General features: G+C 33.2%; 1 long non-coding RNA gene across 3 annotated transcripts; it reads right to left on the bottom strand.

Moving 5' to 3' along the window:
• Nucleotides 1–28,577: 28,577 nt before the first annotated feature.
• LOC112654053 (uncharacterized) lies at nucleotides 28,578–69,877 on the bottom strand. Of its 3 annotated transcripts, XR_003132685.3 has the most exons (6): nucleotides 69,776–69,877; nucleotides 39,764–39,881; nucleotides 39,004–39,159; nucleotides 31,001–31,073; nucleotides 28,812–29,157; nucleotides 28,578–28,658 (listed from the first exon to the last, which is right to left on the bottom strand). It is a non-coding gene; the product is annotated as an uncharacterized LOC112654053 (long non-coding RNA). The 3 variants fall into 3 exon arrangements; XR_003132684.3 differs by lacking the exon at nucleotides 28,812–29,157; XR_003132683.3 differs by lacking the exons at nucleotides 28,812–29,157; nucleotides 39,004–39,159; nucleotides 39,764–39,881 and having other exon boundaries at nucleotides 69,776–69,871.
• Nucleotides 69,878–72,089: the final 2,212 nt, after the last annotated feature.

Below are 72,089 nucleotides of genomic sequence, written 5' to 3'. Positions count from 1 at the left end.
CGGATCACCCCAACTGCTTACAAATGAATCCTATTTGTTGTGTGCTAGGACCACAACCCCTTCCTGCATGTGAGATTCCAGTAGAGTTGAGGATCTCATGGTGGTTATCAGTCATAGGAATCTTTTGAAACTATGTTTGGTTGATAATGGCAATCCACATCAAAACTGACCTCCTAAACAAGAGGAAAAAGACTTCAAATTCTACATCACATCTCTCTAATCTAGAATTTTTTTCACACTGTATCAACTCATATCAAACTGTAGGGTCTATAAAGGGAGATCATGACCAGACGAAAAGAGCAAAAGAGCATGTCACTGTGACCTTTGTCCTGACATCAGAGATGTTTTCCAAAAAGGGCTCTTTTTACCTTTTATTTCCCAGACCTTGACATGTTATGATATTCTTTGAAATGGCACGACTTTCTTAGTGCATGGATTTTTCTGTCAAGCAAAATCTTGAGGAAAGATCTGGCCTATCATCAGGGAAGAAAGGTTGTTTAACACATTTGTTACTGAATGAGTTGGAGGTTTTCACTGGGGGTCATCTTCAATAGATAAGAAAATTCGACTTAGAGTATAGTAATATGTATCACTGACTCTGGCAGCAAATCACGAACCAAAACACAACCCAATTCTAATTATAGCAACCCAGAAGTCACAGACACAAATCACTGCCCTCCATTTGCCCTTCTCTTTCTCTCTCTCCCTCCCTCCCTCAATATATTCTCTATATTGTTTTCATTGGTTTCACAGCAAATTCTGAACTGTGGGATGTATATTTATTGAGTACATACTATGAGTGAGGTACTATACTTAGCATTAGAGGTACAACATTGAATAGAAATAGAAAAAAATCCTATGCTTAATGGAGTCTTCTAATAGGTGGAATACAGATAATTTAAAACAAAATCAATAAAGCATATAGTCTATTAGAAGGAGATAATTGCTATGAAGGAAATTTAATTAGGGAAGGATAAATGTTAGTGTTATGACAAATAGAGTCATTTGTAAATATAGTGTTCTGGTTAGACTTAAGAAGGTTGAATTTGAAGAAATACTTAAAGGAGGTGAAGGAACAAGTCATGCAGAAACTGAAAGGAGAGCAATCTAAGCCAGGAGTTTGACAAACTAAGGCCTACTAATGCATGCCACCACCATGCCTCACCCCCCAGCCTATTTTGTGAATCAATTTTTATTAGAACACTGTTGCATCTATTGTTATATATTACCTACTGCTTCTAGTGACAGAATTGCTGCAAAGCCTATATGGCCCACCAAACCAGAAACAGAATTACCATGTGCTCATGTGTTCCTAGTGCATTAAGAAAGCAAATTTGGGCTGGTACAGAGGAAATGAAGCAAGAGATACAAACAATAAAGTAAAAAAAAAAAAAAAAAGTAATAGCACTGATTAGTATTAGAACCAATATTGATATCCAGAAAAAATACATATTTTCTAATCTATTCCACTATGTGCTTTAAAAAGTACTTGCCTTTATGTGCCAACAGTATCTAGGTGAATACATGTGTCCCAACATTCATTGAAAAAAATAGTTATTATGTAACTACCGGGTAAGAAATAAGTATTAGTCAATTTTCTTAGGTATGTCATCTACAAATTACTCAACCACAATTTAGTTAGTTTTTAATCTCCTCTTTACATATTAGGCAGCTAAGAGTCAGGCAATTTAATAATTCCATGCAAGGTCACACACAGGGTAAGAGGCTCAGTAAGGACTGAAGCTGGAGTATCAGTTAGTTCATGGCTAAGTGCTGACAAGTACTATGAATGCATAGAGTTAAAATATACGTACACACACATCTCAGACATTACAATCTATGAAGCAATTATCATGGCCAAATCATTAACCCTAAACATAATATTCAAATGAAACAGCATTTTAATTTCATGGCAATTTAATTCACAAAGGACATACATATCTATAATCATATTCAAGTCTCAAAAATATATTTTTTGTTATCGATTGTCATTTTCGATTTGAAATGTATTTTGAATGTTTTAAATAGTCACATTACATATTTCACTCTGAAATCCCTCCCCTCACTCTTCACTCAGTACCACTTCTTAAGAATGTGCCTGTTGCTATTTTACAAGTCTTGAGAAGCACTCAAGAAATCCTTTCCTTGCTAACAATATATCTTTTTTGTGTGTGTATTGAAAATACCAATTCTCATTCATGTTGAAGATATTTTACAATGATCGCTATAAATTCTAAATTATAAAAAGGGTAACATTTCTTTTGGTAAACTCTTTTCACCTTACCTGTGTTGGCAATAATGACTGAGACTAGGCTACCAACATATAAATAAAATCATTGTCCACCAAGACTTTGTCAGACCTGTATCACCATCTAAAATGGTCTCTGTCCAATTCTGCTTCCTTCCTATTTTATTTTTGTAAAGTTTACTCCAATATACTTTTTGCTTATCTGAAAAAAACAATAATATGGTTGTCAACATGATGACCTCTAAAACTGAGTGTTTAGATTCCTGGTACACACTGTGAGTATGTGTGTGTGTTTATAACACTTATGCTACTGGCTATATGTATGAAATCATCTTATGGAATATAAATAATGAAGCAATACAATAACAATGTTGACTAATTTCGGGTTTTCATTATCAAAAGAGAGAATTAAATTCACTTTACTTTCTTAGATAGCAAGAAAGAAATAAAATAAAATCTAAAAATATAGTTCAACAAAAAATTTATGTAAATCCCATACAAGTGCACACACACACACACACACAATATACTCAAACCATGTTATTGAAAATGTTTTTGATATTAAATATTTAAAATTTGAAAAAAATTGATAATAAAACTGAATGGTAATAAATAATTTGAGAAGTGTTTCTTATTTATTTATTTATTTTTTATTTATTTATTTATTTATTTATTTATTTATTTATTTATTTGAGAGTGAGCAAGAGAAAGCAGAGCACAAGCATGGAGATTAGTAGAGGGAGAGGGAGGAGTAGACTACCTGCTAAGCAGGATCCTGGGACCATGATCTGAGCCAAAGGCAGACACTTAACCAACTGACCCACCCAGGCACTGGATAAGAGTTTTCTAAATTTAATGTAAACTGAATTGATTTTTTTTTTCTATAGAGTTTCCTATGTTTTTATTCATGTTGTCTTAAATAGGCTGGGAAGAGATGATACTTTTTAATCAATTTTCTGATTTTTTAAGCTCTGAACTGAAAGCTTAGATCTAAATTTTCCCCAGAAACCAGAGTCATACTGACAATTCTCAAGCTGATCTCAGGTTTCTGGAGAGGAGGGCTTAAACTTTCTCACCTAATTATTTTTTCTTCTTATTATGTCTCTATCCATTGCACACAAATACACACTCACAAATAACAATCCCGGAATTGATAATGACTGTTTTTATCTCTTCAACTTTTTCCTTCATTCCTTGAGTGTATGTTGGGTCCTTCCTCTTACTACATAAGAGCAGAACCTAATCTGTAAAATGCTACAGAAATTTGTAATAGTAGAGAATTACCTGGTTCCAGATTTGCCACTAAATTGAATTGTATAATATGCACATAGACCTATTACTAGATATTGGTTTCCAATTGTGTTTTCTTTAATACAAGATAATGATAAATATATATCATGTGAATAAAAATATTCTCGGTCATATAAATTTGGAACATATTGGGTTTAAAACTCTTAAGCAGATTTTTATAATTGGAGGACTGCATAAAAGCTACCTCATAAAGTATACTGATAAGCTTTATATATCCATGCCGGCCTAATTTATCTGTAGAAAATCTCTGGAGGCTGGTACTCAATACTGGAATGCATCAGGAAAAAGACAGTTATATTAATATAAAAATAAAGCCTACAGGCTGCTTGACTTAACTTTCTTAATCACATACTACAATAATTTACAAGTCTTATCCACCAAACCATTTACTTTATTTTAAACATCCTTTACAATATTCCTGAATATTTTCCCATTAAATTAATATTTAAACTATGGTAATTACAAAAATCATAAAATAAATAATAATTTGAAATCCTTTTTAATGAAAAGTAAGCAAAATTCCTTGAAATTGGTTACATAATACCTTGTATTATATGACATTTTATAGTTTAAAAAACACTACTGCACATATCTTTTTACATCTCAAGAGAACTTTCTATAATGACATTCATTTTGTGCTTGAAGAAACTAAGACTCAGAGAGTAAAATTATTTTACTTTGACATTTTACAGACATTCCTTAGCATTTATCAGTTAAGAACTTACTCCTTTTCTTCTCCTCCTGCTTTTTTAAAGATACAGAGACTGCATCAGGATTCCTTCTACTATAAATGAGAAAAAAAATCAAACCAAATTATTTTAACAAAAAGGAGATGAATTGGCCTTTAGTAACTGAAATCAGAAGTAGATATGGCTCTAGATGTGATATGCCAAAAAATAATGCATAACGATGTACTAATCAGGTTCTCAAGAGAAACAGAACCAACAGGATGTTTGAAGACCCAGGGTGGTATCGTTACTCAAGTCCAAAGGAAGCCTTCTGGCATATTCCTTCTTGCTGAGTTTTTGTTTTGTTACAGATTTCAAATGATTGGATGAGGCCCACTCACATTATGAATGCTCAAATCTGATCTGTGTATTTATTTACTTTTGTTTCAAGTTTTATTTAAATCTAGTTAGTTAACATATAGCATAATATTGGTTTCAGGAATAAAATTTAGTGATTCACCATTTACATTTACACACAGTGCTAATCACAAGTGCCTTCCTGAATACTGATCATCAATTTGGCCTATGCCTCACCTCTCTCCCCTTCATCAACCTTCAGTTTGTTCTCTATAATTAAGAATCCCTTATGTTTTGTCTCTTTCTTTTTTCACCTTCCCCTATGTTCACCTGTTTTGTTTCTTAAATTCCACATATGATTGAAAACATATGGTATTTATATTTCACCGACTTATTTTACTTAGCATGATACACACTAGCTCCATCTACATTGCTGCAAATGGCAAGATTTCATTGTTTTTTAAAAATTTTTATTTATTCATTAATATTCATTTTCACAGAAACATTCAGAATAGCGTTTAACCAAAAATATCTGAGCATCATGCCCAGGCAATTTCATGCACAAAATTAACCATTGCAAGAAATGATCTTGATTTTTTTCACCTTTTTGCCTCTTTCTTTCTCTTTCATTTTCTTTCTCTCTCTTTCTCTCTCTACCTCTCTCTACTTCTCTATCCTTATCTCTCTTTTTATCTCTTTTTCTCCCAGTAGGTACAGGACTTCCTGTTTCTCCTTACAAGTTGAAGAATTATAAGAAAATGAGTATTTTTTTTTCTGGTTCTTTTACCAGAAGAACCTCAAAATCTTTGGATTGACTTAGTCTAACCCTTGTAACAAATAACTGTGGTTATAAGGATGCAAAGCCTTATGACCCTGCATCTGGAAAAGGTGTCTAAATATAAGCATTGGAATCTGCTGCTAGAACAAGGGAGGTATACAACGAAAAGTCTACACTCTATTACTCCTATTTCATTAATCATGTAAATTTTAATTTAAAATAAATGCTATTGCATGCAAAAAATACTTATTCTTTTTTTAAATTATAAACATCATATCATGAAATGAATAATGATCTTACTGAAAAATTCTCATTCAGATGGAGTAGACTAAAAAGGAAGTTACAATAATAGATTGGAGTTAAGTTTCTCCAACCAATCCTTTTTGTCACTCTGATGAAAACCTTCCTTCAAAATAGGAGCAGATCAATAAAGTATTTACAATTGAAGAGACAATGTTTTTTGTGTCAAAGCCCTGATATACAGTGAAAATAAACAGATACTAAGAAAATTGATTCTAATTTGTGCCAGTAATAGTTCATTTTTGGTTGGAAAATTATCCAAACTTCTTAGGTTGAATATGGTATTTATTTCCCAATGGGTCCCAACCGTCATAAACATGTAAAGATATGTGTAGCTGTAAACTTGCTAGTCTACTTTTTTTTTTTTCATCTTTAACGTTAGTTAGTTCTTAATTCTGCTTGGCATCCTTTCCCTGAACTTTTTAGTCCTGAGCCTTAGAAGATTTTTAAATGGAATCCCGAGTTCTTCTATCTGTCCCTGTGTTCCTCTTTTTAAGTGCTTTTAATCTAACTGCAGAGTATATTCTGAAGGCTTAGATACTATTTTCTTGTTATAGCTATTTTATAAAACAATGGATGCCTTCAAGATGCTAGGCTTACACTTTCAATATGAGGATATATGCCTACTGCATTAGCAGAATTCTATATGGTAGTAAATTTGCTGTATGTACATAAAACTCACATATTCCTCTTAACAGATCTTAACATTTCCACCAAACTTATAATAACATTCTTCAAATTTCAGAGTTAATATGGTAAGACCAGCATCTCTAAATCTAGGAAGATGAGGAAATTGCTGGAGTGCTGTATCATAATTCCTGGGTAATGTTTTGAAAGGCCGTTAATATGAATGGTGTGCATTTATCTTTGAATTTGCTTGAGTTGTTCATATATCTTTAGACAACTTCTTTGCAGTGGTATGCATGGAATACCATGTAATTTGACTGTGTTGTGTGATAAACCTTTAGGATGAATTATAGATTTAAAACGACAATTCATTCTATAATGGGTGAACCAAATAATGTAAGAATGAATCCATAGTGACCATTTAAAATGGAATTCAAGAAAAAGAACACTTTATTTGCTTCATAAAAACCTGTGAGGCATTGCTATTGAATAACGTAAGCAGAATGCAGCCATATAAATCTTCTTAATTTACATCTAGGGCTCCATTATGCATATTTGATAGCACTCTGCAGAACTTTAATTTACAGACTTTTGGAACTTTACCAATTCCAAAGGAAATACTAAACATGCCTGTTGGAACATTTAACTGAAGTAAGTCACTGGAGATTTCCTTAATGAGTGCAGAATTATCAGTTATTTGCATTCCTTGTAGATTTAAAGCAAAGGGCCTATTAACAAGATAATGGCAAATGCTTTTTGAATGCAAGTATTTCTCAAACCATTCACTGACATGTACAACTCAGAATATAAATTTTCAAGTATACATAGGAAATTGAGTTACCATTTTTCACCTCTTCTATATAGGTGACATGATACAACTGATCACATACTGAATTGTGTGTCAATAAAGCCATTTAGAAGAATCATCTGATATTATCTCGAGACTAGATCTTGAGTGTGAATTGATTTTATCACTTATCATGTAAATAATTGATTATAATATACAAAATAAAATGGTAGTATTTCCTATGAAAGTGTTTTCAGTAAATCAAACCATTCCAACCTTCCACAACCAATTATTAACTGTTTCTCATCTTTTTAAGAATCTCCTGTTTCAAGAACTTTGGCACTGAGTGTGTATATTATACTTTTATAAAATGTAAGTGTTGGCTATTCATTCTTTTCTTAACACTAACTAAATTATGATTCATATGGGGGAGAAGTAGGCTGATGATGTAAAATTATAAAACTGACATTTGTTGAAAGAGAAACATTTATCTATGATTATCTTGCCTTGGCTTCATCTTTCCTTCTAACAGCCTAAATAATCTGCCTGTCCATGTGTTTAGTGGAATGAACAGTTTAATCTTAGACCACACATAATTGGGTAACTGATTTCCATTACAAGGCATACAATACATTTGCTACAGTAAAATAGCACTGTTAAATAAACCTTTGAAATTAGGATGCATTAGATGCTACCATGCCCTACCAGGAACTAGCCAGAGTCCTGGGCCTTGCCATATATAAAGTTTTAATTCCATCATACAAATGTATTTTTCTTTTATTTAACAATATAGATAACATATGAGTCTCCTGATTCTGAGACAGTGTCATGTCCTCTCTATAGAGCACAATCTTCATGAAAAGGACCATGACCAGTATCTCATTTGGTTGTATATCCCCAAAGAGGTTATGAAAACACTTTAACAGACCTTTTCTGTCAATAAGGAAAAACTTGCCTCAGAAGGCTTTTTTTTTTTCAATTGTTTTAAAGATATTTATTTGAGAGAGAGAGAGAGAGAGAGAACAAGCAGGATGGAGAAAGAGAGAGGGAGAATCTCCAGCTGACTCTTGCCCAGAGTATGGATGGACTCCAACACAGAACTTGATCTCACAACCCTAAGATCATGACCTGAGTGGAAACCAAGAGTGGACACTAACCAGCTGAGCCACTCAGAGCTATTCCTTTCAATTTTTGAAAATGCCAAAATGAGACACCTTTAGGCAAAGAGGAGAAATAGTTCATCCATGACTTTTGAAATGTGAGTTCATTTGAGGAGTGAGGATGTTCAGCTTTTCCTCTAACTCAACTTATAAGAAAGGGTAAATGTATGCTGCAAAAACTGAAGAACAAATGTGAGGAGTGAGGTAATAAGAGTAGTTGTTCATATTCCCTCATGCCCCCATGATACTATGGAAGAATTAATCAGTTGGGCCAGGTGGTGACTCAAACACAGGAGAGTTTATTTTCTATGTCTTGGTGTATTTATTGAATGGCTTGCACATGTTAAAACTGGGAGACTTAGGTTTGAATTCCATCTCAATTGTTTATACTTCAGCAATTTCAGTTTCCTAATGTGTAAAAAAAATGAAAACAAAGCCTGTTTCCTCACCTGATATATAATTATTATAAATGTTAAATGCTTTATGTAAAGTGTATTTGATGTGGAAGTTGTGAAAGCTGTTATCATAATGTTATTGTATTATTTTTACTATAACTGATAATATTGTCTTTTGTCTTGGAGTCCATTTTTATTTTTTTTATTTTTTAAAGATTTTATTTATTTATTCATGAGAGACACAGATTGAGAGAGAGTGAGGCAGAGACACAGACAGAGGAAGAAGCAGGCTCCATGCAGGGAGCTTGATATGTGACTCAATCCCGGGTCTCCAGGATCACACCCTGGGCAGAAGGCGGGCACTAAACCGCTAAGCCACTCAGGGATTCCCTTGGACTCCATTTTTAAATTCCAAAATCCTGCTTCACTCTTCCAGATGGATAACGCATTAGTAATTCAGTATCAACATCTCCGAAAGGGATCTAATCCTAAGAGGTACTTTCTAGGATAAAATGTGCCTTCACTCACTAAGCTTTTGTGAATGAAGGAAAAAGACTGAGAGCTTGACTCAACACTCTAAATTAATATATAATGGAACAGAAGAGAGGTCAAGGAAGACCACTTTGTAATGTGAATGACCGTATTAGTATGTATTGTTGAACTTACAGGTAATAATATAGAATAATATTTAAGTATGCAATTATACAATTATATGCATGTATGAGTCATTGTGGAAGGTGTTGCTCAGCAAATAAAAAATAGGAGAGTCATCTATACACATACTGACCTACCATTTATTCAAAGACTCCCACTGGGAGATGGTTTCTCTTGGCTACTTTAGATATCTTATTTTCCTGATAGGCAAATCCCAATTATGGACAGTGAGATGTTAGGTTACCAAAGTCTAATATTGCTCATGTGTGATATAACAAAATCAATTTTTACCATTTCCATTCTCACCAAGAATAATTCCAATTATAATTTCGCTTCCCATAAAGCCTGTTTAGAATGAACGTGACAGTAAAGCTGGTCTGATTCTATTAATTATTTTTCTCCTTGTAAAAATTGAATTGATACTGTGATTTTATTCATTCTTCCCTTATAAGCTTTGTTATTATGAATTAGATTTCTTAAATTTGATTACTTAGAAGAGACAGATAATATCACGCTTTGTGCCTTAAAGATTGAGGGTTAAAACTAGACTTGGCAAAAATCACACAGATTAAAGCCATCTGGCGAGGATCTCTTTGGGCAGCCTGCCAGTTTCCCCCTGGTAAGGTGCCTCTCATAATTATGTTGCAGGATATTACATTTTGAATTGTAGTCTCCAAAGCAAAACAACATATTCCTTGTCCTGTTTTGCAAATATCAGTTGAATTCATTACAGTCTTTCTAATAAAATGTTTCTAATAAACCCTTCGAATGAAACATATTAATTGGGTTCAAATCTTGCTCTAGCTGGAGGATTTAGGGCAGAATTTTTGACTAGTCTTTGCCTCAGTTTTTTCACTTGTATAATGGATAATAATGGTACATTCCTCTTGAGGTTTTATGAGGATTAATTTGCTGAATGTTTGTAAGACAAGTCCTGCCACGTAGTAAACTCTTACAAGCTTTTGTTAATGTAATTAACCATCCTTGGACCATTTTCTACACATTAAATAGTCTTGGAAATACTGTCAATTCTGTCATTATAATGCCATTGATCCATTATTGCTTCTTGAAATTTATCCCTACTGCTGTGATTCCCTTCTTTCAACTCACATGTAAACTGTTTTAATACTTTTCGCAATTCTCAGCCTGCATAAAATATTATCCCATTCTGATTCCATGATGCCTCTACAGTTATCTTCTTAATACCTGTGTCCGATCATTACACATCTTCTCTTCGTATTTAACAGTCACTGAGTATTGCTTATAAAGTGAATTCAAACTCTGCAGTAAGACATCCTAGGCCATCGACAATCTGTTCCTAATCTCACTCTTCAGCCTCATTTCACATTATGTCCTTCAAAATCACTACAATCTAATTATACTCTTCTGCTGGTCCCCAAATGTGTCAACCAAGTTTTCAGGTGGGAATAATTGTGCTGTTGTTTAGAGCCTGAATACTGAAACCAGACTTCCTTAGGTTCAGTTCCCAGTGCTATCACTCTTTTGGTGGTGACCTTTGGTAAATAATTTAATCTCTTCATATTTCAACTTCCTGACTTTCAAACTCCTAGGAAAATAAGACCATTCTCACAGAATTAAATGAGGTAACACATGACTTTTTTTTTTTTAATTTATTCATGAAAGACACACAGAGAGAGGCAAAGGGAAAAGCAGACTCCATGTAGGGAGCCTGATGTGGGATTCAATCCCAGAACTCCAGGATCATGCCCTGGGCTGAAGGCAGATATTCAACCACTGAGCCACCCAGGCATCCTGACTTTCAACTCTGTGTTTGACACTCATTATGTGATTGATGAAGGTACCTGGCATTTTTAGTTGCCTTTGTTTTTCCTTAAGCCCAAAACATTCCTACCATTTTCTAAAACAACTTTTCCATTATGTAAGAACCAAATTAAATGCCAATAATACACAGAATATGTCCTGTTCCTCCCAAGTTGGCACAACGTATTTTTGTTACAGAATCCACACATCATATTAATTTTACCTATATTTAGAATTCAAAATGATTTGTTTATACATCTTTTTTTCTTATGCTAGACGCTGAGTACATTAAAGGAAGAGACAATGTTTTATTAATCTTTCTAGCCTCTCTAACCCATACCATCAAAACTCCTCCCTTAAAATGCAAGGTCTTCTAAAGAAAATTATTTCTTGCTTGAACCAGATTGAGGTAGGAAGATAAGGCAGGCCTTCATGTCATGTATTCTAATGTATTTTCCACTTCAAGTTATATCTAATTTTTCCTACATGGTTAATGAGCTATGTAACTTTAGGAAAATTACTTATTCCATCTAAGACTCAATTTCTTCATCTGTATTATACTCATAATGAGTGTACCCATTTTCAAAGGCTGTCATGAAGATTAAATAAATTGATGCAGTAAGTAATTGTCCCTGTAGTAAGTGCTTAGTCATGCTTATGGCTACTATCACTATTATTTTCAAGTGAATTATTATTTGAGATGAAAAAGAAGTGAAGGTAGAAAATATATTAATTCCTTATTTCTATGTGTAGCATAGGAAGAAAAATATGTGATTTATGACCCTATCACTATAATCACAAAATGGACATGGGGGAAATTGTTCGCAAAATTGTCTGAGATTTGGCAACACAGCATATGAGTACCAAAAATGTCAAATGCAAATGTATTTTTTTTCAAGACAACCTAGGTAAAAGCAACATCCCTTATTATTTATTCTTAGTTAAATCCTAGACATTTTCCAAATAAAATAAAACTAATTAAAAAATCCTTGGGGCACCCGAGTGGCTCAGTTGGTTAAGTGTCTGCTTTTGGCTTAGGTCATGATCCTGGGAATTGAGGCTCCCTGTTCAGTGAGGAGTACACTTTTTGCTCTCTCTCACCCTCTGGCTCTCCTGCTGCTTGTGTTCTCTCTCGAATAAATAAATAAAATCTTTAAATAAAAATCTTTTAATAAAATAGCATATGCTTGCTGTTATAGCACATAAGGTAAGATGCTATGTCATTCCCATTGCTATTTCTATTAAATTATCTTGTGATTTGTATTATTGGCCATTGAAATTAAGTTTTAGAATTATCTCTTGATATTTTAACATTAGGACATTCTTATAATGACAAGGTAGGGAATAGATATCAGACTCAAGAACCAAACTTCATTAATTTCTCCCAAGGTCATTTCTTTGAGGAGTCCATTTTTCCCCCTAGTATAAGCTTTAGAGCAATTCATATTTATGCATTTTAGGAGGAAAAAAATAACTATTTTGTTGATTTTTTATTTTGTTTTCTCTTTCCTTGCCACTTGTTAGAATGATTAGCAGAGATTTTTACAGTGAGATCTAGAGTTTACATGGTGTGCTAGGTAAAAATACAGGAATTTGATTTTATCCCAGGCCTGTAATCCACATTTCTGGGAGTGAAATCTAAATTTTGTCAGGCTCCCTAGATGATTTTTATGCACATTAGAATGTAAGAGCCAATGAATTAGATTGATGCTATTTAGAAATAATATATATTTATCACTATTTCCCGATGTTTAAACAGATTTTCATATGAGAACATAAATACATTTGAAAGTTATTTCCCTTATCATTTACTATGGGCATCACAGTCCTTAGAATTTTTGTATTATGTTATTTCTGAGGCCAGTTTATGTTAACAACCAATTCTGTACTGTTTGATTCCATAAAGTATTGTTCAATTTTATACTGAATTCACAGTGCTGCCTCAGCGGTTTGAACTACTCTACAAAGCAATTACAGATTTCCCTGCTTGCGGAATGTCCTTTAAAAGCTAAAGCATTTCACTATAATCAGAGGTTTCTGTTACAAGTATCTTTGTAAATGCACTCAATTTCCCTTGTAAGTCTGGCCTTTTACTTTATCTGATGTTGTCAATATATGTAACAGGCAGTGCATTTCACTCATCCGTAACGAGAGCAATAAAGAGTTCATTCATTGACCTTTCTTTTGCTTCATTTTTAAACCTTTTTTTTTTTTTTTTTTTTTTTTGAGGGCTTGGGTCTGATTTTTTTGTCCTAAGACATGACTCAATTCTCCATTTTAATCTCCAAATAAGCAATAATGTCAGAGACTCATCTAATACCTCAACAAATACTACTTACTTGTCTTGTCATATTCAATAGGTTGAGAATTTAATTATTGTTCAGTGAATCAGCTCATTGGAAACAGTAGATCTTTATCAAATTGCAGCACAAACAAAGCACCACACCTAGTCCCAACAGCTCTGGTGTGTTTTGTAGCTCCAGGAATTTGATTTTAAAATAGTGCATTTTACCTATTTAGTTGTTTGGTTTGCTAAATTATATATCCTGGAATTCAGCTTATAACAGTCTATATAAATGTTCCTTGTTCCTTTTTATAGACTTATCATTGAGTGAGTGCACTAAAGTTCATTCAAAAAGTCCTGTATCATCATTTTATCATCTCTGGAGTGAAACATTTATCTTAAATAAATGAAATATTTTTTCAATTTAAATTGAATTAGTCAACATACAGTTAATCTTTAGTTTCAGATGTAGAGTTCAGTAATTCGTCAGTTGCATATAATACCCAGTATTTATCATATCACATGCTCTCCTTAAATGAAATATTAAACAAATAATGAATTTTAAAATTTTATCTGATTATTGGTTAAATCTTAGTCATGAATGCAGAATAAAGTAAAGAATAAAACTCAGGTTTAAATATTTTTCTTTTCCACATACAATTATTCAAATAAGTGTAGATATATTATCCCAATAGTATATACAACCACACCTAATGTATGTAAATGTGTATGTATATATATTTATGTATATACATATATATTCTTTTTCACTTTGATTTTTTGTCTACCTAAATGAATATTACCAAGTTAACATCAAAATTAGCCAGTTTTACCTGATTAGTCTTTATGTTAGTACGCTGAAATCCTCAAATATAAAAAAATTGAATATTATCATCTAAATTTGGAAAAGTATGGTAGATGTTAAAATTGATATTATTGTTTATAATACCCATAATAAAAAGAAGAGAATTGATATTAACATTTGGTCTTGTTCCTCCACATTTGGAATTCAAATATTAAGACCACTGATCCTTTCTTATACAATAAAAATAAGAAAGAACAACACTCCATGAGAGAAAAGAAAGATAAAGACAACAAAAAGATTCAGTAAAAGAATGAATAAGATAGTTTTTCCTTTACCCATATACTATTAGTTTGTTAGCACATAAAGGGTCAGCAATGTTCCTGATAATATATTCTTGGTCAACACTTACTAAGATCCAGAAGTGGCAAAGACACTTGTTAGGGCTTTGTGAAACTTAGCAAGCTGAAAATCAGTGCAATGAGGACACACACTATGGGGATACATTGAGCTCCACAGCATCTATGTGGAGGACATATTAAATGAGGAGACAAGAAGTGGACATTAATGGGGAATCCAGTCAGAGATGAAAGCTTTGGCCAGAAAAAAAATGGTATATCTATTGAGCTAGTGGATATTCAACTCCACCATTTTGAAAACTTTTTGGGGAGCTCATATATCTGGGTGGTTACAGAAGAGGTTAGAGGGGTCAGGGCTGAGTGTCTAATTTTAATTGGTGGATGTTATTGTTTGGTTGGTTGTTTTTTTTTTTTTTTTCAAAATTTCATTTAAATTCTAGTCAGTTAGTACATAGTTGGTAGATGCTTTTCATAGTCTCTGGTTTTTCAGATATAATTGTGCTAATCACGGTTTAGTCGTGGAAACATTTGTGATACTGCCTTCAATCTAAATTTAGGCAAAATTGAAAAAAATACACATTGTTTTGTTTTCATTCGTTTTAATCCGTGGTTCATTTTCAAGATCTTTTGCTAAACAATGAAGAATGCTTCAAAGAAGCAAGAATGTATACAAAGTTTTCCAAAGGATTCTATTGTTCCATAACTGTTTTCACTCTCTCCCAAGGAAAGTTAGCTATAATTAGAAACTAGCTGTAACTAGTTAGATGTAATTAGAAAGTATCAGAGTTTGTGATTGCTTATTAAACGAAAATTAGACTTTAAAACTCCTACAATTAAAAAAAAAAAAACAGAACTCTCAAGCCAAGACAGTTTTCACCATATTCTAAAGTAATGATAGTATTTACCATCTAAATATTTGTCAGAATCCTCTCAGAATTCATTTTTTTCCCCAGTAATCAAGTGTGTATAAAACAAATGGTTTGCTATTTAAAATATCTGGTATACTATTCTTGTTAGAAGTTTCTATGTGGTTTTAAAATATAATTTAGTATATAAATACTGAAAGTTTGAATTTTCCAACGAGTAATTATTTCCATCTTCCCTAAAGCATGCTCTTGCTATCTCTTTAACAGTTATCCAGAGACTTTGAAAGCTATTTTCTCAATCAATTTTATAAATTTTATAAGCATTACATCAAAGTAAAAGTACAAACATAACTTTGCCTTTGACAAATGATGTGTTACATTTTGCTTTTCTTTCAAGGTCATTAGGGTGGTTTATAAAATTCAAAACTTTTAACAAATATAAACACATGTAAAGCATGCTTGTTCATATGCATATACAAGTTGGCAACAAATTAAGGATAGGAAAAAATAAGATGAAATCTGAGAAGACATTGGGACCTCAAAATGAGGAACTGTATGCTCAAAGGACCAATGCAGTTGATGCCCAGCTCTGTGCGTGATGTCCAGAAAGGAAGATGAGAGAAAGCAAATCCAAGCCTTGTGTCTGCATATCAGTTCCTACAAGACAGGCAGGTCAGAGACTGTTCATTATCTACTTGCATTTGATGGAAGCATGTAACTATGACCCAATGTATTATGGATTTGTTTTAAATTATCCATGAAATGTATATGTACATGATAAAGACCATCCATTATCTGCTCTCATTTCCCAAATTCATGTATTCGACACTTTTGGGATAACAATAGAGTCTAGGGCCCTGGAACATAAACTACTATTTTTATCATAATTTGATACATACACAAATCATTTGTAAACAATCAGAAATAGAAAAAAATGTCTCTTTATGAGTGTCAGCTAGACTGTGCTATAGGACCAAGCATCCAACTCAGTACGTGCCTTAATTGATTCCCACCGCCATGCTCATGTGTAGGTTTGTAAAAGTATGTATACAGTCACCACACCATTGCAGTTCTAGGTGCCCTTCCAGAGCAACTGTCCTTCATGTATGGCTCAGCAACACAGCCTGCTTTACTCTTACAGATTATCCCTATCAGTATGAACACTTCTTTGCCATCAGAGTAGGGGACGAGATGAGAGATTTTCTCTTTCTTTCTCTCTCTCTTTCTTTCTTTCTCTCTCTCTCTTTCTTTCTTTCTTTCTTTCTTTCTTTCTTTCTTTCTTTCTTTCTTTCTTTCTTTCTTCTTTCTTTCTTCTTTTTTTCCCTACCTATATTATTTATTTGGAATTATAATTGTAAAGATATGGGAAAGAACATTGGAAGTGACAATATTTTTTCCTATTAAATATAACTAAATATAATTTTCTTTATGGTCTTGAAACTAAAAGTAGTTCTGCTCATCTCTGCTGACAGGACTCCTCTAATAAATTCCGTCAATGTAAGCATTTGTTATAATTTTACAGAGCTTAAAAAGGTATCTATTGAAGAGTAGTCTCAACAATAAATAAGTGGCTAGAATTACACCATTAATTATGCATCATAGAAAGCTTTCCATAATAAGCTAAAATTATTAGTTTACTGTCTCTCACCTACCAGTGAAATGCCTAAAATATGAAACCATTAAAGGCCTTTTTAAACTACAGAGCAGGGATCCCTGGGTGGCGCAGCGGTTTGGCGCCTGCCTTTGGCCCAGGGCGCGATCCTGGAGACCCGGGATCGAATCCCACATCGGGCTCCTGGTGCATGGAGCCTGCTTCTCCCTCTGCCTGTGTCTCTGCCTCTCTCTCTTTCTCTCTGTGTGACTATCATAAATAAATAAAAATTAAAAAAAAAATTAAAAAAAAAAAAAAAAAAAAAAAAAAAAAAAACTACAGAGCATAATGTTCACACTGCTTATGATGTGTCCTTTGGACAAGAATTTCTCCTCTTATAGGTGATATTTTGTGTTTAAATTACTTCTCTCAACAAACATTTATTGACCAATGACTATGAGCTTAACCAAAATAAAATATTTTAATAACTGAATAGAACAGTATTCTATGACATCAGACTCTGGAGATTTATGATGGATCAGTTAATAATATTGAAATTTTAGAAATCATTATATTTTAAGAATGTGTCATTTTCTCTTTTAGTGATTTCCCAGTAGCTTATACTGTGCCTCTGCCTCAAAACTCATTAATAACTTGCAGACTGTCAAAAACCATTTGGAAACAGAGAGATATATCATCAGATTATTGGGAATATATTATTCTTTAAGGGAAAGCACCAGAAAAAAAAATAGAATGGAACCACTTTTGAGATACCTGTGTAAGATGTGGGACCCTTGACCATGGTTGACTCAACAATGAGCCACTTGATTTTTTTTCTACTGAGACCATGTACTCTTCCTTTTACAATAGCAGTTTTTTATAGAACACTTCAGGAAATAATGAGTTTATGTCATTTGTTTTACCTCTAAAGATTTACAGGAGGAAATCTTTCTCCTGTATTTATTTGAACTGCTTTTTTATTTTTTTAATTTTTATTACGGTAAATATATATCATAAATTTGCCATTTTACCTGTTTTAACATGCACAATTCAGTTGCATTAATTACATTTGCAATGTCATACAGCTATCACTATGTATTTTACATCTATCATCCTAAATATAGTTTTTGTAAACATTATGCAATAATTCCCCATTCTCCTTTCACCCCAGCCCTGATAATTGTTGATCAACTGTCTGTCTCTATGAATTTGCTTATTATAGTTTTTGTGTGTGTGTGTGTGTAGTAGAACCATAAAATATTTTTTCTCTCAGTGTATGGCTTAGGTCACTTAGCATAAGGTTTTCAAGGGTTGACCATTTCTCAGGAAGTATCAAAATTGCATTCCTTTTTTTTTTTTTTTTTGCATTTTCTTTTTAAGCTATTATATTGTGTATATATACTGCACATTTTGTTTGCTCATTCATCTGTTGGTGGACTCTTGGATTGTTTCCACCTTTTGAGTATAATGCATAATTGGAATATAACTATCTCTGAGTCCCCTCGTCTTTCTTTTGGGTACATACTTAGGAGTGGAATTGTTGGGTCATACGGTAATTCTGTGTTTAACTTTTTGAGGAACCATCAAAATGTTCTCCACGGAGGCTGCACCATTTTACATTCCCACCAGTAATACATGAGAGGTTCATATTTCCCATGTCCTTGCCAACATTGTTTGAAATTTAAAAACATATTATATATTATAGCCATCTTGATGAATATGAAGTGGTATCTCATGGTGGTTCTGATGTGCATTTCCCTAGTGATTAGTGACATCATGTATCTTTTCCTGTCCTCATTAGCCATTTATTTATATACTCTGAAGAAACATCTATTTGAATCCTTTACCCATTTTTAAAATTGGATTGTCTTTTGTTGTTGAGTCATAGGAGTTCTCTATATGCTCAGTATATTTAACACTTGTCAAACATATGTTTTGCAAACATTTCCTTACATTCTACAGATATACTTAACATTCTCAATTTACTTTGATTCACAGAAGTTTTTAATCTTTAAAAGTCCAATTTTTTGGTTTGTTTTTATCCATGCTTTAGGTGTTATGTTTAAGAAACTCCTGTTCCAAGGTCATGAAACTTACCCTTATATTTTCTTCCAAAAGTTTATTATTTTAGCTACTTAACCTAGGCCATTGCTGTATTTTAAGTTAATTTTTGTACATGGTATGAGTTAGAGGTTTAACTTTACTCTTTTACATGAGATTATCCATTGTTGCAGAGAATTTTCTTTCTCTATCTAATAAATGTGGCACCTCTATTGAAAATCAACTGGCCATAGATGTCTGGATTTATTTGTGGATTTTAATTCACTCTCACTGAGCTATATATCTGCCCTTTTGTCAATACCATACAGTTTTTATTACTGTAGTTTTGTAGTTGGTTTTAAAAACAGGAAGTATGAGTCCTCCAACTTTGTTTTCTTCTTTTTCAAAATTGGTTTGACTAACTAAGGCTCAATGCAATTCCTTTTAAATTTGAAAATTTGCTTTTCTGTTTCCTGAAATATTTTTTAACCATTTGCATTCTTAAAAAAACAATTATTGGTAAACCTTCCCAGAAAAACAAAATTAAGTCAGAGTTTTCTATATTTTAAAGAAAGATTAACACTCAGAGACTAGCATTTAGACTACCTTTCCCACCCTATATGGCAATTAAAATAAATTTCTCAAGTTAAGCTAATAGTTTTCAGATGGTCTTATTTACTCTTTCTTATTTACTCTTATTTACTGCAGATTCTGAGATATTTAGCTACATATAGAATACAGTTGGTGGAGATCCCTGGGTGGCACAGCGGTTTGGCGCCTGCCTTTGGCCCGGGGCGCAGTCCTGGAGACCCGGGATCGAATCCCACGTCAGGCTCCTGGTGCATGGAGCCTGCTTCTCCCTCTGTCTGTGTCTCTGCCTCTCTCTCTCTCTCTCTCTCTCTCTCTCTGTGACTATCATAAATATAAAAGAAAAAAAAAGAATACAGTTGGTGATATATCACTGTCATATCATTGTCTTTGCAACTGTCTAGGAGGTGATTAACAAAGAATAAGCTGCACAATTTTTCATGCCTTTCCATTTTACTCTTTTCCTGCTATTATGATTTCTATTTAATGTCACACAAGTAAAATTATAAAGATGATTTAGAGACTGCTATCTATCCAGATGTTCATGATAAATGATCAGCAAAAAGCTTTTACATTTATTGATATTAAGTATGTCTGGTATATTGTTTAAAAAATTACCTAATGAATGAGTAAAAACTAAAAAGAATAGAAAAAAAAAGGAATTCACATGTTTATATATGATCAGGAGCATCACAGAAACGGAGTTATATTAAAAAGGTGTGTATCGGGGCACCTGGGTGGTTCAACTGGTTAAGTGACTGGCTCTCGATTTTGGCTCAGATCATGATCTAGGGTTGTGGGATCGAGCTCTGCCTTGGGCTTCTTCTTCAGTGGGGAGTCTGCTGGAGAATGTCTCCCTCTCTTTCTCTGCTCCTCCTTCTCTGCTCATGCACTCTCTCTCTCTCAAATAAATAAATCTTTAAAACAAAAAGATGTTATCTACTTTAATAAATTAATTATATGTTAATCTATTTTAAATAAATCACTATTTTTTTTAAATGTATCATGTAAATTATAACTTGCATAGCACATATAATTATAATGTATTGGGATGCCTGGGTGGCTCAGCAGTTGAGCATCTGCATTTGGTGCAGGGCGTTATCCCGGGATCTGGGATCGAGTTCCACATCTGGTTCCCTGCATGAAGCCTACTTCTCCGTCTGCCTGTGTCTCTGCTTCTCTCTGTCAGTGTCTCTCATGAATAAAATAAATAAGATCTTTAAAAATGGCAATGTAGGGATCCCTGGGTGGAGCAGCGGTTTGGCGCCTGCCTTTGGCCCAGGGCGTGATCCTGGAGATCCGGAATGGAATCCCATGTCAGGCTCCCGGTGCATGGAGCCTGCTTCTCCCTCTGCCTGTGTCTCTGCCTCTCTCTCTCTCTCCTTCTCTCTCTCTCTCTCTCTCTCTCTCTGTGTGACTATCATAAATAAATAAAAAAATAAAAAAAAACAAAACAAAAAACAAAGTGCTTGAGCTTTCCATTCTCTTCATTGTCAATGGGGGTTATCATGGCTCTTCACTATGCACTGCTTTAATACATTATGAAATTCAGAAGATGAGAAATCAGGACAATCTGAATTAAGATCTTACCTACATATTTTAATTACTAAGTTGTCCTTCAAAAGTTGAAGCTAATATCACAGAATGACAGATTTGTGGCAAAAGCACTATATTTCCATACTCTTTTTTTGGTCTGTTACTCCAATAATATAAAGGTTAAAATAAAATAATCAAGTATTTCTTTCTCTTAGCTAAATTTATACTTTTACTGATAGGGGCATCCAGAATTTTACCAACCTATAGTCAGAAGAAAAAAAATTTTTTTTTTTTTTTAGAAGAAAAATTTTTAAAAGAAGAAGAAGATAACAATGATGACAGGTGTTCATAGGCAGAAATAATACTTTTAGTCTTGGTTTTAATGAATCAAGTACATACTATATTCATATTTAGTAACTTTTAACTGGGAATATCTGTTCTTCACTATAATGCAGTCAATAAGTGATCCTTTGACTGCAGCACTGAAATGTCTGAATTTTGAAAGTCTTGCACAAAAGATAAAGACATCTCCTATAATACTTAGATTGCTCCAACTGGCTTTCTTAGGGGATTTTTTTTTTTTCTCTACATCTGTAGTGACTAAATTTTTCTAGGAAGCAAGAAATGTAATTATACTGAGATTAGAGAGTATTACCTACAAGTGTTATAATTGCCCATGAATTTAACAATTTTCTACTAAAAATTACCTACAGTGTTTAATGCAATTTTTATTCATCTTACTGAACTGGAAAGAGTTAAATTTTGCAGTTTAGATCAATGATTAAAAATGAATTTTTCAAATCTCGTGTTATCTCCCTATAGTTTTACTTCTTTACTAAAGAAAATTAACTGTTAGATGCCATGTTTAATTGTTTCAATTTGTATTCATTAATACAAATTTGTTTGAAATCTCTAGCTGAAGCTTTGCTAAAATGTCATCTGTCCTAATGAATATGTATAAAATAAAGTGCAGAATAAATTGAAGAGACTTTTTTTTTTTCTCAAAGTACTCTAGGCTTATTTGGAATTGAATGCTCTTTTGCAGTTGACTACATTGTCAAAGACACAATGTGCATGGTGTCAAACTGTCTATTTTAGTGGTTAAATCCAGAGGGTGAATGATTGTTGTGGAGAACAAACACAAGGAAAGTTTCATGTAACAGAGAGGAATTTAGAGTTTGGTTGTCAGTTGTCTTTACACTCCTCACAATGGAATATTTTACTGTATATATTAGAAATGTAAGAGCAACTTGCTTTTACAGGGACCCAATTTTTTCAACATTTGTTTGAAAAAGCGTGGAAAGAAATTATCTTCCTTCTCACTGCCTCCCCTTAATTGCAGGCCATTATCACTTGCTAACTGGGCCATGGCAATCACTTGCTAACACTCCCTTTCTTGAGGTTATCTCCATCCTGTCTATACTTCACACTACCTCCAGAGAGGTAAAATACACCTTTGCTAATGTGACATTCCTCGTTAAAATGCATCAATTAGAAATTGGCTCCTAGGGTCCTCTTTACCATGCCAAATAGTCAGAGAGAAGGAATCTCCCTTAAGCAAGTAAAGATTGGAAGTAGTTAAGATCGAATAGAAAGGAGGCATATGTGATGAGATACGTGTACAATAAACCCTTGCCTTTCTTTTCCCACTGAAGTCTGAGATTAATGTTTATGTCTAGTAGGCCACAAAACAGATTATTCTCTCTCTCTTTTTTTTTTTTTTTGAGACATTTAGGAATACAGAAATCTCGTTTTTCTGATAGTTGTAGTTTCTCCCAAAAACTCATGCAGCAAAAAAGCCACTATGAGATGAACCAGTTTACAAGTTTTCCCCACCTTATATACATTCTAATTAGCATTTTTTGTATGTATTCAACACTTAGGAGTAACTTAATATATGAAGAACATATTCAACATAAAAAAACGGAGACCAAAACAACAACAACAACAACAACAAAAAAACTTGTAGGGAGGAATCCCTGGGTGGCTCAATGGTTTGGCGCCTGCCTTCAGCCCAGGGCATGATCCTGGAGTCCCGGGATCTGATTGAGTCCCACATGGGGCTCCCTGCATGGAGTCTGCTTCTCCCTCTGCCTGTGTCTCCTCTCTCTCTCCGTGACTCTAATGAATAAATAAATAAAATCTTTTTAAAAAATCTTGTAGGAAAATGATTATTCAGGAAAAATAAAAGTTTTTTTTTTTTTACTTTTATTTCAATTCCAGTTAGTTAACATACAATGTAACATTAGTTTCAATATAATATAGTGTGCAATATATAATATAACAGTAATTCAAAATTTCCATACAATACCTGGTGCTCATCACAAGCACCCTCCTTAATCCCCATCATTGATCTAACACATCCCCTGACCGCGCTCCTTGTAACCAGCAGTTTGTTCTCCACAGTTAAGAATCTCTTTCTTGGTTTGCCTCTCTCTATCTCTCCTTTTTTCTCTGTGTTTGTTTTATTTCTTAAATACCACATATGAGCCAAATCATATGGCATCGGTCTTTCTCTGACTGGCTTATTTCACTTAATCTCTAGCTCCATCCATGTTGTTGCAAATGGCAAGATTTCATTCTTTTTATGACTTATAGTCAATTATATATTATAATATTTAAATACTATAGTCCATTATACACCACCTCTTCTTTACGCATTCATCAATCAATGGGCACTTAGGCTGTTTCCATAATTTTGCTATTGTAGATAATGTTACTATAAACATTGGGATTCATGTATCTCTTTGAATTAGTATTTTTATATTCTTTGGGTAAATACCTAGTAGTGCAATTTCTGGATCATAGGGCAGTTCTATTTTTAACTTTTTGAGGAAACTCCATCCTGTTTTCCATAAAGGCTGTACCAGTTTGCTTTCCTACCAACAATGCAAAAATGTTCCCCTTTCTCTAAATCCTTGCCAACACCTATTGTTTCTTGGTTGTTGATTTAGGCCATTCTGACAAGTTCGAGGTGATATTTCATTGTAGTTTTGATTGCATTTCCCTGATGATCAATTATGTGGAATATCTTTCCATGTGTCTATTGGTCATCTGTATATCTTCTTTGGAAAAAAAAGTTGACTTATGTCTTCTGCCCATTTTTTAATTGGATTATTTATTTTTTGGGAGTTGAGTTTGGAAAGTTCTTTATAGATTATGGATACTAATCTTTTCTCGGATACATCATTTGCAAATATCTTCTCCTATCCTGTATGCCATCTTTTAGTTTTGTTGATTGTTTTCTTCACTGTGCAGAAGTTTTTGTTATGATGAAGTACCTATAGTTTATAGTTTTTTGCTTTTGTTTCCTGTGCATTTTAAAATATATGTAAAAAGGGATTGCTACAGCTAATGTCAAAGAAATTATTGTCTGTGTTCTTTTCTAAGATTTTTATGATTTCGGCGCTCTTTAATCCATTTTGAATTTGTGTCTGTGGATGGTACGAGAAAATGGTCCCGTTTCATTCTTCTCCACATTTCTGTCCACTTTCCCCAACATCATTTGTTGAAGAGACATTCTAGAAAAAAAGAGAAGTTTTAAAGCTGAGGAATCATGCATATGTTCAGAGTCTTTGAAGTTAAATAAAGCTGTTATTATATTTATGACAACAGCAGAATTCAATGAACAAAAGACATCTTGGGAACAATATGTTTGTTAGTAGAAATTACTGTCTACTCTTCCTCCTGAGTAACAAGACTCAACTCACCTTGCCACTGCAATGAAAAACTAGCCTTTCCAAGGTTCTCATATAAATTAGTGTATTGTGTCAATAAATTTTGGCCAAGAAGATGTAGGCAGAAGAGATGCTTTGGGACTTGGAGGGAAGCTATTTCAATGACAAAATCAAAATTTTAAAATATGATGTGTAAAATAAATACAGTGTGTAAGCACTGAACAGTGTCCCAACAACAGCAAAATACAGAACTCTATAATAACTTTTGGAGTTAAAGAAAGTATATGTATTTATTTTGCATGAAGATGAAGAGATGAATAGTAAAAGCAAGCCACATTACCTTAGTCATTTAATCCACGTGCTTGTATTTTATATCATGCACATTAAATTAAAAAAAACATATAGATGTGAAAGAATATGAAAGATGCCAGAGAATTAACTTGAAGCAGTAAAGGACCCTTAACAGGCCCCATCATTGCCAAAAGAGTCCAAGGAAAATTCTCCCTAAGCATCACATATTTGAATTGAATATTGAATAGTAAATAGTGTTAGCCATGCGAAGAGGGTAGAAATGTCTAAAAATAGAAGGAATGTGAGAAGATCTGAGGATAAGAATGAAAATAAATATGCTGTGAAATCACTTAGGTGGAACATAAAGAGTTAAGTGGGTTTTTTTTTGTTTTTTGTTTTTTGTTTTTTAATAAGAGAAAAGAACAGAAGGAAGGAGGAGAGGAAGGAAGGAAGGGAATATTTGCTAAGCGGTAATAAGAAACCCAAAGAGTAATCAACTGTTAGAAATAGAAATTGTATGTGTGTGTGTATATATATACATATAGTAGATGTGTATGTTGTACTAGTTGTAGCAGTTCTATTGTTTTTCATTCCCTAATTGGGACTATTTCATAGAATTGACCTTTTTCTCCTTAGCTTTATTGAAATATAAATGATGTATAACATGTAAATTTAAAGTGTACAAAGTGATGATTTGATCTGTAAAATGATTACCACCCACAGAAATTTCTCATCCACACTACTCTATCCTTAAAAAGTAAGTTTGAGATTTTAAGTGGTAATTTCTTATACATAACAGATTGTTTTCTCTGCCATCAATTATGTGTTTACTTATATCAGAAAGGAGGATTGTTAAATGTAGGCAAATTTGTTAAAACAGTACTTGCTTTACATACTATTCATATTAATGTAAAATTATGGAGAAAAACAGATTTGATCACTTTTGAGATTTTTGCAGATCTTAAGTTGTCAGCAAATGGATCTTATGCCTCTGGTACTTAAAATATGTATTGTATGTTTTGTAATGTGTAGAACTCAGATTGTGTTTCTTGTTAGATATTTTCTGACAATTATTTTAATCACTAAAATAATCCTGAGATTTCCCTTTGTCTTTGATGGAAGAAAAAATAAAAACAAAAACCTGGAAGAATAATAAAAGTTATTTTGTCTTAACTGGAGAAAAAAAATCATTACCATTTCAGTAACGATTTAGATATAAGTGTCTCAAAAATATGAAGGCACATTTTAAAAATATAAGAGAATAAAATAGGCAAAAAGATGGATGGGAGTTGTGTCTATGAAGTGTGTACATTGTATACCCTTAATGGATGTCTTATTCTGTAGGAACCTGTGAATTTCATTGGTTTGATCTATTTTGAAACTTAGTGGAAATGGACGTTAACTTATGGATAGAAGATGGTACCACCTGTGTTTTCTTGGGTTTCTGAATTTTCTTTTAAACTAGCTTTATTGGGTGCATCTGGGTAGCTCAGTCAGTTAAGCACCTGCCTTTGGCTCAGGTCATGATCTCAGAGTCCTGGAATCTAGCCCCACAAAGACTGTCTGCTCAGCAGGAAGCCTGTTTCTTCCACTCCCCAGGCCTGTGTTTTATCTCTTTCTTTGTCAAATAAATAAGCAAATTCTTTGGGCAGCCCAGGTGGCTCAGCGGTTTAGCTCCACCTTCAGCCCAGGGCCTGATCCTGGAGACCTGGGATCCAGTCCCACATCTGGCTCCCTGATTCAAGAGGAGCCTGCATCTCCCTCTGCCTGTGTCTCTCCCTCTCTCTGTGTGTCTGTCATGAATAAATAAATAAAGTCTTAAAAAAAATAAACTAGCTTTATTATCTTACTGGAGCCCATATTAGATGATTATTTAAATATTATCTTTACCATGTATTTTTAAATATTTGTATGAGAATGGCTTACCCTTTATTTCTTTTAATTACACTTTAATGTATTAGAATATTTTTAGGAAAATGAAATGTCACTATTCTTTCTATGATCAAAGATCAATGATGTGCACTGACAGTGCCATCTATCCCTTTATTGTGGAAAGAATCAGAGTTTGAAACCATTACCTCAACTTCTAATTCCATGACATGATTCTACTTAGCTTTACATTCACACAAATTTTCATTTTGATCTTACTGTTTTTGTCACTTAGAACCTTTTTTCAGCTCCAGGTCTTTAAATTTTTTGTCTATATATAGCTATTAAAAATGGACAGTTTAACATGTTATATATTATGCTTGTGACAATATAAGTTGACAAATTCTGCTCCTACTGACAAAAATAAGTTGGAATGAGTCAAAGAAACTAAAATGGACTTTACCAGGTTTTATTTTTCTATCATTAGGACTATTGACATTTTCATCAAGTTTGAGAACCTTAACATTTCTTCAAATAATAAAGTAAAATTGTAGTCACTGGATTTAAATATGTATACAGGTATATTTGTGTATGTAAATATACATATGAAATATGTATACATATGAAATATGCATGTATATTATATAATTATGTGCATATATGTACATATGTGTATACATACATAAAATACATAAATATATGTATGTATATACACATATAAACACATAGCATATGTACATATAAATAATAGCCTCTGAATAAATACAAATTTAGTGAGTTTTAAAAATACTTATCCACTGGGGATTATTCTGTATGTTAGTAAATTGAACACCAATAAAAAATAAATTAAAAAAAAATAAAAAAAATAAAAATACTTATCAATTCATCAATTGTTAAAATTAAAGGCAGGGAAAAGAAGGAGTAAGGATAGAACCTTGAAAGTTATTTAACTAGTCTTTAGGAAATACATAATATCTTGAAATCATGCTCATTTTTTGGATTTAATTTACTTGAATATGTTTCCTTATTCTTATTACTTCCAGTGGAGTTACATTCTTGTTTAAGCAAGTTCAGAAATTATTCTTTATTTTATTCTCCAAATAAACTCTAAATGTGAATTGCTTCCTTGTTTATGCCAAATCCACCTTGTACACATTTTTCATGATTTCCTTTCCATGCAATATTGCATTTATTTTACATATTTGTTCCCATTGGTATATTAATTCTTTGAAAGGAGATATGGTCTTACTTATGGATAGTACTATAATACATTATGTAGCACATATTGACATGTAGCCAATGGCTACCACAAATATCTCCCAAAGATCAAGACTAATAAGTGGAAAGATTTTTTTCTCTGTTGTTGATGTTTTCTGTTTTTCATTTGCTTGTTTGTTTGATATACAGTCATTTTTCCTAGTTAAAGAAAGTAGAGTATTTTTCTCCATGATATTATTTGTATCTCCATGAAAGCAGAATGAGTATTTCAAAACTGCCTGGATTAAAAAAAAAAAAAAAAAAAGAATGAAAGAAAAGAAAAAAAAAAACTACAAGAAACAAAAACAAACCATCTGAACCATCTGTTAAATCTTTCAGAATTCACTTACTCCTTGTTTGGAACACTTGTGGCCATGGATGGTGAGAAAGGTGGTGAGGCAGCTGGAGGTATTCACTTTGAACCATGGCATCTGGAAAGAATTAGATGGATCAGAAGAGATTTAAAAAGAGCAACACTGCTGGCAAGCCTAAAGCTAAAATATTAGTCAAATAAGCAGCAAAATTTGAGAAATATTAACAGACAGACAGACTTTTGTACAAGTAGAAGTGAAAAACAAACTCACTATACCAGGTGGCTTCAGGGCTTGAATATCCAACCAAGATTTTGAAGAGGAAAAATGTTGAAGTCAATGATCTTAGAATAGCAATAAGTATAGCCTTCAGCTTATATACTTATGAAGTTTGCAGCAATGATTTTATTTTTAATTTTTACTTTGTTTAATTTAGCCTATCCCTGAGGCAGCTCCTGAGAGTTAAAGACAGTTGCTAAACCATTGAGAACCATGCAGGAGTTAAGCTGTTTCCTTTAGGCAGAGTTGGCACTTGGTTTGTTGGATGATCCCTCTATAACTTCAATGAATTTTGAATATTCTGAGTCATTGAAAAGGTCTTATTACTTATTGCAGCATGCTACAAAGGAAAAACACAATTTTTGGCATAAGGCATACTTTTGTAAAAATCCTGGCTCTGCTAATCACCTTGTCTGTAATAAGGAGCAAGAGAATCTTGTTTCTTCGCTGGCATATTGAGCAACATAACACATCCTATCCTTATTTGTTATATTAAATAAGATAAGGTAACCAAAGTCCACAGACAGAGCAAGCATTTCTTTTTTTTTTTATTATTGGAGTTCAATTTGCCAACATATAGCATAAGTAGAGCAAGCATTTCAAAACTATAATTTCTCCATTCTCTAAAGTCACTCAGTCTGTCTAGCATGCTAGACTTTGCGCTGCCAGTTATTTTATGAATTTTGTTTCCAGTAACAACAGAGGTACCTAGCAAAAAAGGCTCTTGTGGAAGACTCTGCATCAATGTCTTTTAATTAGACACTTTGTCATGTGATTTGTTTTGACCAATGGACAATAGCAACATGTGAACAAGAAGACACATTTAAAAAGCTTGCTCATTGGAATTTGTTTTCTCCTCCTGCTCTGTGAACCCTGAAGTCTCCATGCAAACTAGCCTGGGCTCGCATATTGAATAATAAGAAGGAAGTCACCCACTAATTTCCCTCTTTCAGGCTGACAGCCAGACAGCATCCATAAATGTATGTGAGGTCACCTGGGACTAGATAGCCTCCTGCCAACATGTCAACTGACTACAGAAACATGAATAATCCCAGTTGAGTCTGACCCAGATTAGAATAACCACTCAGCTGAGTCTAGACCAGTGCTAACCTGCAGAATTATGAGGCAAATAAATGGTTGATCCTTTAGCCATTAATTTTGGTAATTTGTTACCATGGAACAGATAAGTGACATACCTCTCAACACATGTTTTAATTGTATAAATTGGGTGAAGGCAAAAATATGGAGAACAAAAAGAAAGGAAGAATAGCAGGAATGAAGGAAAGAAAAAAAACGGTAAGAGAAAAGATGAATGGGAAGAAAGAAGAATTCACATCCCGAATTTGACATTTTCCCAAGAATGAGCAGAGAAGTGCTTGTTTGCCATCATTTTCACCTTGCTCACTCAATAAATTAGCATTCTGATCCAGAAATGCCAGAAACATTAATTTAGGGGAGCGGAGGTGATAGCTGGGGGAGAAAAAAGACTATTCAAGATCACCTTGGAAAGGCTTTTGTCTTAAACACACCGAGAACATGATTTAACATTTAAGAGCATTTTACTATCATTAATTAGCATAGATAACTTACTCCATCCATCTAAGAACTCATTGGCAAAACTGAATGTCACGGTAATAATGAAAAGAGCAGTATGCCGATTTGTGCAAAATTAATCTTGAAGAGAGCAGGGAAATTTGAATAGGAAAGATGAACTGTACCAGGACACTAGTGTGTACATACTCCTGAATTAATAGTAGATACATTTCAACCTTTTCCAGGGCAGCATAGCATTATAGAAGTATAAAAATGAAATTTGTATAGCTTTGTAGCATGTTTCATAAGCAATTGGTTATTCTTTCCCCAAACCAACAAAAATATGCTTTCTATTTTCAATTATAATCTCATACTTGAAGCAATATGTCTTGATAAATGGAAAGAGAAGCAGAATGATGCTTAGTTTGCAGCCACAATGAAAAATTGCAAAATAAGGGGTGTCTGGGTGGCCCAATCGGCTGAGCGTCAGACTTCCACTCAGGTCACCATCTTGGGGTCCTGGGATAGATCCCTGCCTCAGGCTGCCCACTCCACCTTCAGTGCCCCTCTCCCTCCTCATGCCCTCTCTCTTTCTCTTTCTCTCAAATAAATAAATAAAAAAGAAAAATTGCAAACAACAGAAACTATACATTTTTAACAGCAGCTTTTCTCAGATGTAGGTTAAGTCACTTCTGTAGCACTTGGCTGTTGTCTCTCACAAACCTAGTTAAGAAAAAATAAAAACTTAATTAAAAAGTCTATAAAATGTGAAAATACACAAATTATAACAAAAACTAATTTTTTTAACAAACGTGATAGATTTAGATTACCACATTAGCATCCTCTTTATAAATGGTTACATCAGGAGTCTGTACAATTAATAACATTGTAAGTTAATATAGATACCATTTAGAATGGCTTCTAGGGCCCCATGTTCAAGTTCTGCACAATTTATCAATTTGCTAGAGAAATACAACTTCGATTTTGCATACTCCCATGTCAGTGAACATGTGCTAAGCTGTACTGATGGGACTAATGTTCAAAAAATCTGCAATTATCCTTACCATACATTAAATAGGCCCTTTGGGTGCTAGGAATATGTGGTTTGCCTCAGGGGTAGTTTCTCTGCAATGCTTTTAATCTATAGTAGAAAGTGACATGAACACTGTATATCCATGATCTTCATTTCGTCAATGTTCACCCATCCAGACTAAAGTCTTGAGAATGGTGATAGTCTCTGCCCACAAGCCAGCACTTAGGTTCCACACATTTTCTACTTGGGATTCTTTGTATTTTGACCACAAATACATTTGATTGCATTCCCTTTATGTGACACATTCACTGTGCTTTACCACCTCCACAAAGTGAAAATAAATTTACTTGTCACTACAACTGGTGATAAATGGAAGGGATATGAGTTTTGGAATCAAACAAAACAACCTTCAAATCCTATGTTAGGCACCTACTCCATGATCTCACACCTACCTTGCAATGTTTCTTAAGAGAATTAGAAATGGCATATATAACTTACTCAGGGTCTTTGTGACCAGATGGCTTTATCATTTCATATTTCAGGATATATCCATCTTAAACACAGAGCCATGATCAATACATTTTAAAATGGTGATAATTGATAGAACATAGTGCACTAACAATTATAAGTATCTTTAGATACATAACAGAAACCTAAACTGTTAATAAGGAGTTAAGTTACAGGTATATTGAGTCCCTCATACAAGAACAGGCAAGAGAACCTAGAGGCTTTTTTCTAAAGGGAAAATCTTAGCTAATAATGCTGTAACAGATTACACTAATAATTTATTTCACCAGGAATAAATTCATCTCACGTTTTTATTATGGTGATTTATTTACTTGGATATTTTTTCTTTTCTGGTTTTTGAATTTTATTTATAGGCACATCTAAACTGGGAATTTATGTGAAACTAGGGGCTGGATCTCATCCCACTAGGTGACATCAAGGCATGGCGTAGAGCTTCCTCACTCATAAAATGAGGCTAAGGAGGAAAAGGTGAATCATGCTGTGCGCTCTTCTCAACACCCCCAATCTTATTATCATGAGAAGCAGAAAGAAACGGGATATGTCAATTATAATTTGTACCGTGACTGAACTGGACCTACTGGCTCAGGGGCTAGATCTCTGATGTCTCTGTATTTACGCAGTAGGAGGAACCATTGACAATATCAGTCACCATATGTAGGGGTTGGAAGAAAGAACTTTGAAACAACAGACAAGGTACAGTGAAAGAGCAAATATACCACTGCCACTCAAAATGAGCCTATAAAATAAAAAGATAGAAAAGGAACACTGTTAGTAAAGAAGACAGCATGCACATGTATGCACACACACGAAAGGCAAATTTCCTCCCGTGAAATATAAATGCTACAACAATATGACATCAACACACATGTTTGCATCTGACCTTCCAAAAAAGAACCATAGAAAAGAAACAAAAATAAAGTATAAAGTAAAGGGGGAAATAAACTAATCATGAAATGGAAAAACATTGATATTAAAACTTGTGAAATTTAGTGTGTGTAAAAATTATAGCCTGGACAGTGTTTGAAAGAGAAGTAGTGAATTGGGAGTAGATACTGTGGAATTTAACTAGAATGCAATATAGTTAGGATAAAAATACTTTTTTTAGAGGATATATAAGATTTTTATAGTGAAACTACAAATGTTGTTTAATTACAAATAATTGAGTAAGTGATATACCGTAATGATTGACAGAAAAACTTACAAAAATCCTTAATGATAATAGTTATGACACAACACCAAAAAAGACAATGTTACCGAGTACCTGCTATGAACCAGGTCTTGTTCTAAGTGCTTTCCACATATTTATTTAAAAATCACAAGCTTAGAGCACCTAGGTGGCTCAGTGGTTGAGCATCTGCCTTTGGCTTAGGTTGTGATCCTGGGGTCCTGGGATCAAGTCCCGCATCAGGCACCCCTGCAGGGAGCCTGCTTCTCCCTCTGCCTATGTGTCTACCTCTGTCTGTGTCTCTCATGAATAAATAAATAAAATATTTTTAAAAATATAACAAGCTTACTTTATTGACTATATTCCTCTTGCAGATGGGAAAGCTGATTCAGAGATATGTTGTGTATAGAGCTAGTAAGTAGTGAACCTTACAGATATGTTCTCTAGTCTTCATGGTGTAAATTACCATACATACCATCTCCATACAAATACATCAAGGATTTCCCAAATTAACTTATGTGTGAATTTAACCATAATACAAACTCATCTTTTCCTTTCTTTTTCTTCCCTTTATTTAGTGAATTTGACAATTGACTTCTACATTTCACATAAAGAAATCAAGATAAATTAAAAAGCAAAGGCCATTTTTGTAATATTAAAAAGCAAAGTCAATTTTTGTAAGATTAAGAACAGGTAGTAGCATAACTTTCCTTATGTTGGGATTTATTATATACTTACTCTGCCCATTATTTATTTGCACTGATAAATGAAACTACATTTCCCAGATGGTCGTACCTACTGGCCTTAGGCTAACGAATGGTATTCTGAGAATAAAGAGTGATAGTTGGGGGGAAATGGATTATTTCTGCTTCTTTATCTCTTCTCCAATGCAGCATCTCTGGCAGTGGTTGCATCTTCTCTAAGGTTCTGGCTATATCCAAGGCAAATACCCCCTTCATCCTAACCATGAGATCTCACAAACAACAGCTCTCCAATGACGACTTTCCAGCCCTATGGATGGGAGTGCCTTTCTGCTGTTGTTCAAATTCGGGATGTCTCACTATCTCCCTTTCGTCCTTTTAGTTCTGTGAACTTTACAGATAATTTTCATATTAGATTCATTGCATTGGACATTCTGGCATGCCTTCGGTTGTCCTGAGCAAGCCCTGGATAAACAGCAATACTAATTAAAACAGTATGAAATTGGCATAAATATAGACAAATTGGCAGGAAAAGACCATATATATCAGAATATTTGTGACAAGAGTTTGCTTTGTAAATCACTCAGGAAAACCTTGACTATATAATACATTCTTTTGAAAACAATTATTTCATCACATGCAGAAGGAAAAGTATGAAATTCATTCTTGATCTCATAATATATTAAAGATAGATTTGAAATGCAATTTTAACATTGTCAAAAATAGAGAAATATTTTTGTTATGCAAAAAGTTTGTTCAATAACACTATTCAAAAAATAAAACAGGAGCTTGATAAAATTGCTAATATTAGCATTTCATTATGATAAAAGATACAAAGTTGAGGAAACAAAATAAAAGAAATTATTTGAAAGATTTTGGCATCAATAATATTTAAACAATGTCTAAAATATGTTAACAAAAGGCAATTCAACAGAAAAAAGTGGGAAAATGATGTGCTGTCAATTCATAAAGAGTTTGACTTAAATGACCAATAAAAATATGAAATTATATTTTGCCCTACCAATAACCTAGAGGATACAAATTAAAGAAAATGAAATACTCTTTCAAGTTTTACAAAATTATACAAAATTGTTTTAAGCATTACTTATAGTATATGGTACAGACATAATAGGAAGAAATGGACAATGGTATACTTGCATTTTTGCTGGTGAGATATAAACTGAACATTTTGGAAAGGTCTTCAGCATTAATTAACACAATCAAACACACACATAACCTAAGGGTAGGGATTTTATGGTGAACATGAAATCTGAAGAAAAATATCTAAATTTGCACAAGGAAACATGTAAAATTTTGTTAAGGCACGGAAATAGTGGAGAATTGGACACATCTTGCGCTTACACCAGTAGAACAATGGAAATACGACTTGTGTGTGTGTGTGTGTGTGTGTGTGTGTGTGTGTGTGTTCTATGTAGCAGTCAAGTTAATGACTAAATGTCGGGGCAACCTGGGTGGCTCAGCGGTTTAGCGCTGCCTTCAGCCCAGGGCCCAATCCTGAAGACCCAAGATCAAGTCCCACATCGGGCTCCCTGCATGGAGCCTGCTTCTCTCTCTACATCTGTCTCTGCCTCTCTCTCTTTGTGCGTATCTCATGAATAAATAAATAAAATCTTAAAAAAAAAACTTTGAACTTAGTAAAAAAGCCAAAGTACAAAAGGATACATTCTTATCATAGCACTAAGGGAAATTTTGAGAAGACAATATAGTATATTTTTATAATTTGCATGTGTGGTAAATACACCAACAATATTAGATGTATACTTTAAATTAAGGGTGCTGCTAAGTGTTGGGTTGGGAGGAGAGATAATGGGATAATGACCAGAACAAAGGATTCTTTTTGTATGTATCCTCTCATATCTTTTAAAAACACACAGCAAAAAATGGAAAAATTTTAATAATATAGATGATGTTTGTATATATAACATATAATAAAATTTAGGTTAAATTTATGAAGTATACCTTATATATAATCTATATAATGGAAAAATAAAACTAGGAAGATAAAGCCCCAAACTTCCATTCTTTCTTACAAATTTCTGGGTAAAGAGATAATGAGTAAATATTAATTTCTTTATGGTTTTTCTCTATTTTATTATGTAAAAATAGTATATATCTTTTTTGTTTATGTTAGGTCATTATTTATCTTACAAAAAGCATATGTTAATCATCTCACAAAGAATTGAAAGGTGTTTGATGTTGTTTTTACACCAAATAATACTGATACCATTTTTTCTATGTATTTTAATATAGGCTCAAGTTATGTCTCAAACCAAAACCATACCTGTATTTTATAGATAAGAAACCATCAAAATGGGTTGGTGTAAATCTATCTTTTAACTTTTTCCTACAACTTAGCAGATTCATTTATTAAATAGTTGTTTACAAAAATGGTGGCTAGCCAAGATGGCTAAATACAAGGACACATTCAAGTCGCATCATTAATCAGCCTCCTTTCCAAACACAATATTTTCTTCTAATTATACACATATCTTACATAATGACACTTTGATTCCAGTATTAAAATTTAATGCTTGGTAGATCTTTGGCAAATTAGATACTTTCAGCTGTTGTGTGACTATGAATATAGTTACAAAACTCCTTTCCAGATCAAAGTGGTGTGTTTGTAGGAATAATAAAGTAAATGTGTTTTTATTAGTCTAAGGCTATGACAAAAATATGTGCCAATCTAAATTATTTGGCATATCCTTTTCTCTAGGTTTTAATAAAATCTCTTATCAAAGCAGAATATATTTTCACATTTTATAGCATTTTTGAAAATAAATCTATTTCCAAGGTATTTTTGAATTAATTTAAATAGATTTTGTGCTGAAGAAATAATTCTGCACAGAAATGAGTAGTGTGGAATGACAGCATTGCATATAGATGCCCTCTCTAATTATAGTATTTTCCTCCATGATCTTAGTTCAGTAAGATTTCCTGTTGGGTTTGAGGGAACTGCCTGAATAATATTCATATCATTTTCTTATATTAGTGTTAAAGGGAAAGTTTCTTTTTATTGTCTGGTGCTAATTATTTGTTAAATCACCTTCCAGATGTTTATTTTTCATGTATAACAGACACTTAACTATTCATTTAAACCTTGTTGATCACCATTTATTCTGGTTTCCAGTTCTTATATTAGATAAGCATACAAATGATACAAAGCAAAATAAAAAAGAAGACCTGATTTCCTGGGAAGTAACCTTAAAATGTTTCATCTAGTCAAATACTGTGGTAGAAACTGTGAAGTTGAAAAAGAACATGTAAACATTGTTCCTGCCCTATGATTCTAGTACTATCAGCACTAGTCAATCCTGTCTGATTTTAAATATATTGCAAAATTTTTATAAAATATTTATTTACTTATTCATGAAAGTCACAGAGAGAGGCAGAGACACAGGCAGAGGGAGAAGCAGGCTCCATGCAGGGAGCCCAATGTGAGACTTGATCCCAAGACCCTGGGATCACACCCTGAGCCAAAGGCAGGCATTCAACCACTGAGCCATCCAGGCATCCCAGTAATTATTCTTGAGCTGGTGGTAATATAATAAATCTTTCAGTGCAACAAGAACAATCGGGTGCAGATGTACTAAAAAACTTTCAGGTTTTGTAACAATTTGACATCTTATGTTAAAATTTTGGTATTTGGCTTGCTTTTTGCCTCAATTCTACTTCAAAGAACTTATACTTTGGAACTCATCTGCTCGAAATTAAAACTGTTCAATGTAGTCAAAACATGGCTTATACTGCAGAATCATTTAACTCACCTAATAATGTGAGTTCCTAAACATATTATGGTAAGTCCATTAGGTAGATTGATTTGTGGTCATTAAAAAGATATGAGGGAGGGTGCTTAATGAGGTTGAAAAAAGGATAGTGAATGAAAGGAGGGAATTAGAAAATAAGTCTCTAATGATTCTATAATTTCTGTGAAATATATATATTTCTATCTATTCATAGCATGGATGTTCATAGAAGACTTTGGAAATATTAATACACACATGTAAGAAGTCCTTTGGTTTTAGATTTTCTGTTTCAAATATGCATTGCTTTTATGGTAATTTTTTCAAAAAGTTATTTTAAAAGGAAGTGCCAGGCAACATCACATAGGGTAGAATCTAATAAGGTGAAAGTTGAACCCTATGCTGAAGCAGTGTGAAGAAGCATTGTGGCTACAGAAAAGATTTGTGAGTTCTGTTGATTTACTAGTGAGTTGACAGTTTGGGACATATGACTCTGTAGAAATTTAGGGAATATTTGTTGTTTTTATTGCTCCTGTTGGTGGTGTTTTTTTGGTCAATGATTCTTCATACGAACAGTTCAAATTTCAAATGATAGATAAATATTTAACTAAGAGTTTAAAATGTTTTATTTATGTAAATTAATGAATTATTATGTCAGAATTTTTAGAAAAGACAGTTTATTTATTTTATTTATATATATCCTTGGTTTGAAAATATGTAGGGCAGAGTATAGAGTCTCAGAGAATATAATATAACATAAATTAAAAAACAAGGATAAATAATATTAGGGAGGACCATATGCTAACACATATCACATCAGTAGCAATGAAGATAATAGAAAACAATACAAACCTACGTTTTTATAATTGTTAGGATACAGATTTTGTTTTTTTCATTCCATGAATTCCATTAGTGAAAATAATTCAAGTTAATTGCAAAGAATCCAACTAATGCTTATAATATCAATGAGATAGTTATTTTAGAAACTTTCTATTAGACATTTTTTACCTGTGCAATCGTGAACCTCAAACTATATAGTTTATATAGTTATAACTATATAACTAGTTACTATATAATTAACATCATTCTCAATAATATTTCTTACAGTGGATCAAATAAGAATTTTTCAGGTCTGTTTCCTATAGCACTTTGAAAGGGATATATTCCCACACTGCTGTGCAATTCAATAGCAGTTCATTTTCATTTTTGTGTGTTGAGTAGGTTGTGATGACAGAAAATAAATAGAATATTAAAAAGTCCACATATACTTTTAAAAGTGGATAGGTTTTTGAGTATCATAACTAGATGGAAAATACTCTGTATTGCTCATTAACTATGGACCCAAACACCTTTGTGGTACTTAATAAAATATAACATTTTACATATTTGTGAAAAGCAGAGTAATGAAAATCTATTAGAAAACAACCAATTAAAAAAAGAAAATAAGCAATTTATTCCTTACCTATCTATATTACTTCGTAACTTGGCCATTTCAATCCCTGGTATCATGGTGGTTATCAGTCATTATTGCACTAGATATTTCATATTCAGATGATTGTAATGTAGTATGAAAGGAAGAATTTTTAAAACGTTTCCATAGTGATAATAAAAATATTACCTATTTTAGAAAAGGAACAACAAAGGCAAAAGCTGTAATTATCAAAAAGATTCTCTCCTATATTTTAATTTTCATGAACATATATATTTATGTGTTTAAATATGTATGCTTTATTTTTTTACATCATTGCTCAGCTGTGAAACAGATTGATATCTTAGTAAGGCTTCTGTCTTACAGAGATGATGATCTAAAGCCAATTAATTTCCAGAAGCAATGTGTTTAATAAGAAAAGGGCTTTGAATTTGATGCTTGTGTACTTTAGTCTCATCACGTCTTCTATCATTCACCATGGCCCTATGCCTTATGAATATACTCCTTATTTCTGAGAAGTATCAACAGAGAAAGAAGATTAATCATTACAGACAACTAGACAAATTATTCAAAGATTATGTCATTGTTTTAGAAGTTATTAGTAAATGAAGGAGAGAAAAAATAATAAAAGAAGGAAGCCTACAAGAAAGTGCTGCAGAATATGAGAAATGCAAAATTGGGAGACAATGGAATAGCCCAACATTATAAATTTTTAACATATTATCTGGACACTATATTAGTCCTCCTAACTGGTTCCTGCCCTTGTCAGTTAAGGGAGGGGCAAGTAACTTACCATAACAATTTCATCCTTTCCTTCCATGATGTTCTTTGGAAGCAGCTGCTCAGTTAAGAGCTGTTTTCCAACAACCTTTCTTCTAGATTCTCAAGTGGAAGGTGAGCTCCGAGCAGAACTACAAGTGGAAGAAGGCTGTGATTCCTAGTAACTATGCCAAGGAAAACCATCTGTACAAATTTATTGTTCTCCAAAGCACTTCACTTCTAATATACTCTGTACGTGTCATCTTCAGGCAGAAGCCATTCTGTTCCTTAAGGAACATTTTATGATATCTGGCAACATTTTTGGTTTCTGTGACTAGGGAAGGAGAGATACTGGCATCTAGCATGCAAAACCAGGGATGCTGCTCAAAAAAAAAAAAAAAAATTCTATGGTAGACAGGATAGACCCCCACAAGAATGCCAAGGTTAAGGAACTGCTCTGTATTTTAGTTACTTATTTTGCATATGCTCTATCTTTTCACAGACTCTAGGCTGTATAGGAAAGGTGGTATCTCTTTTATCTTTGATTCCTGGAACAGTGCCTGACACACAATAAAGGGTCAAAAGCTAATAGTTAAAAGAATAAATGAAGAAATGAATGAATGGGAACTTCAAAAATTTACACGTAGATATTTCTAGATAACTGAACTTTTTCAACAAACTAGTAGTTCTGCATACCTTACAAATAAACCAAATGAAACATTGTAGCTAGAGAAACTCAAGAATGATATTTTAAGAAATTAGTTTTAAGGGCAGCCCAGGTGGCTCAGCGGTTTAGTGCTGCCTTCAGCCCAGGGCATGATCCTGGAGACCCGGGATCCAGTCCCACATCAGGCTCTCTGAATGGAGCCTGCTTCTGCCTCTGCTTGTGTCTCTGCCTCTCTGTCTGTGTCTCTCATGAATAAATAAATAAAATCTTAAAGAAAAAGAAATTAGTTTTAAAATTCTTTCCAGAGAAAACATCCTTTAAAATTATATTATTTATGAGGAAATGTAAATAAGTAAAAGAGCTATATTAGCAACAATTAAGATCTTACAGTGAAAATCTTGTATTCAACTTTTGCCTTATATCTTTCTTCTCTGAACTGCTCTAACACTTTTAGTCACTGCCAACCATATTAATCTTTAATAGTATTAGGATATATCCATGTTTTAAAGAATGGCAGCAGGTTTTATTAATACAGATATAAAGTGGCAGGCTTATTTTAAGAATTTCCTGCTTAATATGCTCAAAACAAAACATCACACCAATAATTCAGTGGTAGCATGACTCATCTTAATTTTCCATAAAGCACATATACATTAAATTAGATCACCTTTTAGAATTACACTAAGGGTTGCAAACTTAATACGAGAATCACATTTCAACTGGATTCAGTATTTTCAATTCAGAAGTAATTGATTTTTCATCTTCATTTGGAAGCATAAAGCATGAAAGGAAATAGATGTATTGCTATAAAATCAAAGAAGTGCATGGGAACATATTGAAAAGTTTGATGAAAATTAAGATAGAAACTTTGAAACATTAGTAACTGCCGTTGACTATGAAAGGCATCATTTTAGATTCTATTCATTTTTAAAAATGCTCCAAACTTGACTTTGTTTTTTTTATGGCATTTGAGGTATTTTAACTATTATTTAACCTTATCTATTTATTTATCATTTATTTATTTATGAGTTATTAAACAATAATTGCTTCAAATCCTTGTCATTGCTTCTTGGCAGAGGTGACGGCTTAATAAATGACACAGGCCTCCATGCAAAAGGGCTTTTGTTGTAATGAGAAAAGCAGACACATATGATAACACAGACCTGCATGTAGATTCTCAGATTATCACATACTCATATTCACTTTCAAGCTTGATCTTATAATGAATTCTAATCGTCACTTAACATTTTCTATTACTAGGGAATAAATTGATTTTAAAAAGCCAGTGTTTCTGAATTGTTGTATCCTAATTCCTATGGCCTATATATTTTAAGAGTACTCAAGAAATATAGGCTGATTTTAATTCCTGGTTTTTGCCTAATATCTGATAGCACCTCTCTTTTGAACTTATGTGTTATCAGTCCTAATTTTCATTGCTTGATTTCTATGTCAGCTCCTACATTTCAACTTTCATGCCTTTGTTAGATTACATAAAACAGAGAAAAAAATGTCCTTGAGGCAAGTCAGAACAAATAGTTGAATAAGTACGAATGAATGGAAACTTGGAAATATTATATTAAAAAAGCAATTTCTGAAATATATAATTAATACTCTAATTAAAATTCATGTGAGTAAAATAGATATCCAAAAGCTTAGCTCAATAAGAAGGAAATGTAAAAGACAATGTGTGAAAGACAATTTATACTCTTTAAATTAAAAATCACTGATGTTAAAAAAATCCTTTTTTATAAATGAATGAAAAGCATAGATGCACAAGGGAGATATAAAATTGACTACATTCAGAGTAATACAGAGAAGAAAATAAATGAGAATGTCACAAAAGTGGAAATTAGGTCATGTCTCATGGTAAAAGTTAGAGAACTGCTCAGTTGTGTATTAGGAAAGAAGATACAGTATAGAAGAGATGGAAAAATAATAGGAAAGCATTAGTTATGTAACACCAACAGGTCACAGTGTCTTGTCAATACAAGAAAATACAGATATTTGCAAGCTTAAATATTATTATTGCTTTCTAGCTTTACAATTATTTCCATTCTTATTAAATATCCTGAAAAAATTTTAAACGGGATGTAAGATTGGAGATAGGAAAACAAATGCATTAAGTTTATTCTCAACCCATACCCTAACTCAGAAAAATTTCGTTAAATTCAGTATTCTTATTACTTAAAATTTTGCCCCATTACCGTCTGTGTCATCATCTAAATCTGACTTTTCCTTACTATATATATACTCTGGACTGTTCTAGCATCAATTAAGTTATTAGCATTTATGTTCCTCATTTGTGAACAGAGTTGGACAAAAAGTAAAAAATGCAATATTGGATGAATGTGAAAATATTCAGTATTTGAAGATAAAAATAAAGCAGCAGCCATTTTACTCAGAAGATTGTTGATTATTGGAAATGAGAGACAAATACAGATGTGCTGGTGGGGTCCAGATCCTGCATCAGTAAGAATTCTCCTCTCTAATTGCTGGCTCCGCTGATCTACCACCCTTGGTTCAAAAGGTGTTTTATTTTTGTTTTTGTTTTCAAACTCAGGAAGGTATTAACCACAAGAGACAAATGCAAATCCATGATCAATAGAATTAAAATAGAGATAATTGAAAGAATAGAGTGAACTAAAATAATGACCATCTTTAGAACCATAACAGAAACTTACTACCTTAGCCAGGACTGAAGGCACAGCTATGCTGGATTCTTCCCACAAAATCAAGCAAGAGAAGCTGGAAACTTACCTTGAGGGGAAATTTTCACTAATAATGCTCCAGTGGGCTGTATATAAATTTATTTCACTGGAAGCACATTTAACTTACTTCCCCGCCCCCCCCCATTACATTTTGTTGCCTACTTTCTTAGCAATGGTAATTTTTCTCCTTCTTCTTCTTCTTCTTCTTCTTCTTCTTCTTCTTCTTCTTCTTCTTCTTCTTCTTCTTCTTCTTCTTCTTTCTTCTGCTTCTGCTTCTTTTAGTAACAAGCACATTTGGGCAGGGACTTACATGAAACAAGAGTCTGATCCTCATCAAACTCTGGGAGGGAGTAGCCACAACATCCTGCCACAGACATGTACACCATGTCATCATCATGGTTCTTCTCTAGGAGGTAGAGGTACTTAGTTCCTCGATTTTCCTGGAAACCCTCACACTATCAACTATGCCAGGGATCATTACTGACTTTCCCTTGATCTTTCTAACCCCCTTTTCATATTTTTACTTTTCTGGCTCCTCCACAATTGTGTAAGGTGGAATTTCTTATTTCATTATACCTACAGTGTCCATGTTTTGCTAATAGAACCCTGAATAACTCATTAAAGTAAATATCACATTCTATTAAGTTCTGTCATTTATAGCCTCATGTTCTATCATGGATATCTTTTCACCATTTTCAGTTGTCTTAACTCAGTTGCACCACTAAAATAATTTTCTAATTAACCTAAACCAGGTATTGAAAATAAATACCATCAAACATGTTCTTGCTTCCAAATCAGGTTATTCATCAGAATCTCTCAGGCAGCTTGCTGAAAAATATAGATAAATGGATCCCATTCTGAACTCTTAATGCCAGAATCATTTGATATAGATGCTGGGAAATTAGTTTTTTAAAAGAGCTCATCAAAATTAATTAATCAATTAATTAATTTAAAAAATCTGTGTGATTAAATTATCAGCTGTATTCAACAACAATTAAAGTTATGTTCTTCAATAATAATAATAGTTATTTGAAACTTGGTTCATCCACTATATAATTTGTGTATGCTTTGTAATCTCTCTAAACTATAGTTTCTTCATTTTAAAATAGAATTAATAATGCTGCCTAACAGAGTAGTTACAGGGTAACTTTGCCTGATAGATCAATTTTATGACAAAATAAGGTAATGATTATGAAAAATAATATAGATTATTAATCATAGGACAGTAACAATCAGTCTAAAACACTATATTGTCAGTTCACTCTACATGTTAAATCCTTCCAAATAATCTTATCATTACTACTGACAAAAAAAATAAAAGAAGCAATATTTCCCTGTATCCTTGGTTCAAAGTTAGTTATCCTAGTAATTCTATACTACTTATGCTAGAAATCCTGATGCTGCTCTAGTTTTCCCTCTTGCTATTGTAAACATTTGTTCTGAATGCCAGGGTACTACACTGTTAAAATAGATAAATATATTCTCTTGAACCTTAGATTTTAGTGGAAGAAAGAGAAACAAATTAACAAAATGATTAAGAAAAATAAAATTTGCTAGAGAAAAGCATTGTTAAGGAGAAATGTAAAGCAGAGGAGGCTAGAAGAAGTTTCAGCTTTGCAGAGGATAGAGTCAGATGTGAGAATAAAGTGGCTGAATGTTATATTTGGGCAGAAGGACCATTAAAAGTCACATAGTAGTCCCGATAACTGATATACCCAGGAAAGTTCACATTATCACTTCATTCAATCACAATTCCAAAGTTTTCTTGAGAAATATATTATAAAAATACTAAAAATGACTAATTCATAAAACTAAAATTTTAATTGAAAATTCTTCCATTCATGCAACCTAAAAAATTTACTCTGGATTACAGACATGGGCATTTGTCAGCAAAAAAGAAGACATGCAAAAGCCAGTAAGTATCTGAAAAGGTGCTCAACATTGTTCATCATTAGAGAAATTCAAAGCAAAACCACAATGAGAGGGGAACCTGGGTGGCTCAGTGGTTGGGCATCTGTCTTTGGGTCAGGTCATGATCCTGGAGTCCTGGGATTGAGTCCCACATCAGGCTCCCCATGGGGAGTCTGCTTCTCCCTCTTCCTAAGTCTTTGCCTCTCTCTATGTGTGTCTCTCATGAGTAAATAAATAAAATCTTGAAAAAAAAAAAACCCACAGTGAGATATCACTTCAAATCTGTTTGGATGCCTACTATAAAAAAGGTAAAGGATAAGTGTTCATAAGGATGTGGAGAAAAGAAAACTCTTGTACATTGTTAGTGAGAATGTAAATTGGTATAGCCATTATGGAAAATAGTATGAAAATTCCTCAAAAAATTAAAAATAAAACTACCATGTAATTCAGCAGTCTATGAATGCAAAGCAATAGAAATAAAATCGGTACCTCAAAGAGATATCTACCTTCCTATGTTCATTGTAGTATTATTCACAGAGAGATATGGAAACAATTCATGTCCATTAATGAATAAATAGATACAGAAATTATATATATAAATGGAATATTGATACATATATATATGGAATATTTTTCACCCTTATAAAAGGGTCATGCCATTTAAAACAATCTGATGAACCTGGAGAATATTACGATAAGCCAGATACAGAAGGAAAAATACTGTCCGATCTCACTTATATGTGAAGTAAAAAAAGTCAAATACATAAAAGCAGACAATAGAATGGTGGTTACCAGGAGCAATGAGGTAGGAGAAATGGGAAGAGACTGGTCAGTCGGTACAAAATTGCAGTTATGTAAGATGAATAGTTTTAGAACTTTAATATACATCATAATGAGTATAGTTAAAAATACTGTATTGAACATTGGAAATTTGCTATAAGAGAAAATTTCAGATGATCTCAGTATGCACAAACATGCAAAAAGATAACTGTGAAGAAATGTATTATTGATTAGTTTGACTATAATAATAATTACATCATATAAAAATCGTCATGTTGTACACCTTACACATATATAATTTTTATTTAAGAAATTTAGTTAGAAAAGTAAATATATGTATGTGTATATGTATGACAAAAAATTATATATATATATATATATATATATATTTGATGGTAGATGGTAGATGTTGAATGAATGAATGGAAGTCACTTCACATTTCAAGCTTTGTGTTAAAGGCCTAATACATGACATTTATTATCATCCAAGGTCATTTAATGATCACGCACTTCATCTTTATCTATAGGGATGTTTATTTTTGTGATAGTTCTTTAATTTTTTATTGAAATATAGTTGCCACACAATGTTACGTTAGTTTCAAATGTATAACATAGTGATTCAACTAGTTTATACATTATGCTATGCTCCCCACAAGTGTAGCTACCCTGTCACCATGCAATGATCATGTACTTTTAATTCTTATAGATGCACATAATCTGGAAAAGCAGAAACAGAACAAATTAGAAGAACACCAAACAAAAAGAAGAGTGAAGAATCATGCAAACAATTTGTAATACTTGAGAAGCATGTTATCTAGTTAGTTGCAATGTTTGTTGCTTTCTTTTTCTTTTTTAATAGTAATATTAATTTTGCTGAGTTCAATAATTAGCAGAACTGTACATAATGTAGACAGTGAAAAATGAAATGAACTCCTTACATTAAATATTTTTAAAGAATACAAAAGGAAGAAGTAATAGTGGTAGGAAAGATTGTAAAGAAAGTAAGTTGGAATAGTTTTACACATTTATGGTAATAATTCTGTGTCTTCTTGTAGAAAAAATGGAGAATTAACTAAAAGCTCTTACAAAGAAAGCAATAAAAATTATATTTGTTATTCTACATCTTAACAATATCTATGACTTTCTATACAGACTTTACAAACCAAGAATTTCATGAATGGTTCTATGAAGTTGTTGGCAAGTCACTTCAGGGAAGAAACCGAGATCATTGTATATTAAAGATGAGTCATTTTTTGTAAAGTCCTGCATCTTTATCTTAGCAATCTTGTCACCAATCTTCCAAGGAAAATTTATCATCTCCATTTTATAAATAGACTATACTATTTGCCCAAGTTCAAACTAAAAATGAATAGCAGAGTCTGTACTCATACTCAAGCTTACATGATCCCATACCAAAAGCCCTTTCTGCTCTGCCACACAGCCAGATAAATAGTATGTAGAAATTAATGGTGTCAAGTGTAGGAAATAGAGAGCAGGAGAAACTTTTATATAATGTATCCTCCAATGGAATAATGTGATGGCCTTGAAGGAAAGGACAATTTTAAATTTGACTTGGAAGAAAATGGTTATTGAAAGTGGAACATTAAAATAGTCTGTGGGGCATTCATCCTTCTAGATTTTGTACTCATACATGTAATATAATTTTTATACTATAATTAATAGGTACATTCAAGTTAAGGAGTTTAGTGTTACAGAAAAGTGTATTGCAAAGTTTTTAATTAATCTTTAGGAAATTCAAGTTCACTTTTAAGATTTTTCTTAAAGTTTAATTAAAAAAAGTGTTTTAAAGGCATGTTTAAACAAAGAGAAGGCAATTGTAACTGCATCAATTAGTGTTTAAACAGCAGTTTTCCTTGTTAGACCTCAGAAATTATATCCTTATATTAGAGAAAATAGAGCATAGAAATATCCCTTCTCTCAAGCAATATGCATAGGTTAACAAAATTCAATGATTTAAAACTTAGATGTTGTTAGATAAAATTCAGTCTGGATTTAGGTAAAGAGAGACTCTTCAAAGTATTATTGCAATAAGGAAGAAAAGGACTATAGCAATGTGAGGGAATTACTGAAATAGAGAGATGAGTAAAAATCTCAAAAGATGGGAGAAAAAGCATTGTCTGTTACAGGGAAGGGTGAGTAAGGCTAGAAAGCATGGGGTCTAGGGGGTAGGTGGCATGTTTGGAGGACATTTCTTCAGAGAATCTTTCCTTCTGGTCTGCAGATTCTCTGGAGGTGCCATTAAAGAGGAGTTGTATGTCTACTGAGGGTGGGTGAAAATTCAAGACATGAGGATAAAGAAGAGTTTAATTAAAGTTTGCTCAAGTCTATTTTTTTTAAAGATTTTATTTATTTATTCATGAGAGACATAGAGGGGGGCGGGCAGAGACACAGGCAGAGGGAGAAGCAGGCTCCATGCAGGGCTCAAGTCTATTAATGGCACTTTTCTCCCCAGTTAATCAGTGGGAACCAACAATTCAGTTAGTCTTTGAGGCAAAGAATGGGAATTTGGAGGGTCTGTGTCTGGTCTTGTTATATGTAAAGAAAGGGAATATCCATACCTCTTACTTAAGTCTTGGAGAAAGAGTAGTTCCTTTCAGTAAGCCAATTACTGGAACAAAGGAAGGTTTTTTGTTTGTTTTGCTTTTGTTTGTTTGTTTTGTTTTGTTAACTTTGGGTATTTCCAGGAGCATAGAGCTCAGTCTAACAAAATTTTACATTGGTAATGTCAATAATTTTTCCCAAGTGCCATTTTTCACAAAATAAAGCCAAAATCTCTTGCCAACTTATAGCATGCTTACAAACAATTAAGAATGAAAATAATAAAAACTCTCATAAATTAGTCAAACAAGAAGGCTATTAGACTGAGGTGGCTCGAATGCTTTGGTAGCCTTCTAAAGTAAACCAAAATCTAAGCCTGAAAATGTCTCAAGGATATGAAATTGAAACCACAGAACAAGTAATCACAGATAGCCAACTAGGATTTAAACTATAGCCAATCAATAATTTCCCAACTTTTCATTCACCTTTTCTCTATAATAGTGTCTCCCTAATTCCTGTTGTTCTGGTGCTTCTAACCGCTTATGATTCCAATTGATTCTGCTCAAAGAAACTTAAACATTTTCAAATGCCTCAGGTTATCATTTAAAGAGCTTAAATCTTGATCAGCTTCTTAGTTCCTATGCACTTAATCCACCTATAGAGAGATGTCTGAGACTCAGGCTATTGTTTCAAGTTTGCTGTGCCCAGGGCAAATTATTTCTCATCTTCATGGCCATATTTTTGACTCATGCTATCTAAAATGCTTTCTGAGAGTCAGAGAGTGTTTTTGGCCAAATATTTTAGGAAGTGGAAAAAATGACAGTTGGTTTTAGAAATATTTATAAATTTTGTTTGTTCATTGAAGTAAGTTTTCATCTTAATTAGTTTGAACTACCTTCTTTTACCACATTATATAGATGTCAATATCCCAAAACTGTTTGAGATCAGTCTATCAGTTAAAGTAGATTCTCTAAAAAGATTTTGAACTTTGGGGCACCTGGGTGGCTCAGTGGTTGAGGGTCTGCCTTTGGCTCAGGTCATGATCCTTGGGTCCTGGGATGGAGTCCCACATCAGGCTCCGCGTGGGGAGCCTGCTTCTCCCTCTCCCTATGTCTCTGCTTCTCTGTGTCTTTCATGAATAAATAAGTAAGTCAGTCAGTAAATAAATAAATAAATAAATAAATAAATAAATAAATAAATAAATTTAAAATAATAAACATTAAAAAATATTTTGAACTTTATTTTTAACTTATTTTATGAATCAGTCTACATTACTTGCCTTAGGCATGGCTTACCTGGATTTTTAGAAATGATTACTTTAAAAAATGTGCCTTTTTTCTTATTTCTTCAGAAAACATTTAATAGATGGAAATGTCCTCAAATTATTTGCTTAACAGATAACGTAATGTAATTTTTAAGATACATTTAAGATAATGTAATTTTTACCTTGTATTCCTAACTATAAACCCATGAAACAGGTAATATTCCACCCATAATAATGCTGAGAGCACTGACACTCAGAAACATTGAGCAAAATATACACTATCTACAATTAATGGTTGAGTAAGAGTTTAACCCATTGAGCATTAAAGCGGAAACTTGTGTATCAGATTTTATTCCAGAAAAGATTGCAGGTAAGAAGACTAATCAGGAGATTGTTTAGGTGAGGAAAGACGGAATATATATATATATATATATATATTTAAGATTCTATTTATTTATTCATGAGAGGCACAGAGAGAGAGAGAGAGGCAGAGACATAGGCAGAGGGAGAAGCAGGCTCCTTGCAGGGATCCCGATGTGGGACTCGATCCCAGGACCCCAGGATCACACCTGAGCCAAAGGCAGACTCTCAACCACTGAGCCACTCAAGTACCCCAAAGATGGTATTCTAAACTAGGATATTCATCATAAGTAATGAAGAAATTGAGTTATATCCAAGACATAAAACCACAAAAACTTGTAAACAGATGTGAGGATTATGAAATAGATAACAATAAAGGTTGATTAGATAAGAAACTGATGGATCACAGTGTTGACAAATTATACAAAGTATGAAATGACAGAAAATTTACAGGGAAGACGTTAATTCAGATTTTCATGGTTTAAGTCTGTGGTTCTAGAAAGAGACAGAGAGTTCCATAGAGGTGATCTAGGAGGACCAAAGGTGTCAAATGAGGCAGAAATTTATGACCTAAAAATATCCTTGGGAGCTGACATTTACTCCTTTGGTAAATATATACTGAAGATGTACTATGTGCTACGCACAATGAACACAGGTGAACTATACAGACAAACTCTTTTTCATCACGGAGATTATAGTCTCATGAGGAAGAAAATCATAAAAGAAAAAAATATTACCCTAAATCATGTTAAGTGCTAAGTAAAAAATGAGGAGAGGGGACAGAGAACAACAGGAGTTCCCTAATTTATATTCGAAAGTTAAGACAGTCTTCTCTAAGTAAATGGCATTTAAATTGAGATCTGAAAGATGGCAGCTGAAAAGCGGCCCTAGGGATTATATTTCCAAGGAGACATGAAGACTAAATTCAGACTGCAGAGGGATGAAAAATTAATGTTACATGAAGAATTCAATTCAATTCAAAGACACCGAAAATAGAAAAAAGTAAAACTTGGTAAAGGTGATCTGCAATGTCAATGGGGGTTGATTTCACTGAGTCAGTGAGAATTATTGGATGAGTGTCTTTGAAAATGTCAAAGGTGGGAATGTACAATCGAGTGGAGGGTCTGGATTTACAAGGACTGCACATACTTCATTTAGTTTATGTAGCAGAAATAGTTTTAAATGGTTGGAAAGTACAGTCAAGTGGGGGTGTGTATACTGATAGAAGGAAGTAACTTTGATGAGTATGTACACATTGACAAACTAGAGCCTGTGAGTCAAACCAGCCCATCACCTAGTTTTCTAAAGAAGTGTTAATGGAACAAAGCCAGGTTTGTTCATTTATACATTGTCTATGGTTGCTTTCAGGTTACAACACAAGGTTTGAATAGTTAGGATGGTGGTGTGTGTGTCACAAAGCCTTAAACATTTCTATCTGGTTCTTTACTGAAAAAAGTGTGTTGACTCCAGGTACAGACTTCTTCATTTGGAAGTGGGAAAAGAAATCTGATGGTAAGTAAGGAAGATCAAGGTCCAGGAATTTTTTTTTAATTTTTATTTTGTTAATTGTTTTTAAAGGGCAAGATATGAAGCTTATAGGTTGAGAGGGGAAAAAAAGTGAGAGGAAGAAACTGAAATGATACAAATAATATAGAATTAATGAAAAAAAGAAAAGACAGAACTCTAGAAGAGTCGTCAGAGACTAGGTTTTTAAGGGGAAATTGCAGTAGTAGATAGACCTTGTCAAAACAGTGAAGCGGGGGACCTGTACGTGCCTCCATGGAGGTATAGATACTTTCTTGTTTTGTGAAATTATTTCCTTTTTAAGCACCCAACAGACTTGCCATGGATTTATTTAATGTTTTAAAGTTGAGTATTTATTGGTGTCGTTTATTAGGCTATCTTTGAAAAAATATTTTATTCATTTATATACTCATTTCATATGATCCTTATGATCCAGCTATATTTTTTAGGAAACCAATTTAATATGTAATATCTACCAGTTTTAAATAACTTCTCTATCGGTTCAAAATAGAATTGATTAGAACTTTTAAAAGAAAAAGAAAAAAAAAAAAAAGAGCTCATTTGTAAAAAGAAAGTGTCCAGAAAACAAAATAAAACATGAGCAATTTCCCTGAAAGTGTAGTTTTCCCAAATAGAAAAACACAGAATTTATTGAACAAGTCAAATTAAATGACACTGCTTCCCATCTGAGAAGGCAACGCCTGTCCTTTCGTCACCGAGGGGTCCTTAAGACACTGGATTACCCCTCTTGGACCTCCGCTAATCTGCTGATGGATTTCTGACCTTGATTCACTGTACATCTCCAGCTCTCATGTTCACTGAGAAAAGATCTCTGGCTTCAATCAACCTTGTAGACTGTCTTCTGACCCACTGCATATGTAGTGTCATTGCTCTGACATTACTCATCCCGCTATAGAGTGTACTGCTCCCTTCATCTCAGACCCTGGCTGGCACGACCTTTGCAGGTGTACTGGGCGAACACAAAGCTCAGACTGTACCATCTATCAACTCAGAACTCCTGATTTTAAAATAATAATGTTAATACCCAGGCAATAATCTGAGCAGTGTGGGGAAAATGTTGACCTGAGGGTATGGCACTGTGACACTAAGAAAATGCAGGGTTAGGAGTCTTAATAATGAGTGAGATAGAATAAGAGTGAACTGTGAAACAGAAGAAATTGTTAAGTTTTATCTGTCACTTTCTTTTTTCTCCTTGCCAATCATTTTCATGTTAGTCTTTCTCTTCCCAGCAGCTCTTTTTTTCTGTTATCTGTTCCTATCCGTGGCCTTACACGCTCCATCTGCTTCATCGTGAACACACTGCAGAGACAGAGGGCCCTCAACTTGATCCATTTTATCTCATTCTTTCAGTTTCTGACCACAGCCCACTCAGACTCAACTCCAATGAGGGTCCCCAAATTGTGCCTCTTGGACTTTTCTTTTCCAAAAGCTGAAGTATATTCACAGTTCCTTTAAGTATTATCCGGAAATTCTACTTTTTACATGTTATAGATTTTCTATTTAGTTTTGAACTCTATTACCAACTGTCTTAGGAAATGTTCATTGCCTAATTATTTCATGTTTTTAGACAAATCTCAAAGTTATTTTGGAAGTTTACATATTCTAGTATGATTTTTTTTTCACAGATACATTTTGTTTGATTCATAATGGGTTTGTGTTTGTATTTCTTACTATGGCTATTTTTAATTATTAGCCTACATTTTGAAAGAATGCTGTATATCAAATACAGGTTTCTGATTCCTCTTAAGAATCTGTTCACATCACTATAGGGTTCACTTTTTTTTTTTTTTTTTTTTTTTTGTGGAAACTATGAGGAATAGTGATTGCCCACTTTAAACCTCTTATGTTCTATATAGAATATCCAGACTGGGCAATGTTTTTTTTTTTCTTCTGAGTTGTTATTTAAATTCTTGTTAGTTAATATATAGTGTAATATTAGGTTCATATGTAGAATGTAGTGATTCAACACTTCCATACAACATCTGTTGCTCATCAAAAATTCCCTCCTTAATCCCCATCGCTTATTTAACTCACTCCTACACCTATAGCCCCTTTGGTAACCATCAGTTTATTTTCCATAGTTATGAGTTTATTTCTTGATTTGCCTCCCCTTTTTCCCCCTTATATTTTTTGTTTTTTTTTCTCAAATTCCACATATGAGTGAAATCATATGGTGTTGTCTGACTTATTTTGCTTAGCATAATACTCTCTAGCTCCATCCATGTCTTTGCAAACAGCAAAATTTTATTCTTTTTGATGGCTAAGTAATATTCTAGCATGTGGATATACCACCTCTTCATTATCCATTCATCAATCCATGGACACTTAGGCTCTTTGTATGATTTGGCTATGGTTGATAATGTCACTATAAACATAAGGGTATATGCATCCCTTTGAATCAATATTTTTGTATCCTTTAGGTAAATTCTTAGTAGTGAATTGCTGAGTCATAGAGTAGTTCTAATTTTGATTTTTTTTTTTTTGAGGAACCTCCATACTGCTTTTCAGAGTGGCTGCAGAGTTTGCATTCCCACCAACAGTGTCACAGGGTTCCCCTTTCTCCACATCCTCACCAACATCTGTTGTTTTCTGTGTCATTAATCTAAGCCATTCTGACAGATATGGGATGATAACTCATTGTAGATTTGATTTGTATTTCCTTCAAGATCAGTGATGTTGAGCATCTTTTCATGTGTTCTGTCTATTTTAAATTGTATTATTTGTTTTTGGGGGTTTTGAGTTTAACCCGTTCTTTACTTATTTTAGATACTAATGCTTTATCAGATATGTCATTTGAGGTTGCCTTTTAGTTTTGTTGTTTCCTTCATTGTGGAAAAAGCTTTTTATCTTGATGAAGTATCAATACTGCATCTTTGCTTTTGTTCCCTTGCTTCAGGAGACATAAGTAGGAAGAAGTTGCTATGACTGATGTCAGTGAGGTTATTGCCTGTGACTCCTCTAGGATTTTCATGTTTTCAGATCTTTAATCCATTTTGAATTTATTTTCGTGAATGGTGTAAGAAAGTGGCCCAGTTTCATTCTTTTGCATGTTGCTATCCAGTTTTCCCAACATCATTTGTTAAAAAGACTTTCTTTTTCCCACTGGAATTTCTTTCCTGCTTTGTGGAAGATTAATTGATCAAATAGTTGTGAGTTTACTTCTGAGTTTTCTATTCTGTTCCATTTATCTGTGTCTGCTTTTGTACCATACTGTCTTGATCACTATAGCCTTATAATATAACTTGAAGTCAGGACTTGTGATGCTTCCAGCTGTCCTTTTCTTTTTCAAAATTGCTTTGATGTTTGGGATCCTTTGTGGTTCTATACAAATTTTAGGATTCTTCTATTTCTGTGAAAAATTCTGGTGGTATTTTGATAGGGATTACATTAAACGCATAGACTGCCGTAAGTAATATAGACATTTTAACAATATTTGTTCCTCTGATCCATGATCGTGGAATATTTTTCCATTTTTTCTGTCACCTCCAATTTCTTTCATCAGTGTTCTTTAGTTTTCAGAATACAGATCTTTTACCTCTTAGTTTAGGTTTATTCCTAGTTCTTTTATGGTTTTTGGTGCTATTGTAAATGGGATTGATTCATTGATTTTTCTTTCTGCTACTTTGTTATTGATGTATAGAAATGTAACAGATTTCTGTACATTGATTTTGTATCTTGCAATTTTATTGAATTTATGTATCAGTTCTAGAAATTTTTTGGTGGAGTCTTTTCGGTTTTCTATATAAAGTACCATGTCATCTGCAAATAGTGAAAGTTTTACTTCTTCCATGGTTATTTGGATACTTTTTTTTTTCCTTTTGTTGTCTGATTGCTGAGGCTAGGACTTCCATTACTGTTAAATAACAGTGTTGCAAATGGATATCCTTGTCTTGTTCCTGACCTTACAGGAAAAACTCAACTTTTTCCCCATTGAGGATGATATTAACTATGGGTTTCTCCTTTATGGCCTTTATTATTTAACTTTCTGTTTCAAGGCCAAATATTTCTATAGGAAAGAAAGTTTAATTAAACAGATGTTTCTCTGAGGCTTTGGTATGTGTAAATCACAGTGTTTTATTGATTTGTGAGAACTCTCAGGATCAAGTTTGAGGAAGAACACACCCATGAGGGTGTATAAGTACTATTATTAGTATAACTATTTAAAATATCAAAATCATTTATTGCCATTAGTTACATTAGTTCAATATACCCACCACATAGAAATGCATAAATACTTTTGTAAACACCTGCAATAAGATTTTAGATATGTGGCCAGCTGTCAGTTGTCTTGTGATCATTAAAGAAAAAAATCCATTAAGTAATTTGAGTTATTTATTTTAGATGTCTTGTAATACCAATTATTCATTAATTATAATTGGAACTAGTTAACAAAAATATAGTTCATCATAGTTTTAATGTGTATCTGATTATTGTATCTTCTTTATTCTTCCTATGCAAATGCACCTTCCCTTTCATCATTGTTATAAATCTGCTCAAAACCAAGAAGGAACTTATTTACAAAATACATATATGAAATAAGGTTATTATTTTGTTTCTCATTTTCTCTACACTACATAAGAGTCATTTTGCTTTACCTTGTGTATATAATTTCTGAAAGATGAGTAGAGTGACTTAGATATGGTAGGTACTCAATAAATACACACTGAAAGGCTTAGACGGCCAGAACAATATAAGATGCACTTCAGAAATAATGTATTGGTTGCTCTGGTTGATGGCTTATGAGGTAGGAATAGAGAGTTTGTATTCCTTTGTAGAGGCTATGAATTTAAATCTGCAGTTCAGGAGGGTGAATTTCTATAAACCCTTCATTGCTCTAGACTACATAGATGTAAATAGCCCAACTTCTCTGGCTTAGCAAAGTATAATAGTACTCCAAGTACTAAAACTTATCAAGAAAGTATTTCTGGAAAGCCCCATGCCTTGTTCAGTGGTTAATGATAATTATATCTGAAGACTTGTGGCAAAGAGACATTTAGATGTATGTAAATCATCTGACATTGATTTGATTTTTTCTTTAAACTTTTTAGAAGTAAAATGTAATGCAGAAAAATTCATAATCATAAGTGTATATGTTGATCAATTACTGCAAAACAAGTATGAATCAACACAACCATAAATCATCTCCAGATCTGGAAACCAAGCATTACCAACATCCTATAAGCTGCTTTTTGTTCTTTTCGCAACCACTAACTTCTCCTCCAAAGAGAGAAGTTATTTTGATTTTATTTTTTATTTTATTTTTTTTTAATTTTTATTTATTTATGGTAGTCACAGAGAGAGACAGAGAGAGCCAGAGACACAGGCAGAGGGAGAAGCAGGCTCCATGCACCAGGAGCCCGACATGGGATTTGATCCCGGGTCTCCAGGATCGCACCGTGGGCCAAAGGCAGGCACCAAACCGCTGCACCACCCTGGGATCCCCTGTTATTTTGATTTTATAATGCCTATATTAGTTTTTGGTCTTTAATATCTGGCTTCTATTTCTCAATATTATATTTGTGGCATTCATTATCCCTTTGTGTTATAATAGTTTTCATTCATTTTCATGTTGCATATTATTCTATTGTGTAAATGTACCAGAAGTTGTTTTTCATTAGGCTATTGTTGGACATTTGGGTTGTTTCTCAGTTTTTGGACATTACCAGTACTTCTATAAACATTCTTACACATATATTTTCATGACTATATCTGGATATATTATTGGGTATATACTAAGAGTGGTTATTCTGGGACACATGCTATGTATAGGGTCAACTTTAGTATCTATTACTCAGAGATGCTCCAAAACAATAGTGTTAATTGACACTACTAAAGGAATTGTATGAAAATTCTAATTGCTGCATTTCCTTGATATGGAGTATGATCAGTCTTTTAAAATTTTAAGAATTCTGTTGTCTGTGAATTAGTGTGTTATTATATAAGTGCTAATCTTTTTACTGAAATAATCTACACATTTCTTCCTTTCCTCAGGCCTAATCTGTTCATATAGATTAATCCATTCTTATAGTTTTAAGATTAGAGACCATTTCTTAGTTATTTTTAAGAATATGCTAAAATATTGTCTAAGGAAAATTGGACATTAATTAAAGTGTGGAACCAGGAGCCAGAATTGATATATCTAAAATACTCCTCACTTAAAAAGAAAAATGAGAATTCCTAAAGTATCCTGTGTTTAATATCAGAATCTGAGTAGTAACTGCCCAGGAAGGAAAGATCAAAACCAGGGAATGGTTGTTGAAAGAACTAGGAGTCCTAGTAATTCAGGCAAATCAGAATTAAAAATCACAGGATACAACCAGGGAAAGGAGTGGTTGTCAGGAAAAACACAGGTAAGTAAGCAAAGATTTATTTGAGAAAAAACAAGCAAAAAAACAAAGAACTTAGTAGAGAACGCTAAGAAACTTAAAAACTACACCCCAAAACAGAATTTTGGTATCTGAAGGTCAGGGTAACAATAAAAATGACGTTTAAAAATCTTTCCCCTGAACTATCACTAGACTTGATTCATCTTTAAGCGTGAAAGTGCAAATTTTGACAAGTACATTCATCTTATTGGAGTTCAGGGTAGCTAGAAAAGGAGTCTGGCAGTAGATGTTCTCAGCCACTAATCACAGTACAGGAAAGAGTAGCCATGTTGTGAGTACACACTATTTTAGATATAAGCAATGATTTAATAATCAAGGGCAGAAATTCATTTTTTTTTGGAAATTTATAGAATCCTAATTTTCTAAATGGCCTCATTATTATTCTTTTTTTTACTAAATAAGACAGTTAGAAGGTTTTACTTTGCTGAAAGCCAACCCCTTAGCAAAGTTCCATTTTAACTATATTGAGTTGCCCTTGAAAATTTTCTAATAACATAGAAATGGTGTCTCATTTCCGGGAATTATAGCAGTGAATGATTTTTAATAGGCAATAACAAAGTAAACAGTAGCAGGTAAGAAAAGTCTTTGTTCTACATTCACTAACATGTCCACTGGGGTAAATTTGAAATTCTTTTATAGCAAGATTTCTGCCTCAGAAAATAGAACGAAACTGAATGTTTATGTTTCAAAAGGTTTCTACAGCATCTCCCAAGTCAGTTCTTAAAAGCCCCCTTTAAAAACTCAAGGATAATTTTAAAGTTTGGAAGGCTTAAATCTATATTTTTATTTTAATCTTTTGAATATTACCTCTGCATAAAGAATGTGATAACACCAAAGTATTTTCATTGTCTAAAAATAGAAATAAAACCTAATGTCTACACAAAACTATATTATTTGTGGTACTTAGTCACATTTGTGTACCAGTTTATTATATTAAAATGACAACCATATAGATTAAAAATATCTTTCCTTAAAGTCATGCTAGCATCTCATAGTTGCATTATATATAAATATGTATCATGTCTTTATATCTTTTATGTCCTTTATTTAGAATATAAATTATGTGGGAACTTTGCAATTATTTACCCCTGTATTTTTTTAAGTAATAAAATCATACATACACACAAATATATATGTATACCTTTCAAAAAGTATACATAGATATGTATACTTTACAGAAATATACATGCGCTTTTGAAAATGATAAAAATCCTTGTCTAATTTAGCTGTTAAAAATAAACATTTTGTATTTTCCCTGTGTAAGGATATGTTTAATTTAGGCTGCAACTGATAGAAGCCCAAGATAGATGTTTACCTCTCTTCCATGTAAAAATCCAGATAAATGGTCCAGAGCTTGTGTGTGGGTCTGCAGTGTCAGGGACTCACATTCTTTGTCATTTCGCCTTTGTGTGCAGCCTCCATTCATAAGTGCCTCAAAAAATTTTTTTTCAGTTACTGAAACTCAACTGATGTTGACAAGAAGACTAACCAGAAAGAAAGGCTGACTCTTGCTAAGATACTTCCTAGAGTTTAGATTTATAGTTTCCATTGACATCCTTCTTGTCACAATTTAAACTTGCAATTGATTAGGTCCCCAAAAAGATACTGGAAAATACTGTTCTTATTCTGAGTGGTCATATATAGATAAGTATGTTATTACTATGAATGAAGAGATTATGGTGACTAAGGAACATTTTGCTAAGAACCTACTACCAATAGTGGTGATGTTGGAAAGTGTATTTATTTATATATACATATATATATATATATATATACACATATATATATACACACATATATATATTTAGTAAATATGTTTTTACTAATTTTATAGTATTATAATAAATATAAAATAAATTTATAGTGTATATATAGTTACTATATATAATATGATATTATACAGGCAGTATGTGAAAAAATATATAAATAGTATATATCAACCAAAGTAAAAATATACACTCTTCTATTGTTGAAGTTACTGAATTGGAAGGAGGATGCCTCAACTGATATGATTAGAAATGTGTTTCTATGCATGTATTTGGGACAAAAATAAGAGTAGAAAATTTAAAAAAATTTAAAACTAATAATAAAAAAAAACAAACTCATGACATTTAAGTGACATGGAGTCTAATATTCTTTCAATGTTGCTTTCAGTGTTGACATCAGCTTTAGATGAAGATCTAACTTTTAAGAGTCATTCAAATATTATGGGAAAAAGACAAAGCTCTATAAAATCTTCAAAACAAGATACTTTATTTTTTTTATTTTTAAAGATTTATTTATTTGAGTTAGAGAGAGGGTACATGTGCAAGTGGGGGGAAAGGCAGAAAGAGAGGGAGAGAGAGAAGCCTCAAGTAGATTCCCCACTAAACACAGAGCCTGATGCAGGGCTCTATGCTAATGATGTAGGAACAAGTTAGGGGCAGATAGAGCTAGGCAGGGAAAGATAAGGGAAAGGCCTGGAGTTAGGCTTCCAGGATCTGGGCACCCATAAACCCCAAGGACACTGAAAGGCCCCAGAGTCAGGTTCCTACGCATCCCAAGAAAACAGAGATAAGATAGTAAAAACAGAAACAAATAAACCTGGCTCTCTAGCTCCACAATGTTAGGGAGTATCACCCTTTAATGGCCACTAGGTAATCACAGAAATCCCAGATGTAGAGAAATATTATGGAGGAGATATTAACCAGAGAGAAGGGAACACCTTGTTTGGGCTCATGATATTTACAAAACAAAACAAAAAAAAAAAAAGTCTTGTTTATTATTATGATAATTATAAGTCCACAATGTTTGTTCTAAATATCCACCCTGATATTGATAAGAAATTTACCAATTTCCCTGGTCAGTTTCCTATAAAAGGCAGACATTAAAGGCCCTCACTTGCAACCCTGTTGGGACCCTTCCCACTTTTGAGAGCTTTCTCTGTATCTCTGCTTAATAAATTTCTATCGCTTTGCTCACTCTCTGTCATCTGCGAGATTCATTCTTCGACTCTGTGAGACAACAACCAAGCTCTCCCATATCACTAGGACCCTGAGATCATGACCTGAGCTGAAATCTAGAGCCAGAGGTTCAACCAACTAAGGCATCCAAGAGCCTTTAAACAAAATACTTTAATAAGAAGAAGGAAGGAAAAGACAAAGTTGGTTTCAAATAAAATTTGCAATCAAGCCAAACATAATTTTTCACAGATTTTTTAAAAATATTTTATTTATTTATTCATGAGAGACACACAGAGAGAGGCAGAGAAAAAGGTAGAGGGAGAAACAGGCTTCTTGCAGGGAGCCAGATGCGGGACTGGATCTCAGGACTCTGGGATCATGACCTGAGCCGAAGACAGATGCTCAACCACTGAGCCACCCAGGTACCCTAATTTTTCACAAAATTTGATCCAGAATTTACACTTAGATAAATCTAAGCACAAAGATAAGAGTTACCTGGATGTTCATTATAGCACTGTTTATAGTAGCAAAATGTACAGCAACTTAAATGATCATTTAAGGCAGCAAATTGAAGAAATTATAGCATTTGGAGAATGAAATATTACCCACTGAAATGAACCTGTTAATGTAGATGTGTTGGTATAGGAATATGTTTAGACTGTAATACTATTAGAGCAAAAAAAAGGACAAAACACTATGTGCAAGGTGATCCAAATTTTGCAATACATGTGTGCAATATAACATGCGTGAACATGCATTGACATCTCTAGAAGGAAATATACCAAATGTTAGAAGGAATTGTATCTGTAGTGGAACTTTGATAATGAGATTTTCTATTTTTTCATATTCTGAGACTGATACTCTGCCTCCTGTGCCAAAAAGGCACTTGGGTTTTCTGTTTTTTTGTTTTGTTTTGTTTTTTGCTTTTTTTTTAACGTAACATAAAATATCTAAAAATTAGTACAAAAAGCACAAAATATGAAGGGATACAGTAGGATAATTTTAATGAAGTACAAAATATTAAAGATACATAATTTAGTGAAAGGCAGATTATATACTAATATGCATGTATGAGCCCTCTTCAGTAAAAGTAATGTGATACGCATTATGATACAAACTGTAGCATGTACAACAAAAGTTATGTGTGGCTAATTTTAGGATTAGGGCCTTGGAATGCTTTTTCTAATAAAATAAATGCTGTATATTTCAGAATTTAGTCATAATATTAAACATTACTTTATGATTGTCAAGTGCTATGGCTTCCAAGAGTTTTTGCTTAGAGTCACAAAATAGGCCCATTGCATGTTCTTTCTTGTTCTTACCATTTGCCCTCATATTAACCCATGTGAGCCTAAAGGAAGCTGTTTATGCCCACAGAATTATCAAATTGCTAACAAGAAAATTCTAGGTAACTCTCATCCGGTAGTCCTGAATATCTTAATGGAGGTAATGTCTAAAAACACTTGCATAAACAAAAATTGAATAGAATTACATCATTTATTGTGAATCAACTGAATCTAGAAAATATGTCTGGTGGCAGTTCAGCAGTCGAGGAAGTGGGCAGGCACATCAGCCCTCCCCCTCCCCCCAAGAGAAGCAGTACTGTCTTTCATTTAAATTTTTAAGCAGAAGGTCAAAACCTTCTCTTGGCAAGATTACAGTTTAGCCAGGAGCTTACACATAATGCTAGCAGCCAATAGAACATAGTTTCTGTCTGTTGAGTGTGTTACCTCTAAAGTAATTTACATTTGGGAATTTTGAGTCTATACTGTGTTACAGTTTTTACAAGAGCTAGTTGTAGAAACCTAAGCAAAATATGAAGGTGACTATAGAAGGAAATTTTTTGGTTCACCTGACCAAAATAGAAGTGCCTAGGTAGAATTTGTTCCAGGGGCCCTTGGATTCAAGGTCTAGAATGATCTATCTTGGTTTCTCACTCTCTCTCTCCCCTTCTCCCTCTCACCCCTTTCAGTTTCTGTCATTCATTGCCTGAATGGGTAAATGTGAAGGTAGAGTTCTGCTATAAGGAGAAAAGCAGAAAATTCTTAATATACCACAGATCTTTTATACTCAGAGCCAGAGGTAGATTTACCATGAAGCTAAAGAAGCTTAAGTATAGGGCTTCTCACTTTTTGGATGCCTTCCAAACACCTTGGAGGGACCCTTGCAATGTGTTTACCTGGCCATACTTTTGTGTAAAATAGGCATATTCAAGATTTTTGTATTGCAATTGATTAAAGCAACACTCCAAATTAACCTTTCCCCCCCTCATTTACCATTGTGCTAATTGCATTAGAAGTGCTGAGGGCATTTTGGGGATCTAGTTAACAGGAAGTTGAGTTGAGAATTCAATTCATGTCTGTATCTTGGATAGGTTTATGAGGTGTATAGTTGCCTCTCTGTCAACATTTACATCTCATCTCAGTGTCTGAGGTAGATATGACTTCCAGGAATACTCCTGACCCATACTGCTGGTACCCCCTCGTTGTTACAGGACAGGTCATGTGTCACAATAAAAACATATCCCTTGATGACCAGCACCAGATAAATGTAGGTATGGAATAGAATGAAATGTGTATAGTATAGAGCCAGAAGGCACTCTGACAAGGATTTTTATAATTAGAAAGTAAAATAAATTTTGATAGGATTTCCCCAAAATAGTCCTAAAATTTGCTGTGGCTTCTCCAACAATGAGTTAAAAAGATTTAAGAAATGAACTAGCAAGAAAGAAATATAAATAAAGCAAGACCTGGTATTCTAGAAGGTTGCCAGGCTGACAGTAGACTTTAGGTTTCTTAATTTCAAATATAATGTAAATACAGAGAGCAAGAGGGAGAACTGATAGAGGAAGGAAGGGAAGGAAGATGGGGGAGAGAGGGAGGGAGAGTCAAGAAATATGGATACTACCCTTCAACTTAGAGATATAGTAATAGGATTGGCTTGCTGGAAAAGCATAAACGAGGAGAAAAATAGCATAAATACCTAAAAGTGTCTTGGATGAAATAATTTTTGAGCTAGGATTTGGATTTATATAGTAAAAATTAAATGTAGAATCCAGGTATGTAGAGAGCCAAAAATATTAAAAAGATTTCAGAGTACATCAAATTAATTCATCCCTTGATGGTACTTCTCCCAGGACACTCTTAAAGTATTTATGCTATTTTTTTTTCTTTGTGAAAGAAGCTGTTTTTTTTTTTTTTTCTTTGTGAAAGAAGCTCTGCAGTTTTACTATAAGTGGATGATTTCTAGGGTATGAATTTTCTTAACTGTTTCCTCATCCTAGGTTTATGGTTTTCTAAGTCACATGGTCTGTATCTAGAAAGGTTCTTAGAGTCTATCTTGTGTCTGGTTGCATAGTTGCCTGTGAATTAGCAGGAGAGGGTCTCGACAGAAGGGTTGGGGTGGAAACTACAGATGAGATATCTATTTAAGGGAACTTATGTTTTCTTATTCTCAATTTAAAGAAGATCTAGATTAACTGAGAATAATGCATTTTTTATTGAATGCTTAATTTATACCATGCTGTGTTCATAAATAGGTCAATGCTGATTATAGTTTTATGATTTTTTGATACCTATGTATGAGTAGGTCAGAATTTCTCAGAACATCGTTGTTAAATCAATGGCATCCCAAATTTTCCATATCTAAATTACTAGGATCCAGTCCAAGAGTACAGATTGAGACTTGCTGGCACTGGAATTAAAAAATTCACATGTTTTGTTTTTACACTAATAGTTGCAAATTCATTAGAATCAGGTCATAATGCTAGACATAAATAATCACTATCAATCTGAATGAAGTCATGCTATTATAATCTTAAATGTAAGGATAGGGATCCCTGGGTGGCGCAGCGGCTTGGCGCCTGCCTTTGGCCCAGGGTGCGATCCGGGAGACCTGGGATCAAATCCCACATCAGGCTCCTGGTGCATGGAGCCTGCTTCTCCCTCTGTCTATGTCTCTGCCTCTCTCTCTCTGTGTGACTATCATAAATAAATAAAAATTAAAAAAATAAAAAATAAAAAATAAAATAAAATGTAAGGATAAAGAAACAGAATTTCAAATTGAAGTTCAGTTTTCATACATGAAGGCATCAATTATATAAATCAAAATATTTATAAAATATTTTTGGGAAAAAAATCAGTGTGTTAAAAATAAAAGGGAAGCAACCACAGTAACATCAAAGATGAGTGTGTGGTCCTAATAAGATAACATACTTGTATGAAATTAAATTTGGACCAATTTATCAAGAAGACTTCTGAAACTATCCATGTAGTTCAAATGAGAAAATGTTGCCCAAATTGCCCTGATAAAATGTAACAAAAATGAAGGTATTATACCTTGAAAAGCAAAAGAAAAGTGAAACTTATAGAGGAAAGAAAAACATTTTAATAATTTCCAAAATCTGACACTAAACCCTGACAATAGATGCATTTTTTGAATTCAGATGCTCAAATATGATTATCTTTAGTGGAATACATATTAAAATCCTTAGGCTTCCAGGAAAATTTAGTAAGTCTTTACTTGTATTTATTTATTGTCTTAAAAAAGATATAACAAAATTTATCTTCCTCGCCACCTTAAAACATATAGTTTAGTAGCGTTAATATAGTCACATTGTTGTGAAACCCAATTCTAGAAATTTTCTATTTCGCACCACTGAAACACTACACCTATTAAATAACATTCCTTCCTCACCCCCTACTCCAGTCCCCAGTGACCACCAGTCTTTCTGTTTCTGTGAATTTGATTAATTTAGATACTACATATAAGTGAAATCCTATGGTGTTTGTCTTTCTGAGTCTGATTTATTACACTTAGCACAAAATGTGGTATACACATATGATAGAATATCATTCAGCCTGAAAAAGGTAGGAAATCCTGTCTCATGCTACAATAATAGTATGACTTTCCTTTTTTAAAAAAGATTTATTTATTTATTTTAGAAAGAAAGACAGACAGAGAGAGAGAGAGAGAGAGAGAGAGAATGCATAGGGGGAGGGGCAGAGGGAGATGGAGAAAGAATTTGAAGTAGATTCCACTCTCGACTCTGGTATCACGACCTGAATCAAAACCAAGAGTCAGGGGCTCAACCAACTACACGGCCAGGTGCCTCAAGACTTTACTTTTATATTAAATTATAAAGGTCTTTGACTTTATACTTGTAAATTTGATATTTTGTACTGGTTTAAGTAGATATCTAAATGACCTTATCTTAAGAGAGAAAAACATATGACAACCTTATCCAAAATCTAATACCACTAATATCCTCTTTTAGTTACCCTGACAGTTTATCATAAACTGCCATATATAGACCAAAGTATAGATAGATGATAGATACATAGATAGGCAAATAAGTAGGTAGATAGTAATGATGATAGATGATAGATAGATGATAGATAGATAGATAGATAGATAGATAGACAGAAATCATCAGATCACCAAATTGAACACTTTATAAAAGATTAACATAATATTTTGCAGTGCTTCTCAGGTACTTCAGAAATTAGTGCAGTGCTCTTGATTCATTAAATATAAATGTGATGGACTGAATATCATCCCAACACCCTAATTCCATTACATTTGTTTGTATAAGACAGGAAGACATTGAACCTACAATTTAACAGAGTACTGCCATTGATGATATATGCTTTAGTTTAAGTGCAACTTATGCATTTGAGCTCACCCCACTTGGTGTAAGTCATTTTAGCAAATGAACCTTAGGATATGCTGCTTCAAAACCACTGTGCTTACTTGATAGTCCCTAAATTCTCTGTTGGAGATATTATGTTCTACAATGGATTCTACTTAATTGTCACATCACAGTAGAAACTGAAATATGCCAATTAGACAATGATTGTCTCATTTAATTACATAATTACTCATATGAACTATCAGATACATTTAAATTAGAAAGGATTTTTGAAATGCAAAACATTGACCAAATTGTATATGTACATAATTAAGACAAATTAGAAATGCAGATGCTGGGCATGCTACAAAGCATTATCATGAAGATATATTCCTATTTTTTTGTTGTGGTTGTTCAGCAGTTTAATGAGTATTATAATCCATCTGGTCAACATAAACTCAAAATATACCTAATAACCAAAGTCAAAAACTGAATTTTAAGTCTATATTAATACTATATGTTATTATTTCAGAAATCCAACAAAGCCAAAAACTGAATAGAGTTTCTGTTTTTTTCATACATAAATGTTCTTAATTGAGGCACTGATTTAGAATGAATTAATTCCTTATACCAAAAACAAAATAATGTTTTAAATTTCAAAAGAGTTTTTATACTTAGAGTGTAAGTCAACAGGATGATCCTCTGATAAAGAAATCTGTGTATTAAGATGATTCTTATAATACAGATAATATAGACAAATATACAATGTAGACAATGTATTTCATGCAAAAATCTATTTGCTAATATTAATCTTTATAACCTGGATAACATGAAGGCATTCATGAAGGATATGATATTGACAGTTTTCCCTAATTGTTAGTAAGGTCTTGATAATGACTTTCCAAAAATTTGCCTTTATTTTACTCCACAACTTAAATTTTTATTTGTGGCAATTTGGATTTCAGAGTTTGTGTATTATACAATGTGAAAAGACAATATCTTGTATTTTTCAAAAAATAATTTCTAAGCAAATTGTATTTTATATTTATCTAGAAAGATAGTATGTATTAGTTATATTTTGTGCAATGCACCCAAATTATCTTATTAAAACAGCCTAACCAAGTAACATTATAATATATTATTTTTAAATTTTTAAATTTAGAAAATAGCCAGAATATTTAAACAAATGGCCATTTGTCAATTCATCTGACCTTATAGAACAAGGTCATTTACTAGCATTTTCCTTTGTATAACACACATATTGCTTACACTCATTTTTTATCAGTTAGAATTTGCTTATAATTTAAAATATTGAACACATGATTATGATTATTGTGTGAAAATCTATATAATCAGTCATATTTCCTTAAATAGTTGATTTACTGATCTTGTTTTTATTTCATAAAACACTTCAATAAGTAACATATCAGGTTATTTCTTCAGAATAAATTTTAAAATATGGAATTACTAACCAAATGGTATCAAAACTTCAAGAATTTTGTTGCAAATTTTATTCTAGTAATTTTTTATTAATTTATCATTATAATTTATAATTATTATAAACATAAATTATAAAGATAATTTATTTTTAGAAATTTATTTTTAGAATTTTTTAATTAATTTTCTAACCTTTTTTCGGTTTTCTAACCTCTGATAGTCACTATCACAGACAAAATTACTAAAATGGCCCAGAACAATCCTGCTCCCTGGCATGTACCTTTGCATAACCCCAGCACTTGAGTGCTCAGGGAACCTAACTATGATGTCATAGTGGTTCTTTAGATTAGTTTATGTTATGTGGTAAATGGTGATGGAATAGTCATTGCTTTGATTACATGATGCTAAAGAAGATTGTTGGAACTGAATGGTGAGAGAAGTCAGAAAGACAGGATCCCACTGGCACAGAAAAAAAAAACAAAAAGCTGTGCCGTGAACTGCCTATGAGAGCTACATGCTGAAGAACTGGGGGCAATCTTTATTTTTTTTTATTTTCTTTAAATTTTTTTTTTTTTTATTCATGAGAGAGGCAGAGACATAGGCAGAGGGAGAAGCAGACTCCCTGCAAGGGGCCCGATGTGGAACTCAATCCCGGACCCCAGGATCATGCTTGAGCCAAAGGCAGACTTTCAACCACTGAGCCACCTGGGCATCCCTAGAGCAACCTTTAGAAGGTGAAAGCGGTCCCCAACCAACAGCTAGCATGAAAATAGGGACCTCACTCTCACACCTATAGGAAACTAAATACTTCCAGCCCCTTATGTGCTTAGATGAGGACCCTGGGCTCCTTAATTTCAGCTTTTTGAGATCCTAGAAAGAACCCAGCTACTTTGTGCTTGGATATTCAGTATCATCTAATTCCTTGCGCACAATGATGTTCATACAAGTCAATGTTAATTACAGAAATCCACACCATAAAAATTTCAATGTTTTGACCATGATGTTCTCAATTTGTGTGCTTACGTAAATGCTTTTTCAACCTCATCAGAACCAACAGTACATTAATTCCTTCAGCTACATTTTGTCAGCAGGCTCCTGTCTTTCCTTTCTTCCTTATTCAACTGAAACTCAAAGTTTAAACGTATAATAACACCGACAAAGCTCCTTTCATTTTCTATTGTTGTATAAGTGACCACAAACTTAGAGGCTTAAAGACAAAACACCTTAACACCTTTATTATCTTATGGTGTCCATGGGGTGCTTGGCTCCTCTACTCAGATTGTCCTAAGGCTACAAAGTTTTCACCAGTACTGTGACCTCATCAGAAGCCTGGTCATCCTCCAAGCTCTTGTCAGAATTCATTTCCTTGGACCTATAGAACTCACAGTAGCTTGCTTCTTCAATGACATTAGTAAAGCATCTCTGACTTCAAGGAAGGCCTAAATCTTTTTTTTTTTTTTTTCAGGGATCAACAGATTAGGCAAGTAGGACTTGCCTAAATCCTGTCCAAGTTAATCTACCTTTAACTCGGAGTCAAGCTGATTAGAGCCTTAGTTATAGCTGTAAAATCTCTTAATCTTTGCCACATAATGCAACCTAATCACAGCCACACCAGGGGTGGGAATCTTGGGGTCCATCTTGGATTCTTGCTCACCACAAAATTGATAGCTATTATATATATTTGTCTGACACTCTGTCCTTTCTATTTTATTTCCCTAGCAAAAGAATAATTCTGAGTGAGCCCAAACATTTGCCTTCTTAACTTAATGCATTGTTCTAGGGCATCTAAACATAGCTGCATCACATTACACATCTTCAACAAAGATATATCTTTGTATATGATGTCATATATACAATACCTTTACATAGATCTTCCTAAGCATCTCAGTGACACTTTATATTCAACATGCACATATCCAATTCATCTTCACTCCCGTAACAGGTGATCCAACTCCTGTGCTCCTTCACATAATAAAGGGCATTGTGAGGTACCCAGGTCCTCAAGCTAGAAATCTGTTACTTAATCCTGAAATCTGAAAAGGTAGAATGTATGCCCTTTGAGCCTATGACTATAGAAAAAGAGATTGGAAAAGAGTCATTGAAGTGTATGTATGATCACTACTGTCTATATTTAGTAAGGTTTAAGAAGAAAGAGATGAGCTTATGAAAGGCTTAAGTGGTTTAAAAGACAAATGGAAGAAAAAAAATATAGCATTTAAAGATAGAAGTTTGCAGATTTAAAAATGTTCCACTTCTAAATTCCAAATAACAGGAAATAGTACTGAAATGCTTGTAAGAATAAAGTCCCATTAAAACTCATGTCACCAACAAAAATCAAATTAAGCTTGTGGCTTTTCCACCCAAGTAGTACTATTAAAAAATGGAGAGGAGAACATTGAGACTAAAAAAAAAATAAGTTAATAGTATTAAGAATTATATACAGCTAATGAGTTTGGTGTAATAAATTCAATGTTACTGACTGGAGGCCAGCGGATCAGAAACACTCATATGTAGATCACCTGACTTTAAAAGATGGAGTATGACTTTCTACTTTTTGAGTATGGGATGCCTTTCTTCATTTACTTCCAAAGTATACAGTATGAAGCCTGAGGGGAGGAAGAATAACTTTATAGTCCAAGAACCTGACAAATACTATTTTAGCAATGTAATCAAGGTCAACATCAATAATGGTAAGTTATGTTGATTGCAGGTACCCTTGATATATTCTGATGGAAAAGGCATCTAACATCTGTCGTCTTTCTTCCTAAGACTTATAACCCCAATCAAATCATGAGAAAATTTCAGCCTAATGCCTATGGATGAGCATATGACAAAGTACCTGAGTGGAACTCAAAATGTCAAGGTGATCGAAAGCAAAGAAAAGTGTGAGAACTGGCACAGCTAAGAAAAAAAATAAGGAAAGAGACAAAAAAAAATGAAATGTAGTATTCTAAATAGAATCCTGGGACAGGAAAAAATTGCTAGGTTAAAATTCAGGTAATCTGAACATAGTATGAACTTTAATTAATAGTAATATATATCAATATATATCAATATATATTAAAAGTTACCATATTAATGTAAGATATTAATTATAGAGGAAACTGAGTGGAAGGTATATAAAAACTCTTTATACTATCTTCAGAAGTTTTATTTAAGTATAAAACTGTTGTAAGAAAATAACATTAGTCTGAAGGATCAGCACAAGGAATTCTAGATGCTCATAAGCCTGTATTTGATTGCAGTGATGATTACAGAAATTCCTGTATAGCGATAAAATCTCATAGTACTAAAGACAAAAAGACAAGTACCACACCAATCCACCTCCCCCATACATCAGTATGTAAAACTGACTCAAACATCAGAATAATATTGGTGACTCCTGTCAGTCAACTCATCAGTTGTGAGGTAATAGAATTATATAAGATGTAACCATTGGGAGAAGCCAATAAAGGGTACATGAGATATTTTTGTTATTTTTATAACTCTATGTGAATTTATGGTATCTCATTTTTTTAGTTTAATTAAGGAAATTATATGAGAACACAGAACTCATGGAATAGCCCAAATACTTTGAAAAGCAAGAATAAAGTAGTAGGAGATAGACTGACAGACATCAATACTTATTTAAAACTTCAATGACTGGGGCTTCTGGGTGGCTCCATTGGTTAAGTGGTTAAGCATCTGCCTTCAGCTCAGGTCATGATTTCAGGGTCCTGGAATAAAGCCCTGCTCAGCAGGGAGATTGCATCTCCCTCTCCCCAACCCTCCCCACCCCCGCCCCCACTCAGATTCTCTTTCTCTCTCACATAAATAAATTAAACCTTTATTTTTTTTACAATAATCAAGACACTTCAATATTTATATAAGAATAAACACACACATAAATCAAAATAGGATTTTCAGAAATAGATCCATGCATATATATACATAATTTGATTTTGGATAAGTTGTGTAGGTAATTCAATGGGGAATGCATAGGTTTTTCAAGTAATGGTTAAATATGAGCATGGATATGTTTATTCAAAAAATAGAAAAATGGAGGTAAGGGGAGAGATTGAAAAAGAGACAATAGAAGAAAGACAATACATTACCATTATATTAAATAAAAACTAAGATGATTGAAATAGATGATTGGACCTAAAAGTAAAACCTGATATAATGAAATTGTTA

Source organism: Canis lupus, chromosome 3, assembly GCF_003254725.2.
Source record: "Canis lupus dingo isolate Sandy chromosome 3, ASM325472v2, whole genome shotgun sequence".
Lineage (NCBI taxonomy): Eukaryota > Metazoa > Chordata > Mammalia > Carnivora > Canidae > Canis > Canis lupus.
This window is presented reverse-complemented; position numbering and strand designations above follow the sequence as displayed.